Source organism: Juglans microcarpa x Juglans regia, chromosome 6D (genome assembly GCF_004785595.1).
Source record: "Juglans microcarpa x Juglans regia isolate MS1-56 chromosome 6D, Jm3101_v1.0, whole genome shotgun sequence".
Taxonomy (NCBI): Eukaryota; Viridiplantae; Streptophyta; class Magnoliopsida; order Fagales; family Juglandaceae; genus Juglans; species Juglans microcarpa x Juglans regia.
The window spans coordinates 29878252-29939199 of NC_054604.1; the positions used below are offsets into that span (position 1 = coordinate 29878252).

Genomic DNA, 60948 nt, shown 5'->3' on the forward strand with positions numbered 1-60948 from the left:
GAAAGATGAAAGGGATTCGGGACTTCGAATAGAAGTTAGAAAAAATACGATCTCAAGACAGTTCGTTAATATCGATCAGGATTAAACTCGTATCAGATGCGAGACTATATCACAATAAGGACTTGAAAAAATGCGAGCTCAAAGACGAACCAAACGCTCAAGAAAAAACGCCAAGTCATGCAAATTCAAGCATGGAATACCGTACACGAACTTGATCCGAGCAAATTTAAAAGCCAGAGAAGAAAGAAAGCGAACGGAAAACCAGGGAGGGGATTTAAAACCGAGAATCCGAAAATTTCACCGGAATTCAAGTAGTACAAAGGCCAATTTCCTATTGCTAAGTTCAGCTCGAAGATCGAAACTTAGTTGACAAACTTTGAATTAAGAACAGGAAAAAAAGGAAGGAGAGAGAGAGAGAGAGACGCAGATTAAATCAAAGAACGAAAGATTACCTGACAGTCTGAGAGGAAATCCTCAAACCGACGATCGAACTCAGGGGAAACGAGAAAAAAGAAGGAAGCTCTCCTATGAGACAGAGAGGAAGATACATATAATATTTTTTTCTAATTTTTTAATAATTGTTTTTGAGTTGTCTGGTTTGTATTTGAGCGCACAAAGAGGCTGCTACAGCATTTGCAGCTTCAAATTTCAGAAGCTGGAATCTTTGGAGCTTCGTTTTATATATTTGCCCTTTGGCTTTACTTGTATAACATCAGTGCCATCAGTGCTGCAACTAATAACCGACGCATGGTTTAGGGAGGGTTGGCAAGTGTGTTTTCGGATTGTGTTTGCGTTTGTGTCATGTCAAACTATAAATATTAGATTATATAGGTCAATTTGAATCTAATTTATTAAGTTAAACATATCAAATTTTTAAAATATGTCAAATTTTTAAATTCTAATTCAATCTATTTAGATAATAGGTTATGTTGTATCACCTATTTTGTTCCGTTTAATGATTAATTAAAAATATGTTAATATACGACTCATTTAAATCTATTTGTTTAATGTAAATGGGTTAAACTAAAATATATAACTCATTTGACCTGATTAACATAATTTTACATAAAATTTAAAATCTATATTTATTAATAACCACAATATCTTAAAAAATATATATCAATATTTTTCAAATTTTAACATAAAAATCAATATTACAAATCATACAATAACAAATATGAGCATAGATCTAAAATTTCAATTCCAATAATAAAAATAATAAAAACATAAACATATTGAGAAATACTAATATTACAACTTAACAATAATAAAACTTTAATTTTAAAATAAATTCTAAATTGTTCAAAACGGATTGATTTCGTATTAAACAGGTTAACCTGTTATAGACCCGTCTATAAATTGTGTCTTAACGGATCAATCCGTTTTAACCCGGACTCGTTAACATCAAACTCAAACTTGCTAATTTCATGTCGTGTTTGTGTTGAGTTCACGGGTCGGGTCACATATTGTCACCTCTAAGTTTAGGCTTCATTTGGTTACAAAGATTATATGAAATGATATCAAAGTTGAAAGTTGAATAAAATATTGTTAGAATATAAGTTTTTAATATTATTTTTGTTTTATAATTTAAAAAAATTAAATTATTTATTATATTTTATATAAAAATTTGAAAAAATTATAATGATTAGATAAAAAGAGATAAAGTAAAATAAGATATTTGTAACAAACGAGGCCTAAGTTTTTTTCTACGTTTCTTAAGATTTAACCGTTATTGTTAATTACATTTTTACCTTCTCATAAATTCTGGAATTTTAATTGTTTTTACTAGAAAAATGTTTTTCTTTGTTTTGAAATAAACAACGTAACAATTACTATGATTTAATAGTCTATGAAAAAATCTTACGCAATTAAATTTATAGATTAACATGACTTTATGAATCACGTCAAACTATCAAAGAAATTTGATGTCTGGTGATGAACATCAATTTACACCATTTATTTTTATTTTAATAACTTAATAAATCGTGGGAGAAAAACATGGGATATGTTATTTTTGCTTTAAAAATCTCACGACCCATTTTATGTGGTGGCATGAAACCCGGTTCCCGCCTTCCGTTGTTGGTCGTGTCCAAAATAGGAGCTTCGAATTGGCTGCAACTACCGCAGGGAATGTGAATGTACCAAGTCTCCATGCTTCCAAGGTTTTTCGTCTGCTCTAAGGTAGCTAATTAGAGCACTGTCTACGCATCATATATTTCAAATATTTATCTATAACATCATATATTTTAATATTTACAATATTTATTTATATATAATATAATATTTCAAATTATTATTAAAAAAAGAATAAAACAATAAATAAATACATACTTTTATTATTAACAATATCAAAACTTTTGTTTATATAAAAGTTGAAGGGATTATAAACAAAATGGTAGAGAGTAGATAAGAGATAACTATTATTTACAAAAGTGATAAAAGAGTTAAAATAAAAATAAGATAATAAGGAAAAATGATGAAATACGAAAAAAATAATAATAAATTATTTAAAGAAATGAACAGTTATCTCTAAATATATAATGTTTACTATAGTTAAATATAAAATAGAAATATAATAGATGATCTAATGAAATGAACTTTTGGTCACCCTTTTTTATATTTTAAAAAAGAAAAATTCTGGGGAGAAGCCACTGTAGTGGGTGCAGCCACTGCACACCTTGCGTGGCATAAGTCAAATGACGAAAGTATAATATTTGTCTCTCAAATTCGAAATTATTGTAGACTGAGAGAGTTGATGAGAGAGAGATACCGACGATGAGAGAGAGAGCAAAAATGAGAGAGAGAGCATGATGGATGAGAGAGAGTCGAGGAGAGAGAGAGAGTCGTTCTGATGAGAGAGAGTCGAGGAGAGAGAGAGAGAGTCGTTTTGATGAGAGAGAGTCGAGGAGAGAGAGAGGATGAGAGAGATCTGATGAGAGAGAGAGTGTTGAGATGAGAGAGAGACAATGGGAGAGATGAGAGAGACGAGAGAAGCCATCTAGTGAAAAAAAAAATACATGGATCAAAAGTATCTATATAGTAAGTACATTTTATATACCCACTACAGTAGATACTATCTAGCAACTCTCTTTAAAAAATATGTATCTTACAAGAGCAGTGCTCTGGCACGTAAAAGGTTTAATAAAGAAAAAAGTGTCCAATAAATAAATAATAAGTATCCTCGTATCTCGAGCTTATGCAAATTGAAGAGTAATTAATAATTAGGTTAAGTCGAAAATTTATTTTCGTATCACAATTTCATAAAACTAATATTTTGTTTCGGATAGGTTTGATAAGTGGGATGAGACATAAAATTTTTATCTCATTTTATCAATATAATTTTTTTAAATTTTCACACAAAACATAATAAACAATTCAATTTTTTCAAATTTCAATTCAACTTTTTTTAAATCTTAAAATAATAATAATATTAAAAATAATATTTTAAACTTTCATCTAAAACTAAAATAGGAAAACTCGAATGATGTGAACATTGTGTTTTTGAGAAACAATGTATGGTTCAGTTTACTACAAGGGTTCACAGAACTAAAAGTACTGTGGACTATATTCATTCTGATCTTTGGGGTCTATCTTCTATTCTATCAAAAGGTGGAGCTCAATATTTACTCACTTTTATTGATGATTACTCACAGAAGGTTTGAGTCTATTTTTTGAAACAAAATAGCGATGTATTTGTTAACTTTCAATAGTGGAAGGTTTTGATTGAAAATTAGACAGGCAAGAAGGTGAAGTGACTTTAAACTAACAATGGTATGGAATTTGTAAAGGTGAATTTGATTAATTTTGTAAATATGAAGGTATTGTTAGGCACCACATAGTTAGACACACTCACAAGCAAAACAGAGTGGTTGAATGGATGAATAGGATTCTCTTGGAAAGAGCTCACAATATGCTTTCAAATATTGGTTTGTCTAAATAATTCTTGGCTAAAGTAGTCAACACAGCTTGTTATTTGGTTAACCGCTCTCTAGCCACAGCTACTGAATTGAAAACTCCAAATGAAGTATGGTATGGTACTCCTACTGACTATTCAAATTTGAAAATCTTTTGTCGTCCTACATATTTTCATGTTAATGAATGAAAACTTGAACCAATGACAAACAATAGCATATTCATTAGATATGTTAGTGGGGTGAAAGGATTCAGGTTATAGTATACTAATCCTAAATCACCCAAATTTGTAATTAGTAGGGATGTTATATTTGATGAACAATTCATGTTTAATCCGAGAAAAGGGTTTGATGTGTCTACAGGTGAAGAGCATGGTAATGGCAAGAAGGTGGAATTGGAGGTTGAAACTTCACAAGGGGTGCCAGACGGCACTCGAGATTATGTTATTATTGATGAGCATGATTCTGATTCTGATAGCAAGACACATAATGAGAAAGACTATAGTATAACTACTGATAGACAAAGGAGGCAAGTCAGGCCACCTCAGAGATATGCTCATGCAGACATGGTGATGTATGCACTTATTACGGTAGAGAATATTGATGGTCATGAGCTTTCCAGTTATTTAAAAGATGTCAAGAGTAAGGAGTCTGCACAGTGGTGTGCAGCAATGACCGAAGAGATTGAGTTTCTTCACAAGAACCAAACCTGAGATTTGGTTAAGTTGCCAAAGAAGATGAATATTGTTGGTTGCAAATGAGTCTTCAAGAAAAAAGGAAGGAATTTAGGATGTTGTAGATGCAAGGTACAAGGCACGTTTAGTTGCAAAAGGTTACAGTCAGAAAGAAGGTGTCGACTTCAATGAAGTATTCTCTCTAGTTTTGAAACAAAATTCAATCCAAGTGTTACTTGCTATAGTAGCATTGTATGATCCAGAGCTACAACAACTTGATATTAAAACAGTGTTCCTGCATGGTAAGCTTGAAGAGACCATTGATATGCATTAGCTAGAGAGGTTCATTATTGAAGGTAAAGAAGATTATGTCTGCAGATTGAAAAAATCATTGTATAGTTTGAAGCAGTCTCTAAGACAATGGTATAAGCGTTTTGATTCTTTTATAATTGATCATGATTATTTGAGGAGTAGTTATGATAGTTGTGTTTATCACAAACAATTGTCTGATAGATCTTTCATTTATTTGTTACTTTATGTTATGATATGCTTATTGTTGTCAAAGGCATGTCTGATGTTAGCTTGTTGAAAATTTAACTCAGTAATGAGTTTGAAATTAAAGAATTAGGTGTTGCAAAGAAGATCTTAGGAGATAGAGATCCATAGAGATAAGAAAGCTAGAAAGTTGTATTTATCCCAAGGAAAGTACATTGAGAAAGTTCTTGAGAGATTTGAAATTAATGTCTAATTCCAAACTAATATGTACACCACTTGTTACACATTTTAAACATTTAGCATCTCTATCTCCTCAAATAGACGAGGAGGAATAGTTCATAATTGGTGTTCCATATTCTAGCGTAGTGAGCAGTATTATGTATGCAACGGTTTGTACTCATCTAAACATTTCACAAGCAATGAGCGTTGTTAGCAGATACATAGCAAATCAGGATAAGGTTCATTGGCAGGTTGTGAAATGGATACTCAGGTATTTAAAAATGGCTTTGAATCTTGGCTTAGTCTTTGATAGAGAAACATATTTCAGTTCCAGTGTTGTTGGTTATATTGATTCTGATTATGTTGGAGATTTAGATAAGAGAAGATCATTTATAGGGTATGTTTTCAATTTGTATGGTTCTGCTATTAGTTGTAAAGTAACAACACAATCCACTTTTTCTTTATCAACTACAGAAATAGAATATATGGCTAGGGGTGTAAATTCAAACCGGAAAACCGGTCCGGACCGGACCGGACCGGACTGATTTTACCTGTTTTGAACTGGTCCGGTCCGGAACCGGTTTTTAAAATCTAAAAACCGGCCGGTTCCGGTCCGGTTCCGGTTCCAGGATTTTTTAGACCGTGCCGAATCGGACCGGACCGGTTGATTAAAAAAAATAAAAAATAATATTTTTATATATAAGTTTTATACAAAATATTTTATATATATTAAATATTAATATATATAAGTTTTATATATAATGTATAATTATAAATTTTTATGTGAAATTTTTATATATAATATATATAATTATATATATTCATATATGAAGTAATTTCTTGTTATAATTTATAAATTATTACATAAAATGTTAATATTAAATCACTAAAAGTTTATAACTAATACTAATATATAACTTATAACTATACCAATAGTCTAATATTAATACTATTATATAGTCTAATATATTAATAAAAGTATAAAACAATTGTTTTTAAATCATTTTTTTTTTTATAAACAAATTTTTAATAACAAATTGTGAAACTTACATTTTAAAAAAATCGAAAAACCGAACCGGACCGGACAGGAAATCGGTAAAACCGAAAGTACCGGTTTAGGAGGATAACTGGTACGTAATCGGTTTTGAAAAATATAAAACCGGTACATACCGGTTCGGTCCTAAATTTTATCCAAAACCGGACCGGTTACACCCCTATACATGGCAGCATCAGAAGCTGTGAAGGAAGTCATTTAGTTGAATGGTCTGATCAATGATTTAGGACTACAACAAGATGGAATTTCAGTGTTTTGTGAAAATCAGAGCATAATACACGTGACAAATAATCAAATGTATCATGAGAGAACCAAAAATATTGATGTTAGGTATCAATTTCTTCGGGAGATTGTTATAGAGGGTGTGATAGAAATTCAGAAGATTGCTACTACTGAGAATCCAGCAGATATGATGACAAAACTAGTTCCAATGTACAAGTTCAAACTCTATTTCAACTTGATTGGTGCTTGGGGTTTGTGATTCTGTTAGGGGATTTGGTGGAGGGGGTCAGCTCTTTGTTTAATAGATTTTGTTTAGACTTGATGGAATTCAAGTCATGGTGAAGATTTGTTGATAGGTGGCTTGATTCCTATTGAAAAAACGTCTCTATAGATTGTTTGCTTGAGCGGTAGCTCTGTCGCTAGAGCAAAGCTTCAGAAAGAGAGTTCGTTCATCAGTTGCTTGACAGTCAGCTCAAGCAGGACACAACCCTAGAGTTCACTCGTCAATCACTCGACACTTAACTCGAGAGTTCGCTCATCAGTCACTCAACACTCAGCTTGAGCGAGAGTCAACTCAAGAGTTCGCTCATCAGTCAGTTGACACTCAACTTGAGTAAAACAGTAATGTTCGCTCGAGTCTCCCTAGACACGCCGCTTAAGCGAATGTTTAGTTTTAGGGTTTCTTGCGCCGTACAATATAAATACATGCTATTTTCATTGTATTCGTGATTTTGACACTTTGAGCAGCCGAATCACAGAGAGAGAGGAGAGAGATCCTTTTGTGAGAATCCTAAAAGCTCATTGAGTGTATTGGGGTTCTGGAATAGAGAATTTTGTGATTGATCTCTTATATTCTATCTTTACTGATAGTGAATTCATTGAGACCGACCTTGCTAGCGGACGAACTTAAATCTTTGTGTTCTTTATGTGATTGTCGTATTTTTTTATTTTATTTTACTTCCACTAATTCACTTTAACTTAGTCGCTGATAACCAATTAATCTTAACAAATACATATTGCGTTTGCACGATTTCTAAATTCTCTCACGGTCAAAAAAGTATATCTCAACGTAAATAAAAAGGAAGAGCTATATGAGTTGGTTGGTACCATTTTATTTACTTTGATGACTAAATGATATTGAACTAATTCACTTGCTTCGTTGGGGAAAATGATACCCATTATATAAGCATCGTGTCCTTTTATATATCCAGATGTGCACGGAGTGCAACTAAACACGGAGGCCATGGACGGTGGCCGCCCCCAAAAGTTTTGGAAAGTGGAAACTTCCTCTTCTTCATCAGAAACTTCCTCTTCTTCATCCATGGCCCCCATCCCCAAAATTCTAAATATATACCTCCTTTGTTAACATGACACTTATAGCCCAAAAAATATTAGTATTATCCCCCTCCAAACCCTTAAAATGCTCACCTCCAAAAAATATTAAAATTACACATAAAAAATATTAAGAAACTCGTGTTTTTTCCTCAAACTTGAGGGAAAAAAAAAAGGTATTTGGGGTTTTGTTAATCTTTTTAAAAATCCACTTTTTGTCCCAATTTTTTTTTTTTAAAACCAAAAAATATATATATTTTGTGAAAATATTTCCTATATCTTTCTTTTAGTGTCTTTCAATATTTCCCTCTCACTTTTTTATAACCATCAATTTGAAAGGGAATTGAAGGATATAGTCATATTGAAGTTGGTAAATCATTATTCAGAATGAAATTTGTTATATATTAGTCATTATTTATTATCACACTTCATAATTTTTTTATGAGATGTGAGGTATAAAAATAAATAATTACTGATGAAAAAAATTATTCATTTCGAATTTATGATGTTCTCATGTAATTGGCGTAGGCTACCATACTCGAGTAAATGGAAATATTAATGATATTTTTTGTAATTTAAATGCGTATATATTGAAATTTTTATATTAGCACTATAAATAGCAAAAAAAAAAAAAAACTGTAAAATTTCCGTGCTAGTAGTATAGATAGCCTTTTGTGATAGGAAATGATAGGTTCAAGTACGTTGAGAAGAGATGGATATCATGACCCACATTCAGGACTTCTGGTTTTTCAGGAATCAGGATGGACATGACCCACTAAGGATTTTCCTAATTACTCCCTCCCACTCGATGCCAAATCATTTTCTAGTTCAGTTTTTAAAAGCAGACTTTTTTATAGAAGCATTGCATACGTCACGACAAAAGGCACTTTTACATCCAGAGCTTACAAAAGATTAGAAATCTCGAAATTAAGACAGAATATGAAAATTGTTAAATAATATATTTATTTAAATTATATTACAATATCTTTCCTCACGTATTGACGAGACTTTTTCTTATAAGTTGATTTAATATACATGTAATATTTAGTTAAATTCGATGAATTGTGGAGTTAAGAGTTCAGATTTAAAACTGTTATGAAATCATATTAAATTATCACTTATCTTGAATTCTTATGTTTAGTTTGGATGATAAGATGCTCTCATTTTATCTCATATCAATATACAAATATTACAAATATAAATATTTTTTTAATTTTAAATATTCAACTTTTTTATCTAATTATTATCTAATCATTAAAATTTTTGAAAACTTCCAAACAAAATATAAAAAACAATTCAATTTTTTAAAATCTCAAAATAAAAATTATATTCTAACAATATTTTAACTTTATAATATTTGTATTCAACTTTTTCTTAATCCTTTTCTAAAATATCATAAAATATCTTAACTCAAATTATTTCATTACTATTCACAGATCATCTCCACTTATTTGACTATTCAAACGAGACCTTAAACTGATTAGAAGATATATATTTATTTATTTAAACTATATTCTCTAAAAAAAAAAAACTATAAATAGCGTTGATGCCTCTTCTTTTTCTAAAAAAATTTAATTTGAAGAGAAATAATGATTTTACGCAATTCATATGATAATCGAGATGGACCTAAATATTCACACATGTGATGAGTAATTAGGGTTACTGGTAGCCATGCCAAAGTTCTTTAGACCAGATGGTACAAAGCCTAGTCTCCAAAGGAGATAATCAAGTTCGAACCGTCCACCCCACCCCTATATTAAAAAAATAAAAAAAAAATAAAAAATAAAAAAAAAATAAAAAAAAAATAAAAAAAAAATAAAAAATAAAAAATAAAAAAGGTTAATGGTGTGCACTATAACTCCATATTGGCCATTCAATTACCGAAGCTAAGAATATCCCAAGTTTTGTTTTAGGAAAAAACATATATGTCTCGCTTACAAAATTATCTAATTAAGCATCTGATATTAATGTCATGAAATCGAAGTTCATGTGGCTGGATATTTATAATTTACAAATAAATAAATAAATAATTTGATTTTGACAGCACGGACCACGATATATAAGGGTCCATCAATACATTTAATTATTTCTTTTGTGTTATGTGTGACGTGCACGGGGTTTGAAATGATTCATGATATTTACAATATTTGTTTTATTTATCTAAATATAAGATTGATAAATGATAAAGAGTAATATTGATCTTCATCATTTTAATTTTTATCATCTTAATTCTTATTATTTTTTTATTATCTCATGATATAATATTAGATGATCAAATACTATTTATTATATTTTACTTATAAATCTATCATTTAATACTATATCATAAAATGATGAGAGGATAATATAAAAATAGACAATAAATATATTTTCTATTGTTTCATTAATGTTGCAAGCTTTGCTGCTTTATGATGGAATATTAATTTGTCATTGGTTTTTCAATCATTGATTTTGTGAACTAATTTACAGATTCGTTCTACCATTTTCCCATATAAGTACTGCTACATCCATGTACAAAGGTATTATATTAAAAAATTTCATAAATTGATTTAGTTTTATCTGATCTGTTAGATCTATTTTATAATAAAAATAATTTTATAATTTGATGAATCGCATCAAATCACATTTGTGAGATTATTTTTATATAATCTCTTTGTAGCTAAAATACTTCTCTAAAATCATTAGTTTTGTAGCAATATTAGAGCAACTTTATTTTTTCATGTACCTTAATTGATATTCAATTCATGGAGTAGTAGTAATATTATAGTCAAAATTTTTTTTTTTTAAGGGACATATCATCATTCATTTATTTATTAAGAAAAACTTATATCCATGACCGGATATATAAGGAGATATCTTCATATCAATCATTTGGAACGCTATCAATAAGTACACTATTGGATTAGTTTGGACTGGTCTAGACTTTACTGCTGCTGACACTCTCTACAGACAAATGTTTAAGAGATAACACTCTATATAAACAGGGACTTAACCTCACATTTCATAAAAATGAAGGACTCAACCTCTACAGGCAAACCACTCAATAGATGAACTCATTTTTATTTTTACTATACAATAAGGAAAATAAGAACGAAAAATTATGGATTACAGTTTGGACCAATTCTGATAGACTTTGACGGTGCGTGAAAGTAACAAATTTGTCTATTTTCAACCACAAAAGTCAGATTTGAAAAAATCTAGTTGTGATGATTCCGGTGATCCGGCGTGTGAGAACCACGCACGATGATTTTAGCAAAACCGTTACTTTCTTCTGAACGATTTTGCTGCCTATGAGTCTTCTTATGTTGTGCATGTCTCTTGAGAATTGTTAAAAAACTGTAGATCTGACTTTTTCGACCTTAAAAGAAGAAAAATAAATTAAGAAATGAGAAAATGAGATGGAGAATAAGAAGTAAGGAGGGAATGAGAGGGAGAAAGAGGAGGAAGCTGATGCATCTTTTTATGTGTAATATTTATGATATAAGCTTTTTTAGAATTTTAATTTAATTTGCATAATTTGAATACCATGAAATTTTTATTTTTTATTTTTCGGAATTTATCGATTATCTAAGGGTAGAATGAAGCACGCGCACGCCAAACTAGAATACATAACAAGTTTCTATAGAAATATATAGACCAACCAAATAGAGGAAGTATCAATTACATTTTTTGTACGCATGTTTCGTGCTAATAAATGTGACATGGACAGTCGGAGGAAATTGTATCACCAAAAGGTACAGGATAAGAGGAACTACACCCGCACCACTCCAAAAAGTGAAAAAATCCAAACGCCGAATAAAGTAACATTTTAGACAAAAGTAGCCGTTGACTCGGGGATTATTACGCCAAAGGCCATTAAGGGTATGTTTTGACACTTAAATATAATTTTATAAATAATAATAAAATAGTTTGAATAAATATATTTTATTAGATTTTGAAATAGAAATATTATTTATCATCTCTACACCATATATTAATATGTGATTTTTTTATTTTTATTATTTTATTTAAATACACATATTTAAGTATCAATATATATTTAAATAAAATGATAAAAACAATAAATTACATGTTAGTAGGTGGTATAAGAGATAATAAGTAAAATTTTAAATATGTGTGCTTAAATAAAAGAATAAAAATGATAAATCATATGTTATAGTGTGATGTAAGAGATGATAAGTTAATTTTTCTTTTAAAAATTCAGATAAAATATTTGAATAAAAATATTATATAAAGTTAAAAATGCTTGAATATAAAATTTTAATATGATTTTTATTTTAAAATTTGTAAAAATTGTATTAATTTTTTTATTTTGCATTTTAAATTTTATAAATATTATATTGATTTTTATGTTCAGATAATCAAAAATTAAAAATTTAAAACTAAATAATTTTTTTATATTTAAAAATAACTTATAAAATATTTTAAATTTTCATATCTCATCTTATATTCAAGCATCCGAATCAGGATGTCAATTTTTTGTCGAGTTGGGGGAGCAAAAGAGCGTGAGACGTTTGTAAGTAAAAATTATAATGGCAGTGTGAAGACGGAGGCAACTCCCGCATTTGTCGTATCTCTTGTCTGAAATTAGATCGTTGTCAGATCATGCGACAACGAGCTCTTTTGTCGTACCAGTCTTTCACTGTTCGAATTTTTTAAGATAAACAATGAAGTGCAATCCTCTCATAATATAATTGAAAAAACAATTAAAGATAAAATATTCTATATCATATTATCATTTTTAATATTCTATGTCATTAATGTGATATCATTTATGAGAAAATGCTAGTATAATTTTTTAAACTTCCTGTCTAATCTTATTATTCATATATTTTAATTTTTTTATTTTTTATTTAATGATTAAGAAAGTAATTATTAATTAAATTATATATATTTTCTTTTTACTTTTTTAATGATTAAAAATATTAAAAAAATACTTTAAAAAATTTAAAAAAAATAACAATAAATTTATATCTGGGTGGCCCGCTAGTACCATCCATGCTCATTTATTTACTTTGAACTAAAATGTTATATATTTATCATTTTTATTATTCTGTAAATCGTATTGATGCATTTTCCTTTTTTAAAGAAATTCAATTTCAGAGAAAATAAATAATTTCTCGTAATTCATATGATAATGAAGGGAAACCTAAATACGTCCCACACGTCATGAATAATTAGGGTTACTAGTAGCCACAAGAACTCCATATATCTTCCTAACATTCAAACGAATACGATATGGGGACCAAAACGTGCACCTTTCATAGCGCTCCAATATTGGACATATATATATATATATATATATATATATATATATCAATTATAGAAGCTAAAATATCACAAGTTTTAATTGTTTTAGGGAAAAGCATATATGTCTGGCTTTTAAAATGATCTCAGCTTGTGATCATATATTGTCATGAAATATAAGTTCAAGTAGCTGGATATTTATAATTTAAATAAATAAATAATTTGATTGTGATAGCACGGACCGGCCACGACATATATACACACACGCACACACACACACACATATATATATATATATATATATATATATATAAAAGGGTCCATCGATATATTCAATTATTTCCTTTATCTTATGTGAGACGTGCATGAGGTTTGAGATGCCAGATTAATCATGATATATAGTTACGATATTTATTTTATTTGTCTCCATATAAGATTAATAATAATAAAATAATGATGATTAATAGATTTATGAATATTTTTCTTCCGTATGCGTACTAATCTTATTCTAGTACTCTACTTAAAGGTTGATTCATCTATTTTTATAAATGGTGATGTTAAGTATCTGTTTAAGCATATTATTATCTCTTGGATGTTTTTCTATAGAGAGTATCAATAATAGTGAAAACCAGACAAGTCACAAAAAGAAATAGTATATTAGTGGAGTTCCAAATATATTGATTGGTTTATGAGGTAATAGTTGATATGCGGATATCCTTACATATATACAGGTTATGAACGTAAGTTTTTCTGATAAATGAATGATGACAGTTTCTCTTAAAAAATAGGTATGCATACTCTACTTAGAAAAAGTGAGTTTATTAGCATTTTGATAGACTAAAATATAAAAATACCCCTTATTTCATTAATGTTGTAAACTTTGCTTTATGGTGAAATATTAATTTGTCATTGATTTTTCAGTGGATTTTGTAAACTAATTTACCGATTTGTTCCGCCATTTTCTCATACTCTATTTCATTCTGCAACATATATTTGATATTTCATCTGGAAGCATGTTCTCTATCCCTAACAAAATTACATTACTTTCAGCTTATAAATCACTTTTATTTTGATAATAATAAAATAATACTCTGCTACCTAAAAAATAAAGCTGTAAAAGTTAACATATTACATATATATATATATATATATATATATAGTTAAAATCATTGGCTTTGTTGTGATATTAGAGCAATTTTATTATTTCATCTACCTTAATTGATATTGAGCGATGCTAAAAATGTGCTTTAAATTCATGGAGTAGTAATAACATTGGAGTAATATTTTAAGACTTCTATACCGCACGTCAACTACATCATATAATTTGATTTGTAAAATTTAAAATTTAAAATTTATTTTTTAAATTAAATTATGCCATGTTAATTGTGTATAATGTAAATGTCTTAGAATAAGTTTAGTCTTACTATTATATGTAATATATATATGACATACGTTTTTTTAACTTTAATCTTGATTTCCATAATTTAAGTACCATGCAATATTTTTTTTAGTTTCTTGATTCTTGATTGTTCAAAACTAGAAAATCGGACCGGATCGAAAACTAATAAAACCGGAAGTATCGATTTAGGAAGATAATCGGTGTGTAATCAGTTTTAAAAAATACAAAACCGATACATATTGATTCGGTCTCAGATTTTATCTAAAATCAGATCGAACCGGAACGGTTACACCCTTACATGCAATATTTTTTTAGTTTCTTGATTGTTGAATAATAGAATAAGCATGTGCACACCAAACTATAGTATAAATAAGAAATGTCTTATACTTTTCTTAAAAAAATCTAGAGCGGTTAAATAGAAAAGATGTGTAATTTAACTTATAATTTAAATTTTTTTATGTATTAATAAGTCAGAATTGTAAGTTTACAATTCATTCAATAAAACGTAGTCTGTCTACGACAAAAAAAAAAAAGTATCAATTAAATTTTTGTAGGGGATAATAAATGTGACATGGACAGTCGGAGGAAATTGTAACACCAAAGGGTGTAGGATAAGAGGAACTACACCCACACCACTACAAAAAGTGAAAAAATCCAAACGAAGAACGCATACAATCCATAACGAGGGAATAAAAAGGAGGAAAGTAACATATTAGACAAAAGTACCCTTGGACTCGAGGGTTATTACGCCGAAAGCCTTTTAATCCGTATGTCAATTCTCGTTGAGTCGTGGGGCAAAAGAGATTGAGATGTTTGCAAGTAAAAATGATAGAAAATATTCATCCAAAAATAAAAAAAAAAAAAATTATAGAAAATGTTAGTGTGAAGACACGTTAGGCACCTCCCGCGTTTGTCCGATCTTTTGTCTTGATTGGTTGGAAAATCAGACTCTGCAGTAAGTGTCGAGGGTATATCCTTAGGTACTAATAGTCTAATACTAATACAAGGTTTGAATAGATAAATTTTGTATAGATTTAAAATAATTTCATTAAAAGCTTTTTTTTAATGCTTTTATGGCGGTATTCAATTTTTTACAAAGAAATTGCGATGACAAATCCTCTATTGTTCGGATTTTTTAAGATATAAAGTAATGCAGTATAATCCCCCATGACAGAATTCTGAAAATTAATTACATTAACATAAAATGCTATATATTACATATTTTTCTATTTATTATTCTATTTCATTAATACGATCTTTAATTTATTATTTAAAAAAAAAAGTAATCTAATGATTACTAAGTGTGCTACCAGCCCCCATTCTCGCATGGCCAGGGTGGGGGTCGAACTCTCAATCCGTCCGACTTTCCGCTCACTTCAATAATAGATTATAGTTTATTAGGTTCAAAAATTATTTTTAAATTTAAAAATGATTAAAATTAAATTTTTGAATTCAAATTATAAATATGACTATAATTTAAAAATTATGTATTTCTTAAATTTATTAGTACATATTTTGTAGAGATTGTAGTGTAATATAAAAATTTTATATTGTTTAAACGTGAGACTTGTATTGTCAAGACAGTCTATAAAAGAGTCATCTTATTATACTATAACTTACATAAAATATTAAGTAAAAGTTATATTTAATACATATTAATATATTTATATATAATAAAAATAATAAATATTTATATACAAACGTATATTTGTATAAAAAAAATTAGGTGCGGGGTGTGGCCTCGCTGGGGCCATACCGCCCCCCGCCCCCTCCAATGTCTTGCCGGATGGGGCGGACTGGAGTGAGCGCTGTGGAGCCCCGCTGCTAATTAATGATTACCGAACAAGAACAATAATATTGCTACGTCAAGACAATATGGTGTAAGACTAAAACTATGATACATAGTATGACTCTTTAAAAATAGGCATAGTTTACAAGTACAATGGAAAATTATTAAAAAAATGAAAATTTTAATTTTAAAGTCCTGCAATTTGAATTGACGGTGTCGTACCATGCGTACATCTTTAAATTTGCAGCTGATTCATCAGTTTATTAAGACCGTGCAGTAAAATCTATACTATCTCGACATTAATTACTCATTGTCCCCCCCTGCGGGCCGGCTTTGCATTTGACTACAATTAAAGTCACTTTCTGAGTCAAAAGAACAAAAGAACATACGATTTAGAAGTAATCTAGGCACCTACCTCTTCAATGATCATGTGGTCCACAGATGAAAATTTGACTACTCTCAAATCCTGCGTTTGGTAATCAACTTCAACTGAGTTAAATTAAATTCAGTATAATTTTAAATTAAATTTAATATTTAAATATCTAATTTTTAAATTATTAAGCTTATTCTAACTCAAAACTTTCTTATATGTAGCATTCATAACTTTTTTCAATTTAAAACATCTTTATACGTGAGATTCATAATTTTTTTCAATTTCTCATAAAAAGTACTAAACTTATCTTAACATCTAAACACATTTTAAACTTAATTTAGATGACCCTACATAATTCTTTTTACTACTTAACTCACTATTATTCATAAAGAACTTAACTCAACTTAACTTAACTGAACTCAGCTTAACATCTAAAAGCAATCTTCATCCGAAGAGAGCTTCAGCTTCTTCCACTGCGGTACCACAAGCAAACAAAGAAAAGCTTCTTACAATTGAATAAAGTAATAACAATTTCAAAACTACAACCACTATCGGCATATTGAAAATTTATATGGACCAAGTACTATAAAAAGGACCTTAAAATGCTATACTTGTTGAATAAATAATTTTTAAATAATAAAACTTCAAATATCTATTCCTGAGGATAATTGTGGGCTTGTCACACCCTACTAAAAATCTTGATCCTCCACTTCCATAAATATTAAAATACAACGGTAATCCAAGTTCAAGCATAATGCTTTAGCCCATTAGTCCAAAATTTAGTAATTAAACCATGACCTCAAATGTTGCCAAGCAGGAAAAAATATATGATTTTAGATGAGATGGTTTTAAATGAGTTTAATAAAATAATAAAATAATTTTATTTTTTAATATTATTTTGAAATTTTTAAAAGTTGAATTTTTTATTATATATTATGTGAAAATTTAAAAAAATTATAATGATGAGATTATATTATTTTTATATCCAAACAAGTACTTAAGAGTTATTAGTTTTCACGGTGCCAATCAATTCAATTTTATGACACCATAACATCAGAATCTAACGAAAGAAAGGCTAGTAAATTAGTTATACATACTCAGCAGGACCGGCCTCAGTTGCAATTGGCCTGCTCTTTTTGAGCTTCTTTGGAAGCTTAGCCTGCACTAAACCATCTATATAGAACGAAAGTGCTCGGTTTGGATTTACGGCCTCGTTTGAATCTATAATTACTCTTAACTCATCTCAACTTATTATTATAATTTTTTTAAATTTCAACATAAAATATAAAAAGCAATTCAACTTTTTTAAATCTCAAAACAATAATAATAATAATAAATAATATTCTAATAATATTTTATCAACTCAACTCAACTCAATTTAACTCACTTCAACATCTAAATACACTCTAATCTCAACTCATATTGTTATTATAATTTTTATAAATTTTTACACAAAATATAATAAACAATTCAAATTTTTTTTAAATTTTAAAATAAAAATAATATTAACAAATTATATTCTAATAATATTTTATTTAACTTTCAATAAAATATCTCATCTTATCTAAACTGCATAACTAAACGAGACCAATCGAGAAACAATGTACTTTTGTTTTTCCTTTTTAATTGTTAATAGAACTTTTTTGATAAGTAACATGTAATAGGAATTTGACGGAAGACATTGGAAGAAATAAAAAAAACACATAACAACAGACATCACGTAACTCTTAATGCTCATAAAGATAAGTAATGGTTTGCAGATATGTTTGAATCATCAATTTATTTCAATTCATTTTAACTTATTATTATAATTTTTTTAAATTTTAACACAAAATATAATAAATAGTTTAATTTTTATAAATTTTAAAATAATAATAATATTAAAAAATAATATTTTAACAATATTTTACCATTGCAATTGAATTCAATTCAATTTAACATAAATGCAGATTAAAAAGACAAGGAGTAACGAGAACAGTAAATAAGAATAAACACTTCAACTGTATTTTAGCTTGACTAAAATAAGGAATGCCTAAGCATGTACTTTCCACAACATTTAATTCTGGCATATCCAGAGCTGGTTGGGTAATCATGAGCTCAAAAATAGCCCTAGATTGCTCAGTCTCATACAAGATCTCTAAAAAATAGTAGCTGCATATTTACTTGATCAAAAAGTTACCATAAAGAATTTTTTACAATAACCTAAGAGAATGGAAAGAGCAAATAATGGTTTGAAATAATTCATAAGAGATGATGGAAATGAAAAGAGAGAATAATTCCTGAATTTTCCTCAAAATTTCAAATTTGTATTCCCTCTAATTAGAATAAATTAGTAGAGATGAAAGTAGATTGACGGAAAATTTCAAATTTTCCCGGCCAATAGACTCTTTTTATTTTATTTTTTTATCTTAAATTTCATTATCGTAAAGTAGTATATAATTATCATTCCATACCTTTTATCGTACTTCTAAGCAAAATTATTAGATTAAATTTCAGTGTTGGAAGATTATTAATTTTTAAAAAAATTTTACTCATCATCTTCATACTATATATCACACATAATTTTTTAATTTTTAATTTTTCTCTCTTACCAAATGTGTGTTGTATGGATGATGAGTAGAAAAATTCAATTAATTTAGGAACAATAAAACTAAAAATAAAAATAAAAATAAATATAGTGTGTGAAGATGATTAGTTGTAAAATTCTAATTTTTGAATTCTTCTACTCAGTAACTCTACACTACATACTTGTTGAATAAAAAAATATAACTAAAAGTAAATATGTGGTATAAGGCTGTTGAATTAAATTTTTCTTAATTTTTATATTGTGTTTGAAAATTCTTATACTGAAACTTGTTTTCAAATTGTAAAATTAGTGTCGAGTTAAGTGTTTTAAGTTTTTTTTATGAAGTTAGCACAAAGAAAAGTTCTACATAGAAATTTTACACTAAATACCTTCACTTAACTAATATTTAATTTGTCATTTTTATCCTTTTAACTTAGGGTGTGTTTGGCAAGTGAGAGTACTTGAGGTACTCTTACTACTATTTTTTATTTTATTATTATTTTTTACCTATTTTCTACTATTCATTACTTTTCACTTACTTTTTAATATTTTATTATTACTTTTTCATTACTTTTTTACTATTATTTACAAATATTCTCAACACTTCTAAGGTATTTTCACTATCCAAACCAAGCCTTAGGCTACGTTTGGGTACCAAAAGTACCTCAAGTACTCTCATTACCATTCTTTATTTTATTATTACTTTTCACATACTTCTTTTACTATTCATTACTTTTTAACTACTATTCATTATTTTATTATTACTTTTTCATTAATTTTTTACTACTATTCACAAACATTCTCAACACTTCTCAGATATTCTCACTACCCAAATGTAGCCTTAATGTTTAAATATGTGTGTATTTACATAAAATGAAAGAAATTACAAATTATATGTTGATTAAGTGAATATGTGTGGTATAAGGTTTTTTTGTAAAATTTCCGTTAAAACAAAACAAGAAAAAAATTAAAATTATGATTGAAGTTTGAGAACAACCTTTTTTCAAGTAAAATGATAATATTGTTTTTTTATATATATAGATTGGATAGAGACAAGGTGAAGTTGGAAAATTAATTCGAAATTCAACAAAATTTTATTTCATTTAAATTTTAAAATCTCTATAATCCGTTTCAACAATGTTTTTATCTTCAACGCAATCTTATCTTGCGCACAAAAGATCCTCTTATTGAAATTATTTAATTTCATACATTTTTTTAATCAATTATGATACTGCTTTTGTAAAACTGACCACTGAATAGGGCGCCGTTCTAGTATATGAATCGATGGTGGCGTCCCATCAACTCAATAAAGCTTTCAGCTCCATCATCAGCCTCTAAAACTGACCCAAGGAAACCAAAAGGCCCCATTTTTCTCAGACGAAAAGGATAAGCTGAAAATCTCTGGATTGTTTCTGTGATTTTGGTTCTGGTTCACGTGTCTGGGTGAAAGAAATGGCAGTTGTGTGTGTTTTAGACAGCGACAACGAAGATAGCGCCAACGATCGAAACATTTCGGAATTGATTTCTAGATTAAGAACCGCTTACCGGACGAAGGATTTCGACCGAGTCGAAGAGATTCTGGTATCCAGAGAAGTAAACTTGAAGAGGGAGCTCAATAAGCAAAAGTGCGAGGTTGAGCTTTGGAAGAGGAGGTTTGAAGAGTTAGGGATTAGAGTTTCTAAATTGGAGGAAGATACTGCAATGCTGATGGATATGGGGCCTCAGGTTTCAAAGAAATGTGGCGATAACGCGTCGGTAAAGGAGGAGAAGTGTTGTGAAAAGGGGAGAGTTGAAAATGGGACTAATACTGTCGACGTGAGCATTCAGGATAATGGGTTTGATTTCGACGAAAATACGAGTGTAGCAGCCAGTGCAGGCCTTAATTTGCGTTCGCCCACTAAAACAGATGGGGATTTGCAGTGTGCAGGTATTTCCGTATTAGAGAGTTAATATATCTTCACAGGTGCACATATCCCTTGCTCCTTAAGTGACCCTCTCCGAATTTTCATGTATAGGTTTGCTTTTATGTTTGTTTGGGATTAAACTTATAATTGCGCAAAACAATTGGTGCTATGCTCAAATGTTTCATAGACTGTACCAACACGGAGATAAGGCGGTTTCTGACGTGCTTATAACATGTCATATATTCCATAAGAAAGCATAAATTTTTTTTTTTGACAAGTAATAAGATATTTTACTGATATAAAGGAAGGCATAGCCCAGGCCATAAGAAAGCATAAATGAAAAAAGAAATTTAAAAATGTAAACAGTCGTGTTAAATAATTTCTAATTATCATCATACAGTGAATTTTCTTGGTTGAGAATCTCTTGATGGCTGTTTACACCTCTACCTGTACAAGTATTGGTCCTACCCTTTTAGCCTAAACAAATGTAGTAACGAAAAGAATGACCATATGATTAGCATCATATGCAGAATTCCCGAAATGCCTTGTATTATAGATTGATAATTGAAATGTTCTCCAGAAAAAAGGATAATACATGGATAATGTGGTAAGATTTACTTTGAAGCTGTGCTTTTTGCAGCTTAGTGAGGAAAAGAGTAGCAATGGGATTTAGAAAGCTGATTAATAGAAATGAGCCGTGGGAATTGACTGAGCCAAAGTAGTAGAAATTAGCTTTTCTGTGGGTGAAGGTTTTTGGTAAATTGATGTAGGACTTTATGGCAGTATGAATTTTTGTATGGCAGTATGCATTAGGGTGATGTGGGATCTCTAGCTCCATCTCACGTTTGTTTTCATGTGCAGAAGCACTATAGATGATTTCAGTTGTCACTGGCTGGTGTTGTTAGTAGGTAATGGGTCGTCAATTTGTAATAGATTTTAATACCTTTCTCCATTGGTCTTTTGTAATTGATTTCAATGGATTGAACATCCATGATTTTCGTGCATCACTGGACACCCATGCTTAGGTGTCACTCTTGTATATGTCCCGTGTACTTGGGCTATGTATGCACTATCATCAATAAAACTCTTGTTTACCAATAAAAAAAAAGTCATTGATGTCAATTGATTTGCTTCCCTTTCCCAGTTGCTCCCCTAGCATTGTCCATATGGTCTGATGGTGTGAAAAATGCCCTTTTATTATGAGGGTTCTCTACCTTAGTAAGGATGGGTGTTGCTGTGGTGGAGTTATCATTTTTTTTTCTTTGTGTTTTTCCTAATAAGTGGAGTTGTCAATTACTTATAAAAAAAAAAAAAAAAAAATCAGTGGAGTTTGTTTTTTTGATAAGTAATAATATTATATATATATATATATATATCAATAGGAGTAACCAAGTACACTGTACGTATACAAGAAAAACACCTAGCCCATACAAGAAAGCCCCTAATGACCCGAAAGCCCATGAAAACCTACCCAAAATACACCAAGCCCAAATTGGAAAACTATCGATACACCTCCCCCACCCCATCCCCTACATCCCACTACGAGAACGTCTTCACAAAGCCCTCCCTTTAGCCTTCCCTCGACTTGAGCTAGCTCTCGTAGTATCGTAGTTGATTGCCCAAGAAAGATTATTTAACTCTCTGCTTTTCTTAAACTTAGATTTGGTTTCAAGTGTGTGGCTTGCTTTTATTTCAGTGAGTAGAGCTTTAAATTGGTCTTCATATTCTCCCTGCTCTCCATATGAAAGTCCCAGGGTTTGTAGAAACCCATTAACTTTATTCAGAATCCAATCCGCTGTTGAACCCGCTATATCGTTAATCGGAGGAAAAAATCAGTGGAGTTATCAATTTGTAAAGGGTAGAGTACTTTTTTTCAAAATGATTCATTGAGATCAAACTTGTGATAAATCAATTGCTGTAGTTTTCAAGCTTATCAAATTGTTTCCCATCCATAGTTGACCTTAGTTGTTACATTCACTATTGTTTAACCTTGTATTTTCTGTGCCATAGCATGTCACGCCAGTTACCATGATTGCCCTAAATTAAGACCTTATTTGTATGCTGAGATGAGATGAAAAATCTGTAAATAGTAATGAAAGGTTTGTGAATTAGTAGTGAAATGATTCGAGCTAAGATGTTTTATGGGATTATGGGAAATGAGAGAGAAAAAATTAAATAAAAATATTATAAAGTTAAAATATTGTTAGAATATAATTTTTTAATATAATTTTTATTTTGGGATTTGAAAAAGTTGAATTATTTTTTATGTTTTGTTTGGAAGTTTTGGAAAGTTGTAATAATTAGGTAATGATTAGATGAAAAAGTTGAAAATTTGAAATTGAAAAGTATTTGTATTTGAGTGATGTTTGGACGTTGAGATAAGATGAGATTTCTCATCTCATTTCAACATCTAAACCAGCCCTAAGATTTTCTAGCTTTAGGTTGTGCGTTAGAAATACTAACACAACCTAAAATTAATAAATCTACGGTACGTGTTTGTTGTCCATGTAGAAGTTGTTCTGGTGCTTGCTAACCAGAACTTCTAGGTACATCAAGTTAATGGAAAAATAAACTTATCTTATAAGTTTCCTAATCTTTAATATTTCCACAAGTAGGAGATGCAGTGTCTATGTCATTTCCATTTTGTTTTAACAAAACTCATGAGATTGAGTAGTTTTATTTTTCTCTAAGATCAATTAACCCCAAGGGGTGGCATAATGGTCTTGGGGCGAGCCATATAAAGTGGAGGTCATAGTTTGGAGCTCCACATTCACACTCTTGGGGTAATTAGACTAGGGGAATTTTCCCTTGAATTACCTGAGGTGCATTTGCAGAAAATTCCTTGTCAAGGGCCTGTGCACCCTCAGAATTTATTAAAACTTTTTCTGGACACTTGGTGCTTATAAAAAAAGATCCATGGTTTTATAATACACCTTAATACGCTTCAGAAACCATTGATTTATAAAAAATTTGTTGTTTTAATTTTAAGCCATGGCTTGTGAGTACTGAATTAGGTTTTCCCGATGCATGTACTGTTCTCATGTATTTTAAAAACCTAGATTTAAGAAAATTGGTAGCTTCCAAACTTGTGCTGTACAATTTAATTGACATTGACTCATATCTCGGTAATACTGTACTCATTTCTCACATGCCAGCTCGTCCAACATCTGCATCAAGAGCCATTGTTGACATCTTTGATAGTGATGATGATCACGCTCCAGGAGGAATTTTGTGCAGAGAAGAAAACAAAGACCTCATAGACAAGGTGATCTCCAGAATGCTTAAAAGAAAACAAACTTCATGTGTAAGTGAGAACTTAAATGGTGGTGATCATGAAGGAGATGATGATATATGTCCAACTAGTAAACGAAAGATGAAGCGGCAACAAGAATTGATTCGTGATACTGATGGTTCTCGTGCCAATCATTGCTCGGATTCAACAGCTTTTTCTGGTAGTCAAAATGTTAATAAACTTATTAGCTCATCAAGGCAGGATGTAATTGAGAACATGAATGGTGGTATTCACAAAGTGGGAGGTAATATATTTCGAACTAGTACACGAGATATGAAGGAAGAAGAAGAATCGATTCGTGATATTGATGATTGTCCTGTGAATTGTTGCTCAGCTACTGCAGTCTCTTCTGGTTGTAAAAATGTTGATAAACTTACTAGTTCATCAAGACAATGTGAGGAGAAAATGAAGACTGTTCATGCTTCAAGAAATCTTATGCATGAACTTGTTTTGGAGGGGGATAGTGACAGCAGTTCCAGTTCATCTGATAGTGACGATGAGTTTATTAGTTCGAGAATTGCAAAATTAAAAAGAAAATGGAGGGTTTAACAAATTTGATGCACTCAGGTATGACTAGAAATTTTGCTGTTTGGATTACATGGTTTTTTTTTTTTTTTTGAATTTTTTTATTGGTGGATTACACGGTTATAAACAGCTTTTGCAAGATGCATCTTTGAACAAGACTAGATTAAGAAGATTTGAGTCAGTCAAAATCATGCATGGAAAAAAGAAGATTTTTGAACGTTAAGTTGAGCAATCTACTGCTGTAATTTAGTTTATGATCATGAAGTCTGCCATGCATTTGGCTGCAGGGGAACTACTTTTGTGGAGTTTTTTTGTGGATGGCGATCCTCAAGGGAACCCAAAGAAATCGGTTAGAGTTGGAGAACAGGACCAGAAAAATAATTCTGACTGTAAAGGACTAGCTATTGATCACTGTAAGCAATTATTTGAGACTTACCAGAAGAGGAACATTTCTTCCTATCATCATATGAATGTGCAGAAGTAGATGATACGAGATGGTGATATTTTGTATTTTGTGGTTCTGAATCCATTTGTTGCTGGATTATCAAATGTAAAGACATTTGCAACATATCCTGATAACAGCAGATTCAGCGAGAACAAAAGACACCCTTCTTGTTTCTTGATGCATAATTAATTAATGTTGATGTGGATCTTGTTTTTAGGCTTGTAGGATACCATCAAAATTTAGTGATTTTTCAACCACACACTCACACACACATGTATATAAAGGTTATAGATTTCTGGCTTGGCATTCATTTCATCAGCCAATATCTTTTATTATCCAACTCTTACAGTTCCAGCTGGATATGGCCATCATGAAGATGAAATATTTATGCTGGTTTTTGTGTTCTTTGTACTCGCCAACTCACGGTCGGTGAATTGCATAATTGTGCATTTTTTTTTTCTTTTTTTTTTTTAAATATAGTTTTCAGATAAGGTTATAAGCTCCAAATTGTTCCGTGGATACTGTTATTGGGGCAAGTGCTGAATTCATTTGCCAGCGGCGGGATGCTAAGCACCTGTCATGCACGCGTTGTACATATATTTTCTATTCTACATTTTGTAGCTGCGGTACGGTCTCCTCCAAGATAAGCTGTTTTGTGGACCTAAATCTGCGTCTGGACGTGGGGCGAGGAAAACCAATGGCTCGGTCTCATTAAGCTCTGGCTCCGCCCACATGATCTCTCAGTTTCGTCTCCTGCCATTTTGCATGCGTCTCACTTTATCTTCCATCTACGTGGACCGTTCATCACCATTTTTTTCGTTGTTGTTATCTAGTAAGGAAAGTTATATTCATCATCTTCATATTACACATATTTTTTTAATTTTTAATTTTTTATCTCTTACCTAATGAGTGGTGTATGGATGATGAATAAAAAAATTCAATTAATTTAAAAAAATAATAAAAATAATTGTGGTGTATAATGTGTATAATGATGAGTAACTATTTAGCAACGCTCGCATTCGAAAGAAAAGCGAAACTTTGGTCACATTTTTTTTTTTTTTTTTTTTACAGCAAAGCTAGTGCCAAAAAGAAAAAATAATATTTGGAAGGAGATTCATAAGTAGTAGTCGTCTTTAATAATTTTTTTTAAACATAATTTATACAATCGTAATGTGCAAGATATTGAATAATTTATAATTATTTTTTTATCCACTTATAATTATTACAGCTGTGAATATACTAGATAAATAAATCAATCTGAGTTAGGTAAACAAGATATTGTATTAAATATACTAGATAAATAGCTTGACAAAACCATCCATGTTTTCAACATCTTCCATTATAACTAAAACGGTGTGATTGTCATATTCATATATATATATATATATATATATATATATATATTAGTTTTACGCAAAATGCATGAAATAAAGGGCTGTAATGGTATTTCTGTTATTCAAAACTGCGTGTTTGCGGTATTGGACTCGTGTTGTTGAGTTATTAATCGATAAATGATCTTTGTAATTTTATAATATATAAGTTTGGGATATTTTTTTTAAAACGATTAAATCTGAAATGTATAAGAAAAAATTATTCTTTTAATACTGAATATTATTTTTTCTCTAAAAGAATAAAAAATTATGCGAGATTTATACATTTTATAACTATACATAATATTATTTTTATTTAACCGGTTCGGATTGAATTTATCTCACTATTATTTATTATTATTTAAAAAATTTTATTTAAAAATTTTATTATTATTTATAAATTATTTCAACTATCTAATCCCATATTTCAATCGAGACGATGCATATAAGGGGATGAGATCAGACATGTACAGGGGTAGATCTGGTGCGGCTCACCTCGTCACGCCAAAACCGCAGGAAAAAGGTATTTTAGTGTGGCCCCCATACAGTTTACACAGCCAAAACCGCCCCTAAAAAAATAAAAAAATTTGTTTTCCAGAAATTAACAGACTTATACGGTCGAAAGAAAAATTACACAAATTAGTTTGAGAGGAAAATTATTTCTGATTTTGAATTGAGATACTTCTGTTAGTTTCATCTCGAGGATCATTTAGGGCTTTTGTTCTGTCGAATTTTCCACTTTTACTCCCCTACTTGGAAGGATTTGGAACAACGCTCGGCCTCGGCCTGCCGTGGTGGAGCCCTTCCTTTCCCTTCAGGAATTCGGTGAGTACTGCGTTAATGGAGCCTTTTCTTTTTTACTGATTTTTGCTCCGTACCTCTTTTGGCTGCTGAGGAAAAAAGAACGAAGGAAACTAAATGGAGCTAAATTGGTATGGTAATAGTTTTTGAGGTCTTGAACGAGGTTGATTATGAAACGTGGAATGCTCATTTACCTTATTTTCATACAGTTTGGTTGCATCCAATTTCAACCCGTAATTCTTCGGTTGTTTTATCTCTTTCTGTTATAGATAATTATTTAAATTTTGATTGCTATATTCTATTTCCTAAACATGTGTATTTGTATGTGTTATACTATATATCATGTATATGTCATACACTTGGGATATTTGGAGACTGATGAGCTAATTGATTTGGGACTTTCATCCTGAAGGTTCCATTATACTATATATTACATCTTAGTTACATGCACCATAGTACTGCCTGCCATCTTTAAATTGTTCTTACAGGATGGTGTCAAAATATGGCAGCGTTTTATCTCTTAATTTTCCTTTCTATGGCATTGCCTTCATTGCTTAACTTTCCTAACCTGATGATACTAGCAGTTGCCATCAGAAGGAATCGGAACGAAAGGCCATATTTAATTTGTAGTTTCTCTGGTTTGGGCTGAAGTCCCATTTACAGTGGCAAGCCTGTGAATGAATGAGGTCAGTGTGCTTAGCATGGACGAAGTAGTGGGCGGGGCGACCCAGTTAGGTGCTGTAGAGGGTGCACACCTCCAGAGCAAGGAGAGTGAGTATTCTCTGAAATCTGAAAGGTGCAACATTTTGGAATCTGGGGAAATGTTTATACCTGGAGAAGGAGACTATTCCCAAATTCCACCCCAAGAATTTGCAGTCCAAGAGGGTAAGAATTTGAATAGGAGTATCAACCATGGGAATGGATTGGAACATCCCCATGCTACTCCTTGCTCTATTGATGACACTGGTGTCATGGTTGAAGAGTTGAGAGTGACTAATTACAAGGGCTCGAACTTGGCAATCGTTGGTACGTCAAACAATCGAGAAAGAATGCAGGCTAGGAAAAATCAATGGCAGCATCTTTATAGTGGATCAGGAGGTGGGAATTCACATGCTGCTACCATACACAGGGACAATGGTCCGTCGATGCCAGGTTTCTGGGAGGATATGGAATGTGCGTCTTTTCCGGAATTATTGGCTCAAAAAGCATCTGGTGATGATCGAAATGATAAATTGGAACAGTTTCCAAATGCTGAAAATGAAGGGGCATTGGGCAACAATCATGGAGGTATCCGAACAAAGATTTTATCTAAATCAGGGTTTTCTGAGTTTTTTGTTAAACAGACATTGAAGGGAAAGGGGATCATCCATAAAGGTCCTCCTCGTCAGGGCTTTCACGTTGAGCCAAGAGATCAGAATAGTTTGAAGATAGCAGGTAGTACTATGGTGGCTTCCGATGTATCACAGTCTGTGGCTTTGAAAACTGAAATGCCTTCTCCCGAAGGTGTTGCTAGGCTTGGGCCTGGTGGTTCTGATCATGATGGAGTCAGTTTGAGACAATGGCTAAAAGTTGGACGGCATAAAGCAAGTAAAATTAAGTGTTTGAATATATTTAGACAGATTGTGGATGGGGTCAGCCATTCTCACTCTCAAGGAGTTGCCTTGAAGGACTTACGAGCCTCTTCTTTCAGGTTGTTGCCATCAAATCAGGTTAAGTACATTGGGTCTCCTGTTCTCAGAGAAATGTTAGATAGTGACGTGGATCATAATACTTTGCACTCGAATAATGGTCTTCTGAGAAAAAGGCCCCTAGAGCAGGTAATGTTTCCCTCTGCTGCTTTATGTGCAAAGAAGCAAAAGTTCAAGGAGAATGTGAACTTCACTAGGCGGTGGAATCATTTCCCTTCTAGACATGGCTACAAACTTGAAACTTCACATGACAGCAGCATTAGAATCACTTGCCCACAGGATTCTTGTAATGAGTATAACGAAGATAACCCAGGTAGAGAATGTGAGACTCAGAGCAAGTCCAGCAGTCATTGTAAACCTACTATAGCTCAACAGCACTTGACGTCTTTAAGTGACCAGTTGGAAGAGAAGTGGTATAGAAGTCCCGAGGAGCTCATTGAGGATGGCTGCACTACTTCTTCGAATATATACTCTCTGGGTGTTCTTCTTTTTGAGGTGAGATGCTGCTTCTCCTTATACTGCTTGAAATTTCCATTTCAGCTTTTATATTATTCCTTATCCTAGACTGCAGCCAGATACATTTGCTCTATTGGTGTTGAACTCCGGGACTAAAACAGATAGGTTTATAAGTGCAAACATATGTCCATCTAGCACGAGTTGTATGATATTGCTCACCTGTTGTCATTTCTGGAAACCATGAATGGGGAAATGCATGACTATCTCAACTTGTTACTATATGAGCAAGAGATTACTCCTATGTGTGTCTGTCTGTTTGTTTTGTCCATCTAGAGACAATTTTGTTTGTTGGTCATTTTGTGTTTGAAACTATAAATGGGTTTTTGAATAATGTAATATTCTTATTTTTGATAAGTAAGAAGTAATAATGTAATGTTCCTTAACTTGTACAGGGGTTTATGTTTTGCAAATGATTATGAATCTGTGATGGATATATGTTAAATATCTCTAATATACTGACTCATGATTTGAGGTACTGGTGAGTTTGAAAAGACTCTATTTTTTATTTCTTGAGTATTCAGTTGAAGAATGTGGATATCTTTATGATATGGAGTTTCGATTCGATCCGTATTTGTTTTGCAAAGAACTTGATCTGTGAAATATGAAAGCCATGTACCTTAGGAAAAATAGCTCTAGGAATTTAAAGTTCAACTGCACCTCTTGGTCTGATAGCAAAAAAGTTTGGATAAAGCCCACGTATGGTTGTCTAAATCAATCATATTCCTGATCCACACTGTATTGAGCTTTCCTCTACTAATATGGTACCCTCCACCTTGAATTGATCCCTATTGGTGTACTCAGTCATCCTTGTTTTGAATGACTCATACATTTTCTCCTCCTTTTGTGCTACCAAACTATAGATCTTTTATTGTATTGCACTCATCCATCTCCATAATAGACCTGCGTGCAAATCTTTGGCCAGCTGACTAAATGGATTTCACCTTATCACCAATTCCCGTAAGAAATCCCTTTGAAGCTTGTCAGTTCAATGTGCCACATCAGCTGGTATAGGGAACAAAGACAGATAGTCAGTGAGCAAGTTAGACAAAGTGCTTTTGATCAAAGTTAATCTGCCTCCTTTTGATATGTAGAGTCACTTCCACCTTACCAACTGTTGTTTTGTCTTCTCGATGATGCCATCCCATATTAATTTTGCCTTCATGGGTAAAGCTACTACTCTCCACCCCAATAACTCGGTAAGTCTCCAATATATTCAACAGCCCCGCAAAAATTAATTATGATTTTGACTAAGTTAATCTTCAGTCCTGAGTAGCTTCAAAGCATGAGAACAAGTAACTTAAGAGACTAAAAAAGATGAAAATCTTGGACATTAACGGCCCTTGCCTTCTTAGGATAAACATTGCATTGAGACTCTTTCAAACTTCCCCCATGTATAAAACTCCTCTTTTTTTTTTAATAAGTAAGAGTAATATTATTAATATGAATGAAATAGGCATAGCCCGTGTACACAGGAAGTATACAAAAGAACACCTAAATACATTCTAAGATCATCCATGTATAAAACTCCTAAAAGTCATTCAGCAAGTCTATTTAACAACCTCCCAGCAAGTTGAAAAGAAAGGAAGCAAATACCCATCGTTATCCTTCAACACTTCTAGTACCTCATCCTCCCCAAACTCCGTTTCCATCCATTCAGCTTCCTCAATGCATATGATGCGAGCCACTTGGGGTCTGTATAAACTAAATCTTATGCATAGAATCAATGGTATTATTTATTTTGTTCTAGTTGGCCACTCTACAGAAAAAGCTAGTGTTCTTATCCACGTTGCTCTGCTCCAAGGCCCTTAATTTCTTTTTCCAGCTTGTCTCTTTTACAAGGTATGTCTTTCTAAATCATGGGTGATCTCCTTCTTTCTTAACTCCTTCACTTCATACAGGTGTCTTTTCTTCTACTAAAACTTCAATGCTATGTCGTTCCTCCATAAGAATAATTTTCCTTTTCTCGACAAGTCAATTCCTCTTCATTCCCTTTTTTTGACGAGATAAAACTTGGAGATCCATGAAATCTGTATGACAACCACCATGGTTTCACCTAGTCCCAAAGCCTTCATCTTTTAGCCACTTGTTCTCAAACTTGAAGTACCTTCTGCACTGAACTACAACTCCACGATATAGTAGTAGCAAAGGAAAGTGGTAAAAAAGTATTTGGGTAGCTGGTAGCTTTGTTCTTTGAATCTGAGTTCAGGATATGGAATTGTTACTTTAGTCTATTTCTGGTCAGATGGACATATGAGTTATGTTGATGATTATCATTTACTGCTAGCAGTTGTTTACTCTTACCTCTTACTAAAGGTATTGAATAACCAATTTATATCTTAATGAATTAGCTTGGGTCTTTTTTTTCCAGCTACTTGGTCGTTTTAACACCGAAAGAGCTCATGCTGCAGCAATGTCAGATTTGCGTCATAGAATCCTTCCCCCTAATTTTTTATCCGAAAATCCCAAGGAAGCTGGATTCTGTCTCTGGCTAATTCATCCTGAGCCATCATTGCGCCCAACAACCAGGTAATACTTAGCTATTTGTTGTTAAAGTCTGATAAATTTTGTCAGTGTCTGATATGGAGAGTTTGAAGCCAGGACTTACCAAATGTCTTTCCCCATGCTTTAACTGGACCAAGATACTGGACTTTTGTTTGATAGAAAAATTCTGTTAGGTAATGGGTGAGAGTCGGAAGTTACAGCCTTATAGGATTATCCAATATAATAAAGCTGATGTGAATCCTATGAATTTTGGACTCTGGCTTTGATTTGTACGCTGACACAATTTGCTGAGTTGATAATTGTTTGTCTCTAACAGGGAGATTCTACAATCTGAAGTGATTAATGGAGTGGAGGAGGTGTGTGCAGCAGACTTATCATCATCCATTGAACAAGATGATGCTGAATCAGAACTGCTATCGCATTTCCTTGTTTCATTGAAAGAGCGCAAGCAGGAACATGCTTCCAAGTTAGCAGAAGACATTAGCTGTTTAGAAGCGGATATTGAAGAGGTTGACAGGAGATGCAGTTTAAAGAACTCATTTGTTAATTCTTACTTTCATGATGACTCCCTCTATAGGAGGGAGAACAGGCTCTATCAAAAAGAACGACCAAGTTTGGATGTGCTTTCTCAATCATCCCCTATCTCTACTACAAATGAGTTGAGTTTCTCAAGGAATGTTGATCAGCTTGAAAGTGCTTACTTCTCCATGAGGTCCAAAATTCAGCTCCCTGAAGGTGATGCTGGAATACGCCCAGATAAGGATTTGCTGAGAAATCGTGAGGACTGGCATTTGGCCCAAAAGGATGAAGATAAACAGATTCCTACAGATCGCATCGGAGCTTTCTTTGATGGTTTATGCAAGTATGCTCGTTATAGTAAGTTTGAAGTGCGTGGGATACTAAGAAATGGGGATTTCAATAATTCTGCAAATGTCATTTGCTCTCTTAGCTTTGACCGGGATGAGGACTATTTTGCTGCTGCTGGGATATCAAAGAAAATAAAGATATATGAATTTAATGCACTCTACAATGATTCTGTTGATTTTCATTATCCAGTAACTGAGATGTCAAATAAATCAAAGCTCAGTTGTGTTTGTTGGAACAACTATGTCAAGAACTATCTGGCTTCAACTGATTATGATGGTGTAGTGAAGGTATGTCAATACATGTCTCTTTAATTATAGTTCTCACTGTTAATTTTGAATAGAAATTTTCACCCTTTTGGCTTCAATTTCTGCTACTCCACCCATTTAAACCTGGTTTTAATGATAGCTACCCAATATTTAGGGGATCCGTTCCCTTACCCATATGCCATGTAAAGTTATAGGCTAAGATTATGTTCAAGATAGGTAAGGGAGGATTTGTAGTTTTCTTTTAGACATATCTCATATATGTAAAACAATAGAGGCTGAAATTATGGGCAAACTTTTCGTTTAAAAAATGATGATTAATGACCCAGTATTCTGTATTGATAATACAATATGGACTTTTTGAATAATTGATCCATAGTATCACGAGTTAATTTTGAACACTGGAAGTTCTTATTTGCTTCCCTGATGCATGAAGTTTTAACCTGTGGGCTTACCATGCTTTGACAAATCCTCATTGCTCATGACATGATTTGCTTGGACTCATTTCCAGTTATGGGATGCAAGTACTGGTCAAGTGGTTTCTCAATTTGCAGAGCACGAAAAGAGGGCTTGGTCTGTTGACTTCTCTCGAGTATGTCCGACAAATTTGGCTAGTGGCAGTGATGATTGCTCAGTGAAACTGTGGAGCATTAACGAGGCATGATTACTCTCTCTCTCTCTCTCTCTCTCTCTCTCTCTCTCACATAAATGCAGTCGTACAGTCGTAGAAGAAAATTGGCTCTCAATAGAACCGGTGCTTCACTTGAAATTGATTGTCTTTTGTTCTTTGGAACCCTATTATCTCAATGATTTTAGTGAAAGCACAAGGAAAAAAGTGATTTTGTTTAATTTATATCTTCTTTTGGTTACAGACGCTGCAAAGTTTCTTCATCATAAATGTAAAATTATTGATCTTTCAGCAACATTTTTTTTTCTAGAGAGATTTACTTATTCCCTAGAAGTTTATCTTTATACCGCTCATTGAACATGGTGAATGGCAAATGCAATCTTGTGATTTGAACTTATATTTAGAAAACAATTTAAGTAGGATGGGAAGAAATTTCCTTTGCTGGGTCGGCAAGATGCACATGCGGGTCGATGGATGGTGACAATTTTACTTTAAGCCATGTGAAGATGATGTCACATTTTATAACTATTACTTTCTAGCTCTGGCTTCTGGTTAAAAGTTTTGCGCCTTATGCAATAAAACTTCTTTTGCAGAGGAACTGTTTAGATACAATCAAGAACATTGCAAATGTCTGCTGTGTTCAGTTCTCCGCTCACTCCTCACATTTGCTGGCGTTTGGGTCTGCTGATTATCGGACTTATTGCTTCGACCTTCGGTTTGCTAAAATCCCTTGGTGTGTATTGGCTGGCCATGAGAAAGCTGTAAGCTATGTGAAATTTTTGGACTCTGAAACACTTGTTTCTGCATCCACTGACAACACATTAAAGCTTTGGAATCTCAACAAAACCAGTCCTAGTGGTCTGTCCACTAATGCCTGCAGCTTAACCCTTAGTGGACATACTAACGAGAAGGTAGGTTTTCTATATATATATATATATATATATATATATATATATATATATGTATGTATGTATGTATGTATATTTTTTTGATAAGGTATATATGTATGTATATATATTTGCTAAGTAATGCTACAACCTATTTATCTCTCGTTATTGAGTCTAACATCTGTTACAGATCTTTCTTTGACTTAAGAATCTAACATTTGCTTCCTTTTCTTGGTCGGTTCAACTTTGCTCATTTGCTTTCTCAGAATTTTGTGGGGTTATCCACTGTTGATGGTTACATAGCATGTGGTTCAGAAACGAATGAGGTATGCCTTCATTGATAGTGTCACACTGAGTTCATTGACTAACAAAGGAAGAAGAGCTTTTTTTTTTTTTTTTTTTTTTTTTTTTTTTTTTTTTTTTTTTTTTTTTTTCCCTGTCTTGTAATTGAAGTTAGTTAGGCACCTGGACAAAATTGGCGAAGTTCCAAAAAAGCTTCCTAGTGCTGTTCAAGGTTCACTAGTATCTGCATTTTCTTTTCATAAGATAATGGACTTCATTACTTAAATCGGACTCATTGTTTTCAGGTATATGCTTATCATGGATCTCTGCCTATGCCAATTACTTCCCACAAGTTTGGCTCCATTGATCCTATCTCCGGAAAAGAGACCGATGAAGACAATGGGCAGTTTGTTTCGAGTGTGTGTTGGAGAGGGAAATCAGAAATGGTTGTTGCTGCCAATTCCAGTGGGTGTATAAAAGTGTTGCAGTTGGTTTGAGGAAAAGTCAGCTGCCCGAGGACAAGGATTTGTAGTCTTCAGTGGCTTCTTTATAAGCTCGCGAGTCCCCCCCAAGGCTTTCCTGGAGGACTATTTTGAAGCTGAAACCATAATTTATACATGGGGGAAGTTCCGAGAATCTAAAGATTTCTTCAGATGCAGCTGTTCATCTGAAGGGCTTAACTCACTTAAAATCATTGATTCTGCTGCATCTTAGCCCAAGAAAATCTTGGAAGAGAGGCCAGCAAGAAATTGCGACCAGATCTCCACATCAGAAGATTGAAATACTAAAACCACAGATCTTGTCATTGATAGAAGAGGCCAGACATATTGCTTTAAGGTGCAAAATGATTGATCCTGATCAACATGAATTCAGAACAAATTCAAGATAAATATAGGATTTGGGGTGCAGCTGTTTCGGGCATTTAATTGCTTCCCAACAAGTGATCTTTCCTTTTCCTTTTTTCTTTTTGCAGTTGCTCCCCTGAACAAAAGATTTGCTTTGAAGTAGTCATTGGATAGGTTTTCGTAAAGGACGGACTAGCATTTGTTAATCCGAGTGGTTTTTCAGATACGGCTCAGAACACGGACACGAACTGTATTTAAGAAATGAATGTTCATAGTAAGAAATTAATATTGTAAATCTGTTTAAATTTGATGTATATGTTTCTTTTTTAAGATCTGACAACACATTCCCATTCAGTCTTTACACTATATCTATTACAATTTTATACTTAAAAAACGTGATTCCATGTTTTTATTTTTAAGTTTGAGCGATGAATGTCTCAAAACGTTTCTTTGTGTTTTCCTTTGTATTATGGCCATCATCTTGATGAATAGCAAAACCTTAAAACGGTAATAGGGAAATAAAACGTATTATAATCTTCAGTTTTGAAAATTATTGACAGAACTCTTAAAAAAAGAGGGAAAAAAAAAATAATAGGCAGAAAATATAAGTCACAAAATTTAGCTACTCAATAAAACTATGAAGGCCTATAACAAGAGAAACTTCTATAGGTATTACATGATGCAGCCAAGCATGAAAGTTTCGCTGTCTCTAACCTTTCAAACCGAACCATATTCTTTCTCATGTAGAACAAAGAGTGACATAAATGTGTGAAATTATAATGAGAATCCCAGGCTTCGGGCAAAATTTCTATGGAACACCGACATCCCTATTGCAGTATGGCGAGGTCACTACATTATCCCAGATTCTGAGCCAGAACTCCTTCCTATAGTTGGGTGCAAGGGGCTCATAACCAATGGTGACTTACTCCCTCTGTTCATCTTCACACTGTGAGCACATTTTCTCAATGGCAATTGTGCTGGTGAACGTCTTGGTGTCTGAGATTTTGGTGTTCCTGCGTAAACAACTCAAACTAGTTTAGAAGATTGAAGATTGAACGTCTTGGTGATATTGCACCAGAAGATTGAATGGATGGTTCTTCCCATATGATATAAGGAAAATGAGCTGAGTTTAGAAGCAACATACCTGGGACTTTTCTCGTCTTCGATTCTGGATATTTCTTTCTTGCTATTACTTTCTTAACTGGTGTCTCAGAACAAAATGACAACACATCAAAACAAACTGAGCCTGCATCACTGGCCGGTACCAATTGATCATCCAACGCGGATACTTCATCTTCTCTGTGAGTTGAGGCTACATCATTTGCCGGATCACTGCTCTTATCCTTGATGCTCATACAAGTCTTATCCTTCTCCGTAAGTTTATATGCGAACAATTGAAATGGAATTTGAGATACTGGGGCTAACTCACCACCACCTTCTGCAGAAAACTTTCTTTTGAACAAGGCCTCTATGTCACAGTAGTCTACAGAAGGTAACTGCAGTTCAGGTTGACCATTGTCAGGGCTCATGGCCAGGAATTTCTTAATGGAGCGTAAAATCCTACAGATGGATGAGAAACTTGGGCGCTGTGTTGGGTCAGTTTGCCAGCATTTTTTGGTCAAGTTCACTAGGTATTTAGGTGAAGGCAATGTAAAGAGAGGCCTCTCCCCTGACCTTATATTTCGGCTCATCTTCTCTCCTTGAAGATGGCTGTCTTCAAAAGGAACCTTCCCTGTCAAGAGCTCAAAGCAAAGCATCCCAAAGCTGTAGACATCAGCTTTCTCAGTGTATTTGGAAGTGCAAGCACTTCCAGGCTGTTCTTGCTCAGCCAGAACTTCAGGTGCATACCAAATAAAAGGGTTTGCCGTATTCTGTTCGGTGTTTTGTTTTGTTGCATTTCGAGAAGTAGAATTCGTGATTGATGATAGACCAAAACCTGCGACTTTTGCTTGAAAATAACCTTCTGTGTGATTCCTCGCTTTGAGAAGGATGTTAGAAGGGTTCATATCTCCATGATAGATCCTCTGAGAGTGGAGATACTCCATGCCTCTTGCAATCTGAAGCATGATGTCAACGACTACCGGGATAGAGAATAGAATCTGTCTCCTTAAGCCACGGTTCTCCTTCATGTAGCAGCGAAGGTCCTTGTTCATAAACTCCTTAACAAGTAAGCACTCCTTCTTCTCCTCATCATAAAAGCCACAAAGGTATTGCAATATGTTGGGGTGGGAAAGAGATAGGAGAGAGGAAATTTCAGAATTCAGAGGCTCAATCTCTCCATAGAAGTGCCTCAAAACAAAACTTTCCCCCAACCATTGAATTTCCTTGTACTGACTTCCCCCTCCTAACCGGCGCCTCACTTGGTAATCCTTTGCTCCTAATAAAATGGAACTTGGAAAGAGTTTCCCCTTAAATTGCTCTGACCCATTTAGTTTCTCGAGCAGTAAGTTGCAAAGCTGAAGCTCATTTTTTGTCAATGAAGCAGACACCGAACTTCTCTTCTCCTCTAGTGCTTCAATTAGCCTCCATCTATCTTCCCTCCAAGCACTATCCAACCGGTTGCAAATTTCTCGAGGGATCAAGTACTGCTTCCCAAATTTCCATTGGAAGAGTTTAGGATCATTCCAAACCTTATCATATTTCCCCATGAGCACAACTCTCCTCTTTTGCATCTCATCCTCATCAAGTCCTGCTATCTCTCCAGCATTCTCAATGGCCTCAATTACGGCCGGGAAGTAGCAGAACAAGTTGTGGATGTGATATTCAACAATGTCCTTGTTCTGATGGACACTGATTGCTTTTCCCCACCAATCCTTGGAATCCAAGCAATGCTTGATATAGAGCTCTCCTTCTTTGAAAACTCTGTTGAGCTCTCTCAAAGGCTGCTCAAGAGCTTTCCATTTCCTATTCTTCTCTTCCAACTTCAGGTTCTGCCTTATCTCCCCTGCGATCGTGTCAAATGCCAAACAGAAAATATCAAGCAGCAAACGGCACTGAGATTGATTGAATTCAATATCGTCATGCAACACCATGAGAGCCTTCAAACTTCCAAGTACCTCTCCAATGTGCCGGAATTGTTCCATTCCGGGCTATGGGAGGCAAATCCCTATTCGGGTATCCAAGAAATCAAGCAACTGCAATCAAATCCTCAAGATGCAACACAATATTCAGCTATGCAGCCGCCTACAGATAATGGTTTTAAGAAACGGGAAAAAATTGAAGAAATCAGAGATGAAACACACGGAATTTTGGAAAAGTAAAAAAGAAACAAAAAGGACAAAGGTGTTCATAAATCATAACAAATCAAAACAACTTCATGAATCATCAACAACGGGCAACATAGATTTCGTTTGAGAAATTAATAACCAAACAAGTGAAATATACATATATTCAGATATACACATATATAATAGTTGAAAACTAAAAGGGCTTCAGCGTATATACCTGCAGTAAAGGTTCTTCCTTCATAGCATCCAAAAATCTCCGATTGCAATCGATTTCTTAAGAATTCTATGTGATCTGACCATCCCATATGGGTACCCAAAAAAACAAAAACACAGAAAATCAAAATAAGATAGTTGCCAACAAAAGCAGATGTTGAAACCGACCAATTCCATTACCACCAGAGCACGCCAAAAGAAAAAAACACCTGAAAAAATACGTTTCTGTTTGGTTATTGGGTCTGAAACTCCGAGGATACAGTTTCGTCGGGTTCTTTAATTTTAACGAAATTTCGGTTGGGAAAATGCTGAAAAGAAGAAATATGATAGAACCAGCAAAGACAACATCAAGAAGAAGCAGTTTTTGTCAGCTTGCTTAGAAATTCTAAAGAAATTGGCAGTTGAAAAGGTCAGGTTTCTTCGGGACCTTTATTTATAATTTTATATTGTGTTCCCGCGAGTTTCGTTTTCGTTTATCGAATAATAATAATTACTATTTAATTTTTATTTGAAGCTTCACGGTGACGTCCAAGCCTTTTGGAGGGTATAAACGGTGACGTTTTATGAGGTGGGAGTCTGGTAATGGTGGTAAACGCCAAACGGACGGCGTTTGAAAGTCCAAAACACGTAACTTTGACGGGTTTAATAATTAAATATAATATAATTAAATGAATTAAAACGGGTGAAAAGTCCACTTTGAACCACCAAGTAAAATGAGTTGTGATGGCTTATCTGTTGACAGTTATCCATGGATTTGTTTGAGTTCTCTAATTATAGATGATTTTTATATCTTATTTATTTTTATAGAACGAATACGCAAAATTTTACATAAAAAAATTAATATTTTAATATTACTATAAAGAAAATGGTTCTAGAATCTAGACTTTTAAAAAGAAAAGAAAAAGAAAAAGAAAAAGAAAAAGACACAATTCAATGAATGAATCCATGAGCCGACATTAGACATGTTTCTCATTTCATTTTGATTTTGTTATCTGAATACAGTAATGGGGGAAGAGGTAGGAGCAGAGTGGGCGACATGACAGTGTCTGGAATTTCATTGGTGCGTTGCACGTTTCCACACCAGAGCGTTGAACAGCGGACGGGGGGGCTCTCCAACTTCCAAGTCGTGACGTCCATCACGGCCCGTCCTATTTAATTTGCCCCTAACATAACCCACAAGGGTCTTTCTTATTCGTCCGCCTTCTTTCTAACAGTTTAGATTATCTAATTAATAACAATATTAATGGCAAAGTGTCACATTCAACCAAACATCTTATGAAATCAGATTTACGTCAAATCTACATTAAAATATAAAGGACCTTACAATTTAATATATTATATCAATTTTTATTAATTTGTATAATTTTTTTGTAGTAAGTATTTATCCATTAATTAAAAAAAAAATGACAATACTTTGAGGACTAGATGCCAAAAATAGTATTGTCCTTGCATTTAATAGTGTTTGCTACTAATAAATTTAAATTATAAGTCGCTATTAATAAATATATCATCTACTGTGTACCTTATTTTTTTAAAAAGTTTTCATGCTTAGGAGTTCGCTCTGTTATTTATTTTATTTTATACGAGCATTAATTGATCTCAACATTAATTAATTTGTTTATGTTGCAAGCGATTGATTAACAAATTGGAAGCAAAACGTTTGGCCGGCATTGGAAATTATTTAAAGTTGTTTTCAAATACCTTGAATTTGACCCAATGTTTTGTTTTTCATCCACGATCTAAGCCTTTTTTTTTTTTTTTAATTTATAAAGAAATGACCCATACGTAGAGTTAGAACACGACCTAATCCTCCTTTTTATTACTGCCAAAAAAAAAAAAAAAAAAGAGAGGAAAATACCAGTTAACAACAGGTCAACATAATTATTTATTTTAATGTTTGGGAGTAGTTTATGCATTCCCAAAAAGTTAATTGCAAATTAACAAAAAAAAAAAAAAAAACCGACGCGAAAGTACACATGACTTGGTAAGAATGAATCGGCCTTGATCTTGTACGTGTGATGTGGTATTCATTTTTTTTTTTTTTTATAACAAAGTAAATAACTTCATTCATCATAAAAGAACTACAGTAGGGCATCATGCTGATCAATGATATGTGAAACAATCTCAGGAAAAGAGTTCTACCAAACTATTAAGTCATATAGATGCCAAGAATACTTTGCCAAACAATCAGTTGTAGCATTGGCCATACGACTTCTATGCTGTACTACAACTTCAGGAAATCTTTTTAACAGATTTTTGATCTCAAATACTAAACTTTCTCAAATAGACATCGACTCCTCCTCTTTTGTAAGCTCTTGAACAATTAACAAAGCATCACTTTCCACTTGAAGCTCATGAATTCTCAATGGAAAACATAACTGAAGACCCCTTAGCAAAGCCGAATAGGATCAATGATCTCATGCTCAGGTTTGCTACCTGTAAAGAGCACCTTACCGGTTTCATCTCGAAGTATCATTCCTACACCAGATCTACTTTGATCATGAAATATGGCTCCATCAACATTCAACTTTAGAATACCAACAGGTGGAGAGATCCAACCATAGTGAGATTTAACTCATTTTTTATGTTCTTCTGCTACAAACTTGTACTCACTTGCAACTGAGAGAGCATGGTCTACTTCCTGTTCTGGAGCTATACTCTTATTCTCATAGATGAGTTGGTTTCTGCTGTACCAAATTCTCCAAGCACATAAAAACAGTTTTTCCAGTTCCGTAGCTTTATTCCTTTGATTACTTGATCCACAACATGAATAAAATCTATTTGTGCTGCATTTTCCTATAAGAAATTTAGTTGAGATAGCAAAATAGCTTTGAGTCTAGAACAATAAAGAAGTGCATGATTGATATCCTCCTCCTCCATGTTGCACCATCTACATCTTGCATCTGTCAGTACCTTCTTTGCTTGCAAGTTCTTAAAAGTTGGCAAACCATTTTGACATACCCTCCAAGCAAAAATTCTTACTCTGTTTGGGACTTTTAGTTTCCAGGTTTTCCTCCATATCCCATACCACCTTGACCTTTGGACTTGCATAGTTTCCTCCAACTCACCCACCTAATCTTATTCTCTTCTTTCCTTTGACCCCACTAGAACTTAGCAATTAAATTCTCCAACTCATTGCACAGAGAAATTGGAAGCTTGAAGCAGCTCATAGAATACGTGGGGATAGAGAGTTCTACAGCTCATAGAAATTGGAAGTTGTAGCACTCTTTATCCCCCTTGTGATAAGAGCTTTTCTTTCCACCCCTGTAGCCACTGCCAAACCTTAGTCCTTCACTTAGAAAAAGCATGATGTTCGCCTCTACCTACCATAGATGGAAGCCCTAAATATTTATCATAATGTTTGTACTGTTGAACTCTCTAGAATTGCATGATTCCAATTTGCAAGCTTGTGGGTACTGTCTTGCTAAAAACCATAGAATTCTTCTCTCTATTCACTTTTTGGCCAGATGCTCGTTCATATATCTCCAATAAGTGAAGAATATTCATGTTTGTTAGTAGATTAGCCTTGCAAAACAACACATTGTTATTTGCAAACATAAGATGGTTAACCTTGCACATAAGCTTTTTGTAAAAGTGATATAAGGCCCTTAGTACAAAGGAGGAATAGGTAAGGGGAAATGGGATCCCCTTGCCTTATACCTCTACTAGGAAATATTGGCCACTTAGGCTCCCCATTCACAAAGATGGAAAATGAAACTGATTTCACACAGTGCATAATTAAACCAACCCACTTTGGTATTTCTTTGGTATTAAGGTTACAAAAGTATGATTTAATTGAGTAGGAAAAGTCCCACCGCTAAGAGCATTCAAAACAACATTTGTAACATCCATACCCACAATAGACCAGTACTTTTGATAAAACAAAGGGGTCATACCATCTGGTCCAGCGGCTTTAGTGGGATACAATTCCTCGAGGGCTAGTTCTACCTTTTCTGCAACAAACATCATGTCAAGCTTTGCCTTTTCTCAGCAGTCACCCTTCCCAACAACCTGTTTAGGAATTGCAGACTGCCTCTTTTAATTGAAGCAGTAAAAAGAGTTTGAAAATAATTGAGGATCACTGCATCTCTAGCTTCATCCACTTGCCAATTCCTTGAGGAGTTGCGTGTACCCTTGATCAAATTCCTGGCCCTTCTCTATGAAGCCTTATGGTGAAAGAAAGAAGTGTTTTTATCCCCTTCAGTCAACCATAAAACCCTTGATCTTTGTCTCCACATTATCTCTCCCTTTTCTAACCACTTATGCACTTGAGCCTTTTTAATCTCCTATTGGATCTGAGTCTTGAAGTAACTGTAACTACAACATAGCCTTCTTTAGATTCTTTTGAACATTGCCAAAGCTTTGTCTGTTCCAAGTGTCTAACTGCAACTGAGCCATCTTCAGATTCTTTTAATCACTCCCTCCATGCTTTGACTATGCAACTATTCCATTTCTTGCATAAGTTTTTAAGGTACTTTTTAAATCAAAATTATTGGATCAGTGGAGCTCATATGTTATACCACAACTAGTGGTTTCTAGTATACTTCTTTGGTGAGAATGCCCTTTTACAAGGATGACAATGGAGTTCTGCTCAACCTAAAAGACAAGTGGAAAAAGGTACGGACGAGTACTGGATAGGGAAATGCTTATCCCACACCTAGGATAGCCATCTAGAAAGGCTATTAATGGTAGTTTTATTTAAAAAAAAAACTTAATGATTAAAAAATTACTTTTAAATGAGTTTGTGAAATTTTTTTATTAAAAAATATTTAAAGTGATTTAAAAATACTTGAAAAAAAACACACAAAATAAAAAAGTGTATTTGCACTTATCGATAGAACTTATCGGGACCATCTCTCGGTGGCCCTAGCAATTCCCTACTAGAAATAGTTGTTGTATGAACAATACTCATGCTAGGGCTAAAGCAAAACGGGCAAATTTAGGGCTGGTTTAGATAGTGAGTTGAGATGATTTGTGAATAATAGTGAAATATTTAAGTTGAGATGAGATGAGTTAGAATTGATTTGAGTTGAGATAATTTATGGAGTTTTGGGAAATAAGAAAGAAAAAAAAATTGAATAAAAATATTATAAAATTAAAATATTGTTAGAATATAATTTTTTAATATAATTTTTATTTTGAGATTTGAAAAAGTTGAATTGTTTTTTTTTAAGTTTAGAAAAATTGTAATGATTAGGTAATAATTAAATGAAAAAATTAAAGATTTGAAATTGAAAAGTATTTGTATTTATAGTGTTTAGATATTAAAATAAAATGAGATGAAATGATGGAATTTGATTATCTACACCAGGCCATAGTGAGCAAGAGCAACAATGTACAACAAGTGCTACCAATTCGTGCCTCTGTCTAAGGGTGGCAAATCGTATTTTCGGATCATGTTCATTGTCGAGTGATGAACATTCGACTATATAAGTCAACTCGAACCCAGCCCGTTAAGTTAAACGTGCCAAGCTTTTAAATCCTAACCCAGATAACGGGTTGTGTCGTGTCACACGTTTTGACCCATTTAATAATTCATTAGAAATATGTTAACACAACACGACTCATTTAAATCCGTTTGTTTCATGTAAATGGATTAAACTAAAACACATAACTTATTTGACCTGATTAACATAATTTCACATAAAAGTTAAAATCTATATTTATTAATAACCACAATATTTAAAAAAATATATATCAATATTTTTCAAATTTTAACATATAATAAAACCAATTTTACAAACCATACAATAACAAATACACATAGGTCTAAAATTACAATTTCAATGATAAAAACAATAAAAGTATAATATTAAGTTAAAACGAGATAATGGTGGGGATGAAGCTTTCATTAGCTGTGGAATGGCAGAGGCTACTTACCAGCCCTGCCAAGAGCAATAAAAATATTAAGTTGGAACTGTCGGAGGCTTGGGAACCCTCAAACAGTTCAAGTCCTTTGCTCCTTAGTGAAGGAAAAGCAGCCTAAAATAGTTTTCTTAATGGAAACTAGAATGAAAGCAAATAGAGTGGGTTTTTGCAGAGAAAATTGAGGTTTGATGGATGTTTTGTGGTGGAGCCAAGGGGTATGAGTGGAGGGTTAATAATGCTATGGAGGAATGAGGATGTGGTGGAGTTAGTGAACTATTCCCAACGACACATCAATGTGTGGATTAAGGGTGAGGTGGGGAATGCAAGATGGCTCTTTACATGGTTTTATGGGAACCCAGATCAAAGGATGAGAAACTTATCATGGAATTTATTGAAATCTTTCAAGCCACCAACTGAGACATGTTGGTGTGTAGTGGGAGATTTTAATGAAATTCTGTCACAAGAAGAAAAGATGGGGGCAGAGAGAGAAAAGAAGAGCAAATAGAAATGTTTAGGAAGACACTTGAATGTGGAATGTTACATGACCTGGGATGGAAGAGGTGTAAATTTACATGGAGTAATGGCCATGGTGATGGTACTTTCATTAAGGAAAGGCTGGATCGTGCTATTGCAATTAGAACTGGAGAATGCAGTTTTCAGAGGTGGGGGTGGAAGGAAGCATTGGTGGCATGGTGTTCTGACCATAGACCTCTTATATTGTCTTTCAACAAGGAAATAACTAAAAAAGGATATAAGGGAGGACTTTCAAATATGAGAAGTGTTGGGAGCTGGAGGAGGAGTGTGGCATAATAGTTGAAAATGAGTGGAGAAAACATGTAATGCGTGGTGATCCTATGAACAAGGTTCAACAGCCACTTGTTGAGTGCATAAGAGCATTGTGTAAATGAAGCAGAAATTCAGTTGCTGAAAGAGAGAGGGCCATGAAAAGGAAAGCTGAACAATTGAAAATTCTCCAAGATAGTGAAGGACAGGAAAATCTAGAAGATATTAAGAAGTTGAAAGGGGAGTTGGGCATTCTGTTAGGCCAAGATAACCTATGGCGGACACAAAGGGCAAAGAGGCATTGGCTGCAACAAGGGGATATAAATACAAAATTCTTCCATGCATGTGCAAATCAGAGAAGGAAGAAAAATGTGATAACTAAGATTGTTGACTCGTAGGGAAGGAGGTAAAAGAAGAGGGAGAGGTAGAGGAGGCCTTCAGCAGCTGAGTTAAATGAGTGTGCAATGGCGACTGAAAAAATGATAACAGAAGAAATGATGGTGGGGTTGGAAGAGGGAATTTAAAGCTGAGGAGGTAGAGGTGACTTTAAAACAGATGTCATTTTTTAGATCCCCTGGCCTAGATGGTTTTGGGGCAGGATTTTATCAAAGCCACTAGAAAATTGTAGGGAAGGAGACATGTAGTGGTGTTCTGGATTTTTTGAAAGAAGGTGAAATGGGGTATGGAGTTAACCAAACACATATAACTTTGATACCAAAGGTGAAGGCCCCCAAATATGTGATGGATTTTAGACCAATTTGTTTATGCTATGTGTTGTATAAATTAATCTCCAAGGTTGAAAAAGTGCTGCCTGAGATTATCTCCTCAAACCAGAGTGCATTCATCGTGGCAGGCTAATCACAGACAATATAATGATTGCATATGAAATGTTACATACCATGAAGACAAAGCAGAAAGGGAGGGAAGGAAGTATGACCATTAAACTGAATATGTCCAAGGCATATGATAGGGTAAAGTGGCCTTTCCTTGAGGCAATGACGAGGAGATTAGGGTTTTGTGAAAAAATGGTGCGCGTGTTCATGAAATATGTCTTGACTGTGAGCTATAATGTGTTGGTGAATGGAGTACCTGGAAAGGTTATTGTTCCCTTAAGAGGACTAAGGCAAGGGGATTCTCTACCCCCTTACATGTTTATAATTTGTGCTGAAGGCCTTAGCCAACTCATGATTAAATCAGAGAGCATGAGAGTTATAAGCGGGACTGCAGCAGTTAGAGGAAGGACTAGGTTGAACCACCTTTTATTTGCTAAAGATTGTGTGATCTTTTGAAGAGCAATGGTGGAAGAATGGAAAAATGTCTACTCAATTTTGGGTTTATATGAATGATTTTCTGGCCAAGTGCTAAACAAGCAGAAAACATCGATACTTTTTAGCTCTAATACAAAATGTGAGACTAGAAAGATTATATTTCAAGAAGCTGGTACGTAGTGAGTGATCATTATGAGAAGTATTTGGGCTTCCCAGCTGTAGTGGCAAGTCAAAGTATAATGCTTCTCGAAGAATTAAGGAGAGGGTGTGGCTTAAAATTCAAAACTAGAAAAATAGTTTCCTATCCAAAGCTGGGAAGGAAGTGCTTATAAAAGCAGTCCTTCAGGCAATTCTCACATACACAATGAGTGTATTTAAATTGCCTAAGAATTTGTGTAGTGACATTGAAGCCTTAATAGCTAGGTTTGGGTGGAATCAAAATCAGAAGAATAGAGGTATCCCTTGGAAAAAGTGGAGCTGGTTGGAAGCAAGAAAGACAACTAGTGGATTGGGGTTTAGGGAGATGGAATATTTTAATAGTGTCATGCTGGCCAAGCAGGGGTGGAAGATACAAAAAGAGCCACAATCACTTGTTGCTAGCATATACAAGAAGAAATACTTCAAGAATTCCCAGTTGTGGGAAGCAATGTTGGGCAAGTCACCATCATTTGTTTGGAGAAGTATCTGGCCAACATTGGAGGTGGTGAGGAAGGGGTCTGGGTGGAGAGTGGGGAATGGTGAAGACATAAAAATTTGGAGACATAAGTGGCTGCCAAATCCTACCACTTGTTGTGTCCAGTCTCCTGTGAAACTCCTCAATGCTGACTCAAAGGTTAATGAGTTGTTCGATGAAGATGGAAGAACATTGAATGAAGAGTTAGTGAAATGAATTTTTATGGAGAAAGAGGCTAACATGATATGTGTTATTCCTACTAGCAGAACTGGTGCTACAGATAAACTGATTTGGGGCTTCTAAAAAAATGGAAAATTTTCTGTAAAAAGTGCGTATTATGTAGCTCAACAAAGAAAGAAAGGGGATTTGGGGGGGGAGGGATCTGAGGAAGGGGAGAGGGCTAAGGTGTGGAGGCATGTGTGGCAGTTGGAGATACCTGGAGTTGCAAAACACTTTCTGTGGAGAGCCATAAATGATATTCTACCTACAAGATTCAATCTGTGGAGAAGGAAAGTGATTGAGGATTCGAGGTGCCTCATCTGTAAAATGTAAGAGGAATCTGTCATTCGTGTTCTATGGGGTTGTCTTGTTGCCTCTAATGTGTGGGCAGAAAATGCTAATCTTGTGAATAAATAGAAGAATAGCTGCTGGGATTTTTTTACAGCTATGGACAGAAGTGTATAGAAAACTACCAAAAGATAAAGTAGAGAACGTGGTGGTAATATTGAAGAATGTGTGGTCAAGAAAGAATAAATTTTGCTTTGAAGATAAATTTCCTTACCCCAAAGTAGTGGTACAAAATGCTACTACATGGTTGGATGAATTTCAGCAGACAAATAAAGGAAATAAGAGGATTGTGGTCTGAAGAAGGGGGTTGTGGAAAGGGTGGAATGGAGGAAACCAGATGGTGATAGATTCAAATCAAACTCGTTTAAAATGGTGAAAATATTCACAAAGAGAAAATAAAAATGATGGTATGTGCAATGAATGGAAGAGTGCAACGAGAATGAAAAGGGCAGTAATCATGGACTAGATTCATATTTTTGAATTTTTGAGTGTCAAAATGAAATGTAAAAGACTAACAAATTGAAATTAACAATCAAAGAATCAACTAAACTAAACAATCTTAATTAATCTAAAAATTAAACAATAAAACTGAAATTATTTAAGTCCTAATTAAAATTTAATCAATTTAATATGCAATGGAACTAAGAGATTAATAAAACTAATCTAAGAATTAAACTAGATTATGAAGTAATTGACAAAATATGAATTGAGAATTGAAAAGCCCCAAAATCAAGATTCTAGAGTTCATCCTTGTATTCAAATTACAAATTCTCAAAATCAATTCATAGCAATTGTAATCACTGTTAAATGAAAGTTTAAAGAAGCGAAAAAAATAAATAACACGAAGTAAATAAACAGCAAATAAAATGCTCAAAAGTCTAAGCTAAATATCTCAAAAATATTCCATAAACTTTAAACTGAAATTAAATAAAAAGTAGGGAATGAAAAGAGCAAGCCAAATGAATGGAGATGGAGGTGGTAGGCAATGGAGGAGGCGGCTGGAGCGGCAATTGGACCCTGGAAGAGTTCTTCAATTGTGCTGCACTACTCTGCAAAAAGTCCCCAATTTCGTGCTAATGATATTCTTAAATAGGGTAGGAAAGAAACCCTAATGTTCTCATATTCCCGCACAAAAAATCGCTTAAATTTTAAGATTCAGCTTGGTAGCCACGTACGTGCTTCAGGAGTTCGAATTTGGAAATCCTTATTAAAGACAACTTTGTAGCCCTTTAAGATAGCTTTCCAACGCATCAAAAATCATCGTATCATCCGATATTTGAGCGGAAAGTTATGATTAAAATACTAAAGTGTGTCCATTCTGTCTCCTAACACATTTTGGACTCTGATCCGAATTACTCTCAAACCCCATCATTATCCTTATTTGAAGAGTCCTATACTCGTTGAAAGTTCTTAGGTTGTTCCAACGTCTTGCCCACTTGAAAGTCCTTTAAATTTGAAATTAGAAATAAAATAATAGAAGTTAGAAATAAAATAAAATAAGAATAATAGAATATCAAAAATATGTTATGCATGTGAATGAACATTGTCCAATTCAATCAAAAGTTATAAAATTAAGCATAAATCATGCTATTAACCAATTTAAATCACAACTCAGATTTATTCATCTTAACCATTTTTTCATCTAAAATCAATAATAATATAATGAAATAAATAAAATATATTGGTTCTAAATGTATAAAATATGCAATAATTCAGCTCAATCAAGGATGGGTATAGGTATTGTGATATGGGACTGTAATGAAGATGTTTTAGCTTCAATGTGTGCTAGTAGAGATTATGTCAGGTCTTGTTTTATCGCTGAATGTAATGCCTTATGGAGGGCTATGTGCTTATGTAATGAGTTGGGCTTCCATGAGGATGATTTTGAAGGAGATGCAAAAGAGGTCATTGATCTTGTGAGGGCTAATATGAGAAAGCCTCTAATTCCTTAGGGAGTGAGAGGGGCAAAGGGAAAGGGTGGGTGGCCCTTTGCGTGCTTTAGGAGGAGCCCTGTTCCAAAAGGAAAAAAAAATGGAATGGGCAGCTCATTGAAGATACAAAGAATATACTATAGCAAAGGAATAAGTGGATTGTTAATTTTATAAGAAGAGAAGGGAATGAAGTGGCTCACCAATTGGCAAAGTTAGGCTTAAAGTCTGATGAAGAACAATGCTGGATAGAGGAAGTTTCGGCAACTATGTACAATTTTTTTTTTTTCGCAAGTTACTAGAAATATATTAGAAACATAAAATATAGTTCAGTACATCAAAGATGGGAACACTAAGTTTACAGTTACAAAGGTGGATCTTTGCCACTATGGAATTGTAATAAGGATGCTGGAATTTGGATCAGAGTGATGTTTTCAAAGGCTTGCGTTGACGCTGCCCAGTGCGCTAGGTTGTGCGCGCATCGATTTTTGGATCGATGAATTTTTCTCACTGTCCATACCTTAAATGAATTGTAATAAGATGAATTTACAATTTGATTGTAAACGAAAAAGATGTAACACGTGAATAGTTGTTGAAATGAATACATACATAGGTGAATAATAATAATAAAAAAAAAAAAAACCAATGTGTTTGACCCTTTTTGTTTGTGGCCGGACGGGATTAGACATAATATAAAGAGTCGAGGGTATGCAAGTCTTGTTTACTTGAAAAAAGTGTGACCTATTATTAAAAAATATATATATTTTTTCATATATGCTTTATATTTAACTATTTTTTTAAAGAATAGTTCATGCATAATATAAATAGTATAGAGTATGTAAGTCTCGTATGTTCCCTTTGAAAAAAGTTGAATCTAACATTAAAAATTAATTTTTTTCATTTAAGTTTCAAATTTAACCATTTTTTTTTTCAGATAGAGTCCGTAAAACTTTTGTGTTTTAAAATTATAAATATCATTTCTCTAATATAAATAATTGCGCTTGCCTATAGAGCTTACGGTCTAATTATTGCAAAAACCATTATTCTATTAAAAAGGGATTTTTCCTACAATATTCCTTGGGTAAAACGAGATCCAGTCTCTCTAATTACGCTCACGGATGATTGAGCAGTCATTACTGCCTTCGCCCTTGTGCAATAAACAGCAAAACTGGATGGAGAATTCTATCCTTCGTAGAAAATTATTCTCATTTTTAGCAACATTGTCAATAAACCCATTACGGCATACACCCATCAATTACTATGCGTCATTAATATATTATTTCTGTATTTAGCACGTGTACATCAAGAGACTTATGTTTTCAATATGGTTTTTTTTTTTTTTAAAGGTTAAAAGTAATCATGCAACTTTCTTTACAATTATACAATCATATTTTAAATTGAATATATTTTTTATAAAATAATAATATTTTTATAAATTATTTAATAAAAATGCTCATTTATTTAAAATAAAGTTATATAAAAAAGACTGAAAATGTGATTAGGAAACCTCTTAATTCTGCGTTTGATAATTCTTTTACTTATTAAACATAAATAACTAGTAAATAAAGACAAATTTTTTTATTATTCATTATTTTCCTATTTTGATTTATTTTTTTCTCGCTATTTCTCTTTCTCCATCTTATTTTTTTTTTCTCATATCAACATGTGAAAATACACATATGTTTTATTAGACTTCGATTAAATTTTTTTTTTTTTTTTCTGAGTATACCTAAAACTCATTCTCTTTGTTAAAATTATTATCAAAATGTGTCTTTTACCTATTTAAAGTATGCATGATAATTTGATAAATTCGTTTAAACAAATCACTTAATTTAATTTGATAAACTCGTTTAAATAAATCACTTAATTGGATAATATTACTTTTTATTGGTTAATAATGAATAAATCATTTTTATTATCTTACATTCTAACTGATTTTTATATTTGGAAAAAAAAAATTAATAATTGTCTGAAAGAATATTTTTAGCCCAAAGTGGTGGCTGAACTCACAAGCTGGGTAGCCGCACACTGCAGGAACTGCTAAAACGACTGCGTTGCATTCGAGCACCACCAACGTAGAAGACGATGCAGTGGTACTTCGTTGCGGCGCTCCTTACTATTCTCACCAGCTCCCAGGTCAGTAAATTGAGCTTCGGAAACTATACAATAAATAAATAATCGGTGCTCGATTTGCTACAATTTTCGCCCGCGTCGTGTGCGTGCTTTGCCATTGTGTAAGACCTACTCGGAATGTTGGGGTTTTCATGTTAAGTTTTACATTTAGTAATTTTCAGACCAATTCGACGAATTTCATTTGAATCTGATGATAATAGGAAACAAAGTGACATTTTGGTTGAGAATTACCTGCTTACATTATTGCTTGAATTCCAAACTAGAGTTTGAAGAGTTATTTCTAATTTAAACGTGATTGGGGACTGATTGATGATTTGTACGCGACAGGGGATTTTGACAACCCTCTCTCAAACCAATGGACGATACATGTATGACTATGCAACTATTCCATTTCTTGCAGAAGTTTTTAAGGTAATTTTTAAACCAAAATTACTGGATCGATCGAGCTCATATGTTATCAGAATCTTTAATCTTTGGTATTTCTTTTCTCTTTCCCCCTAACCACAGCTAGTGGTTTCTAGTGTACTTCTTTGGCGAGAATGCCGGGTATCGCCTTCTACAAGGATGACAACGGAGTGGAAAAGCGTGCGCTTATATCCTATTCCTTCGGTCATATATCTAATTCATAACAATGTTCAGTTTGCTACACTAACTTATGTGGATACATCAACATATCAGATAATGGGTAATCTGAAGATTGTGACAACTGGGATATTGTTCAGGTGCCTTCATTGTACTTTTTGAGGTCACGTATTAACTGAGTTTATTTGAATTTTTGGTTGTATCGCTTGTTGTTACTTATTCAGGTACCTACATTTTGTTTAATGTAGGAGCTTGTTGACAGTTTACTGATTAGTTACTTTATATCATGCTTAGGCTCTTTCTGAGGAGGAAGCTATCTAATCTACAATGGATGGCTATTATTCTATTAGCTATTGGAACAACCACAAGCCAGGTGATTAGTTGGAATTATTGATTAATGTAATTGAAGCTGGTTTCGTGTTGTACTTGAAACCATGTCTTCTTGCATGTTCATGAGTTATTGGTCTAGTAATATTATACAATGATCTTCAGGCTAATTTCAAAAAATACTTAGAGCTAATCAGGGTGGCTTCATGCTTGGTTTTCTATGGCATCCATTATAAGGGACTGGAACCTACATCTGCTGAATCTACTTGATAGAATGTATTATTTACAGCTTCAATAATACTAATCCATAAGCATTATCTTTAGTTTTAAGTTTTGCTACTTGTTGGGTGGAGTTGATCTCGATTAGCCACTTAAAAAGGAGAAACCTGGAAAATCAGTACTAGGGCCAATCATAGATAACATGAACTCAAGTGGTAAAGACCTTGGTCTTGGTGGTATGCTCTCTCCAAGGTCCAAGGTTCGAATCCCACTAGGTACAAACAATCTCTAGGGGCCATCGGACTGGGGGATTTTTTCCTTGAATTACTAGAGGTGCACTTGCAGGAAACTCCTTGCCGAGGGCTTGTGCGCCCCCGGATTAGTCGGGACTCTATTCCCAGACACCCAGTGCCAATTAAAAAAAAAAAAAAAAGATAACATGAAAAGATGGTCACCTTTACTATGGTTGCTCTAATACGGATGCAGGCTCGGTAGGGCCGTAGGATTATGGTGGTTTGCCCGAAATCTTGGAAACAATTACGCAAAACATTTTTTTTTTTCTGATCAATTTCACAAATCATTTGAAGTGCTCAGGGCATAAATCTTTTCCATTTTTTTACCTATTCAAAAAAAGATATTTTTTCCATTTTTTGGTTTTAAAGTTTGCAACAGCATGCTGAGTCTGTTGCACATCGTATTCTGGATCAATCTAAATTGTTGGTGTAAAAACATTATATATGAGGAATTTCGTTGTTACAGTATTTTTGTTGCTTGTTATATATGTAGTCGTTCCTATATGCATTTGATGAGATCACACTTGATGGTCATTGCCATATTCTTTTGTAGTTGATAAAGGCATTCTATTTTTGCCTTGCTTGATGGTGCATGGTTAAAAAAATTGTCTATATGAAAGACCAATCCTTATAAAAAAAATTTTGTTCCATTATTTTCTCAAAGGTGATGAAAATATCTAATAAGATAACTTATCAAGTAATAACCTTATCTGAGCTAATTATTGATGTTTAAACTGTTGTAGATTAAAGGTTGTGGAGAAGCTTCATGTGACTCTCTATTCTCAGCACCAATCCAGGGGTATATGCTAGGAATTCTATCTGCTTGTCTCTCAGCATCGGCAGGCGTTTACACAGAATTTCTGATGAAGAAGAACAATGATAGCTTGTATTGGCAGAATGTACAATTATATACGTACGTATCTTTTCTCCATACAATGACTTGATTGCTCATTGGAAAAGTCATCTATTTAATATTCTGAATTTCGAGTAGTTGCAATTGCATATCTCTTAATATCCTGAATTTTTTAGTAGTTGCAATTGCATATCTCAACCATGTATATATAAAAAAAATCTCATGTATCAAAAAAATACTAAAAAATCTCAACCAGAAATCTTTCTTTATTGGAAGTATTCAAGGATGTTTGACGTTAATTGTGCAATCAAAATATAATTGAAGCATATACATAGTAAGAAAGGAAATTCTATTTTACAGCAAACATTTTCATATAACGTTTCTTTCTCAGGTTTGGTGCAATTTTCAATATGGCACGGCTTGTTGTGGATGATTTCAGAGGGGGATTTGAGAATGGTCCTTGGTGGCACCGAATTTTTAATGGATATAGTATTACAACTTGGATGGTGGTATTAAACCTTGGCTCCACAGGCTTGCTGGTTTCATGGCTGATGAAGTATGCTGACAATATTGTGAAGGTGATTACCCTTTTTACCTTTAGACTAATTTCCACGGTTTTCTTATCGCGCGCGCACGTGTGTGACCTCATTAGCTCCGTAAGTAGACAAATTAATTGTACTTATATAAACTGAATTGTATAACACTTCACATAATATGCACATGCTGACCATTCAGAATAATGCTTTCTATAATTCAATAGAGGGTCACATTTTCCCATTGACTTAATGTGACAACTGTTGCTATGAAAATTGCTTGAAGAAGGGTTCTAAGACATCTTTACTCTTAACTGTTGAAGACAGCTGTTTTTGAATTTGATCCTAAGTGCTTATGGTAATGCATATTCAAACTGTTTGTTCAAGAAAATCCTTCTGTTACAATCTGTGCATGTAGTATTTACTCCTGATCAAGAGATAGATGTCAATCTCACCTTTACTGTGCTCTTTGGTCCCAAACTTGCTACATTACTACAATACTTTAAACTTAGGTTAGTTTATATCAAAACTTCGGAACAGGACCTATTCCATTGCAAATGTAGAGTTATTTCCTTTTAACTGGGATATGGGATTCTTGAGGGGAAAGCCACAATGATTTGGGGGCCTTGCTGACCAGGAACAGGAGATCTAGTATTGGTTGTCTGCTAGCATGTCCTTCGACACTGTAAACCTATTATCAGGGTCCTCTCTTATTCAGTAGCTTTTTGGTTTTGGCTGGTTAGTTCTTCCAAACAAGCCTAGTGCTAGGGGACCATTTCATGTTTTCTTATCTATTCCTTTGTTGTGCTTATGTCTAATGCATGCGAATCCAACAACTGTACATTTTTCCAATATAATTTGTTGCACATGCCCGATAAACTGTGAACACTTCTCAGAATACATATTTTATCGGGTGGGAAAACGGCCACTCTGCCTTATGTATGTGGACCTAATAATAATTGCACTTTCTTCTGTTATCCTTCTTTTGGATCAAGAAAGAATTTTTCCTTACTGCTTATGGTGTGTTGCTAGCTGGAGTTCTCAAGTTTAAATTGTGCTCAATGTGGGTAATTCAATTAATGCGTTTTCTAATTTTTGCTATGCGACTTATCAGGTGTATTCCACATCAATGGCCATGCTGCTTACCATGGTTTTATCTATATACCTATTCAATTTCAAGCCTACGCTGCAGGTGAGTCACCACCATAAACTTTAAAGTCGTAATCTTCTCTCTCTCTCTCTCTCTCTCTCTCTCTCATGCCGGGAAGCATTTTTACCCAATTAGTGATTGTTTCTTTCTTGTTTCACTTTTCTTATCTTGCTGCAGCTTTTCTTGGGTATTATCATCTGCATGATGTCTCTACACATGTATTTTGCCCCTCCAAACATGCTAGTGGATTTGCCATCAACCACTAAAGCAGCTCCTGAGAGTCTAAAAGAAGTTTGTGTTGGACGAAGAACAGATTCCTGATGTTCCTCTCAATCAAGGAATCTATTGCTTTTGTCAGGTTCCCAGTGAAAGTTGTTCCTAACTTTATGAAATGACGTATCTGGAATATAATGAACTGAGGATATACCACACTCTGTCAACGGAGAAGCATCTGGGGTTTTTCAGGGCCAGCTACTGCTAGTGTCGAAGAGATTAATTTCTCACTGACATCCCAAAGTTGTGACAGAATAGACTGGCATATTATATTGATCTCAACCGTTCTTAGCTGTTTTTTTGTAATCATACATGGTCATTAAAGAAGAGCCACAAGAAATATGCTGGTAGATTTTTCATCTCCTGCTAAAGCTGATCCTAGAGTTGAAGAGTCCTTGATATTTAAAATATCTCAGTATATTTTGAATGATAATAAAATGACTTGAGTTAAAAGATATTTTATTAGATTTTAAAAAATAGTGAAAAAATTGAATAAAAATATTATAAAATTTGAAAATTTTTCATATTATTTTTTCATATTATTTTTGTTTTGAAATTTAAAAAACTAGTATTATTTTTTGTTTTATTTGAAAGTTTGGAAAATTTGTAATAATTTGATAATCATCAGATGAAAAAGTTAAAGATTTAAAATTAAAAAATATTTTGTGTCTGAGTGATATTTGGAAAACAAATATTTGAGAATACTTTATAACAATTATGTTGCTAAACGGACCTAAAAGAAGTTTATGTTGATTCCCTAGACATCAGATTCTTCTTTCAAAGCCAGCAATAGCTGTCAAAGAGAACTATCAGACCTAACTGCTATACTCTCCCAAGGTTGCGTGTGACAAAATAATTGTCGTGTTTACAAATAACAGGAACAGAATGATCGTCATATATTTTGACAACAAAATATATTCATAAAATTAAATTCTGCTTGTGAATTTATTCAAACATTATCGGTTAAAGAAGCTGCAAGGGAATCAGATTCTGACTCCATGATTCTTTGGTTCAGCTTTGTTAATGTTTGTATCCTAAAAGTTTGTCTTCCGTTGTTAAGAATAAGAGGACAGCACCAAAAGTAATTAATGTGTCTGAGCCTCCTTGTTTGTGGCCGAACGGTACCGAAATTAGAAGAATATTTCAGGCATAAAGTAAAGAGTAATGCTATACAATCTAGGGGTTTAAGGGTGGGCAAGACCCACATACTCTGTTTAAAAAGAATAAGGTTCGTCGTTAAAAAAGTTAATTTTTCATATGAATCGCAGATTTAATCACTTTTTTTAAAAAAAAATGTGTTAGACTTGCGCATTTTAAAATGCAAATATTATTTTTTTAATATAAATGAGTGCGCTTGCCTGTAGAGCTTACAGTTCAATTATTGCAAAAACCATTATACTAATAAAAATGGGTTTTTTTCCTACAATATTCCTTTAGCTAAAACGAGATGATCCAGGTCTCTCTAGCCCCTTCTCATATTCTAGACTTCGCTCACGGTTGATTGAACAATCATCACTGCCTTCGCCCTTGTGCAATAAACAGGAAAACTGGATGTAGATATGTATATATGTAACATCAAAGCTGCCTCAGGGCACATTAATTCGTAACTTGCAAGGATAGCTCTAGAATGAATGTGGACTCTGATATATAGCTTTCAGTGTTGTTCAGAGGCATTAAATTGAGAAACTCTCAACCTTAGCTCGCCTACCATAATGTTAACAGGAAAAAAAAATCCACAATGTTCGAAAGGCTTCGCTTTCAAAAAATAAATGCACCCACATTCTTGTTTGTTCTCTATGATCTTCTACAGCAGTCACCGATGTTCTCTTTCCAGGATGTCTATAAAAGAGCAACCTATGACTGAGTTCTGCTCAACTCAAAAGACATAGTGGAAAAAGATAAAGGATGAGTACTGGAAATAGCTGTACGAACGGTACTGCTTATGCTATGCCAGGGCCAAAGCAAAATGGGCAACACATAGTGAGCAAGAGCAGCAACAGCAAGTGCTACCAATTCCAGATGCCTCTGCACTACCCAAGGTACAAAAGAAGCGATTACGAGACCATGCCCGAGTGGAAACTGGACGGCCTCCTCAATGAGTACGGCCTGCCTGTCACTGGAGATGTCACCCAAAAGAGGAAGTTCGCCATGGGAGCGTTCCTCTGGCCTTCCCAAGATTGAACATATATAAGTCCATCATCCCATATATTTATTTATATACATGTTGCACTTTGTTCCTGAAACTTAGTAGTTATAACTGAGAAATAGCATAGGTGATGGATAATCTTGGATTAATGTCTTTGAGGTTTGTTTAGATTGTGTGATATATTTTCAATATTGTAAGACTGATCTTGATGAGTCTGTGTAATATTATTAATGCGAAAATATGACGAAGATAAGATATTAATGTACGTACATGATTGGGGTGGGCATGGTCCCGAAAACATTTTTTTAAGATTTATAGTTTTATCTTATGATATTATTGAGTTCAATTTTGGAAGAAGAACGTGGTGGCGCCCCAACCCTATATATGTTTTGACTGTTTTTCATCATCCTAATTACGACGTTAGTCCCCCCCCCCCCCCCCCCCCCATAATCTTAAAATTCTGTCCCGGCCTATGTGGCTACATATGCCTATTCATTTCCCTGCATTTGTGACCAGACTAACTTAGTTCAATTGTCAGCCGTTCATATAATCCTCACTCCCGAATGGTCATATCTGTGTATGTATGTCTGAATGTCTGTCTGTCTTGGCAAGCATTTTGTAAAAGTCTTACCTGCCATTTTTCAGATTATTGGCATAATTTGAACAGAAATATGGCTTTTTCTTTCACCATTGACAAGGCGTTCTGGTATATCATGTATAAAAGATATTAAATAATCTTAAAAAAAAAAAAAATAAAGGCAGTTCAATACCTAGGCCCTCTTTTTCCGGCAATTAACGTTTGTTTGAGGCTCCGTTCGGACCATTCCATGGAAATGGATGAGTTTTGACCAAAGTTAATCATATATTGGTGTGCTATATATATATATATATATATATGCTATAAAAATATATATAATAGGGTTGCCATCGCAATTACCATGAGTTGTATGTGTAGTACTTTGCTTCGAGTTAATAGTTCGTATTAAATATGACACCTAATGACGACTACACACGACCTCTCATCCACGGCATCAACGTTATAGAATGTCAAGTTGTTGTCTACCATATCTACCGGTGGGTGTATTCGGTCCGTTCCGTAAGAGGTTACGGATTAAAAATTTGAGCAATGATAGCCTTACGATTCAACTACATTTTATTTACAACTTATCAATAAAATAATATATTTTTAAATTTCAAACCCATCAAATCAAAATCAAAACTAAAATAAATATTTTATAAAATATTATTTTATTGAAAGATTGTAGAAGAATTGTAAAGGAGTTGTCATTTTATCATTTCTTTAAAAATTTTGATCTATCATTTTTGCTTGACTGGATCGTTAGCTACTTGTCTAATTGGTCTATTAACATTTTTTCCTCCTTTTTCTCTTTTTGACAGGAAAATTAATACAAAAAATTAATTAAATTAAAATTAATAATAAGTGATCTTTTTAATATTTTATATATGGTTAATAAATGTTAAATAATTTCATTGTATATATGGTTAATGGTAATCTCTTGGATGAAAATTACATAATTAATTTATACAACTACTACATAAAATAATATATTATATAATATATATGTATATATATATACATCGGTCGATCTTGGCCTGGACCGGTCCAAATAAATACATCCCAAGACCGACCATTAAGACTATCGGTCCGGTCGATTTTTTCAATTTAGACCAACAATCTTACACCCCTAATCATATCCAAATTATACACACAGTGGTCGTGAATTTACGCACGATGCTATGAAAAACCAACTTGAAATGCTACTAAGTGGAAACAGAAAACAATCTCCCAAATCTT

General features: G+C 33.3%; 5 protein-coding genes across 11 annotated transcripts in view; 3 read left to right on the forward strand and 2 right to left on the reverse strand.

Annotated features, from left to right (window-relative positions):
* The window catches only part of LOC121235948 (COP1-interactive protein 1), a 14943-nt gene extending 14289 nt beyond the window's left edge, over positions 1 to 654 (reverse strand). For both annotated transcript variants that reach the window (XR_005934632.1, XM_041132395.1), the window contains exon 1: positions 453 to 654. The gene's annotated coding sequence lies outside the window, so the exon portion shown is untranslated. The remainder of the gene's footprint in view (positions 1 to 452) is intronic.
* A 19948-nt stretch (positions 655 to 20602) lies between these two features.
* LOC121235783 lies at positions 20603 to 25663 on the forward strand. Of its 2 annotated transcripts, XM_041132193.1 has the most exons (4): positions 20603 to 21208; positions 24341 to 24721; positions 24812 to 25044; positions 25290 to 25663. In XM_041132193.1, the coding sequence occupies exons 1-3, from the start codon at positions 20734 to 20736 to the stop codon at positions 25024 to 25026; spliced, it is 1071 nt and encodes a 356-aa protein (XP_040988127.1). In that variant the 5' UTR covers positions 20603 to 20733; the 3' UTR covers positions 25027 to 25044; positions 25290 to 25663. The 2 variants fall into 2 exon arrangements, with proteins under 2 accessions (XP_040988127.1, XP_040988126.1); XM_041132192.1 differs by having other exon boundaries at positions 24341 to 25044.
* A 1743-nt stretch (positions 25664 to 27406) lies between these two features.
* Positions 27407 to 36410, forward strand: LOC121235781 (protein SPA1-RELATED 2-like). 2 transcript variants are annotated; one of them, XM_041132188.1, is made up of 8 exons: positions 27407 to 27749; positions 28203 to 29801; positions 32191 to 32348; positions 32641 to 33478; positions 33966 to 34112; positions 34676 to 34993; positions 35236 to 35295; positions 35557 to 36410. In XM_041132188.1, exons 2-8 carry the CDS (start codon positions 28296 to 28298, stop codon positions 35746 to 35748), a joined length of 3219 nt encoding a protein of 1072 aa, XP_040988122.1. In that variant the 5' UTR covers positions 27407 to 27749; positions 28203 to 28295; the 3' UTR covers positions 35749 to 36410. The 2 variants fall into 2 exon arrangements, with proteins under 2 accessions (XP_040988122.1, XP_040988121.1); XM_041132187.1 differs by having other exon boundaries at positions 27407 to 27642.
* Positions 36411 to 36719: 309 nt separating this feature from the next.
* On the reverse strand, positions 36720 to 39977 carry LOC121235782 (serine/threonine-protein kinase MARK2). Of its 3 annotated transcripts, none has more exons than XM_041132191.1 (4): positions 39746 to 39977; positions 39541 to 39615; positions 37241 to 39230; positions 36720 to 37109 (listed from the first exon to the last, which is right to left on the reverse strand). In XM_041132191.1, the coding sequence occupies exons 3-4, from the start codon at positions 39177 to 39179 to the stop codon at positions 36946 to 36948; spliced, it is 2103 nt and encodes a 700-aa protein (XP_040988125.1). In that variant the 5' UTR covers positions 39180 to 39230; positions 39541 to 39615; positions 39746 to 39977; the 3' UTR covers positions 36720 to 36945. The 3 variants fall into 3 exon arrangements, with proteins under 3 accessions (XP_040988125.1, XP_040988124.1, XP_040988123.1); XM_041132190.1 differs by having other exon boundaries at positions 37241 to 39279; XM_041132189.1 differs by having other exon boundaries at positions 37241 to 39279; positions 39541 to 39977.
* Positions 39978 to 52598: 12621 nt separating this feature from the next.
* LOC121235979 (CMP-sialic acid transporter 1) lies at positions 52599 to 57336 on the forward strand. 2 transcript variants are annotated; one of them, XM_041132445.1, is made up of 8 exons: positions 52599 to 52759; positions 53084 to 53167; positions 53264 to 53478; positions 53633 to 53711; positions 54921 to 55090; positions 55422 to 55608; positions 56678 to 56755; positions 56891 to 57336. In XM_041132445.1, exons 1-8 carry the CDS (start codon positions 52709 to 52711, stop codon positions 57032 to 57034), a joined length of 1008 nt encoding a protein of 335 aa, XP_040988379.1. In that variant the 5' UTR covers positions 52599 to 52708; the 3' UTR covers positions 57035 to 57336. The 2 variants fall into 2 exon arrangements, with proteins under 2 accessions (XP_040988379.1, XP_040988380.1); XM_041132446.1 differs by having other exon boundaries at positions 52618 to 52759; positions 53278 to 53478.
* Positions 57337 to 60948: the final 3612 nt, after the last annotated feature.

What these genes read in the sequence shown, in the direction of transcription:
- LOC121235783 (XM_041132192.1), top strand. Translation starts at nt 20,734, where the DNA reads ATGGCAGTTGTGTGTGTTTTAGACAGCGACAACGAAGATAGCGCCAAC. An exon ending in TGGGGATTTGCAGTGTGCAG is followed by an intron (nt 21,209 to 24,340) that starts GTATTTCCGTAT and finishes CTCACATGCCAG; the next exon opens with CTCGTCCAACATCTGCATCA.
- LOC121235781 (XM_041132188.1), top strand. Translation starts at nt 28,296, where the DNA reads ATGAATGAGGTCAGTGTGCTTAGCATGGACGAAGTAGTGGGCGGGGCG. An exon ending in TGGGTGTTCTTCTTTTTGAG is followed by an intron (nt 29,802 to 32,190) that starts GTGAGATGCTGC and finishes TTTTTTTTCCAG; the next exon opens with CTACTTGGTCGTTTTAACAC. An exon ending in ATTATGATGGTGTAGTGAAG is followed by an intron (nt 33,479 to 33,965) that starts GTATGTCAATAC and finishes ACTCATTTCCAG; the next exon opens with TTATGGGATGCAAGTACTGG.
- LOC121235782 (XM_041132191.1), bottom strand. Translation starts at nt 39,179, where the DNA reads ATGGAACAATTCCGGCACATTGGAGAGGTACTTGGAAGTTTGAAGGCT. An exon ending in GAAGACGAGAAAAGTCCCAG is followed by an intron (nt 37,110 to 37,240) that starts GTATGTTGCTTC and finishes TTGTTTACGCAG; the next exon opens with GAACACCAAAATCTCAGACA.
- LOC121235979 (XM_041132445.1), top strand. Translation starts at nt 52,709, where the DNA reads ATGCAGTGGTACTTCGTTGCGGCGCTCCTTACTATTCTCACCAGCTCC. An exon ending in ACAACTGGGATATTGTTCAG is followed by an intron (nt 53,479 to 53,632) that starts GTGCCTTCATTG and finishes TATCATGCTTAG; the next exon opens with GCTCTTTCTGAGGAGGAAGC. An exon ending in CAGAATGTACAATTATATAC is followed by an intron (nt 55,091 to 55,421) that starts GTACGTATCTTT and finishes TTTCTTTCTCAG; the next exon opens with GTTTGGTGCAATTTTCAATA.